The sequence below is a fragment of the Pantherophis guttatus genome, chromosome 5, assembly GCF_059756535.1.
Source record: "Pantherophis guttatus breed Tessera chromosome 5, ASM5975653v1, whole genome shotgun sequence".
NCBI classification, from domain to species: Eukaryota; Metazoa; Chordata; class Lepidosauria; order Squamata; family Colubridae; genus Pantherophis; species Pantherophis guttatus.
The window spans coordinates 4,283,606-4,354,820 of record NC_142067.1 but is presented as its reverse complement, the minus strand read 5'-3'; the positions used below and the strand labels follow the sequence as shown (position 1 = coordinate 4,354,820).

At 46.6% G+C, this 71,215-nt stretch overlaps 1 protein-coding gene across 2 annotated transcripts; it reads left to right on the top strand.

Moving 5' to 3' along the window:
* Window positions 1-11,489: 11,489 nt before the first annotated feature.
* Window positions 11,490-66,065, top strand: EMSY (EMSY transcriptional repressor, BRCA2 interacting). Of its 2 annotated transcripts, none has more exons than XM_060685560.2 (22): window positions 11,490-11,624; window positions 23,207-23,315; window positions 25,985-26,084; window positions 26,254-26,328; window positions 28,799-28,980; window positions 30,140-30,292; window positions 31,841-32,103; window positions 34,952-35,249; window positions 37,421-37,636; window positions 39,026-39,175; window positions 42,001-42,174; window positions 43,593-43,628; window positions 46,035-46,171; window positions 47,808-47,981; window positions 48,567-48,765; window positions 49,636-49,800; window positions 52,001-52,156; window positions 53,139-53,198; window positions 54,311-54,465; window positions 57,514-58,056; window positions 61,130-61,612; window positions 64,000-66,065. In XM_060685560.2, exons 2-22 carry the CDS (start codon window positions 23,246-23,248, stop codon window positions 64,189-64,191), a joined length of 3,981 nt encoding a protein of 1,326 aa, XP_060541543.2. In that variant the 5' UTR covers window positions 11,490-11,624; window positions 23,207-23,245; the 3' UTR covers window positions 64,192-66,065. The 2 variants fall into 2 exon arrangements, with proteins under 2 accessions (XP_060541543.2, XP_060541544.2); XM_060685561.2 differs by having other exon boundaries at window positions 11,494-11,624; window positions 28,799-28,974.
* The last annotated feature ends 5,150 nt before the right edge of the window (window positions 66,066-71,215 follow it).

The following is a 71,215-nucleotide window of genomic DNA, read 5'->3' as shown; positions in this document are numbered from 1 at the left end:
CAGAACTGGTAGTAAAAAAAAAATTGGATTTCACCACTGCCCGTTTTGCGACCTTTCTTGCTACGGTTGTTAAGCGAATCACCACAGTTGTTAAGTTAGTCACACGGTTGTGAAGTGAATCTTTCTTCCCCATTGACTTTGCTTGTCAGAAGGTCGCAAAAGGGGATCACATGACTCCGGGGACATTACAACCGTCATAAATATGAGCCAGTTGCCAAGCGTCTGAATTTTGATCACAGGAATGCCGCAACGGTCACAAGTCACTTCTTTCAGTGCTGTTATAACTTTGAACGGTCACTAAATGAACTGGTGTAAGCCGAGGGCTACCTGTATGCCAGTTCCCGAGGGTGAATTTATCAATGCCAATGGGGTTATTATTATATTATGCGTAATCAACCAGATGTTTAGACTGGATTCGCCATTTTATCCGTCTCTCGAATCCTTCTCAAGCACCTTGGATAGGCAGATGTGAATGTTTGATGTTCTGCCCCAGCTACGGACCCCAAAGAACGCAGCACACACAAACCTTAGTTTACTAAATTAAATCAGTCTTTTTCAAACAAAGGCTGTTAATTAACTTTCTTAACAGCCTACAAGAATCCACAGAATAAATAATCGTAATCTTACTAGGGTTGGCAGAAAGCCCAGAAGCAATTTGCAGAGAACTAAGATCAAGAAGCGAAGGAGAGTGAATGAAGTTATTCCCTGCAAATTGCTTCAGTTGGCGTTCCTCCTTAAATAGGCGAAGGGAGTGGCCAATTAGCCCCAAGCCTTACTCTCTTACTCCTCCTGAGGAGCCACTCCTGCCTTTTGGCAGCTCTGTGCGCCCGTGCATCGAGAAGAGGCTCCTCCTCTTCGTCCTCTTCACCCATGGAAGCTTCTGGAGGTTCTGAAGGCCTTGGCTGAATCCCCACCTCTGGCACCACATCTTCTCCAGCCTCCTCACTGTCCGACTCGAGCGCCAGCTGCACAGGCTGCTGGCGCAGCACCACACCAGCCTCCTCGCTGTCGGAATCAGCTACTAGCTGCACAGGCCGCTGACGGGTCACAACATTTGATGGCGATATACGGTTGTTGTTTTATATTGAGTGTGTCAGATGTAAATGCCTTATTCTCCAATATGTAAATAATGTATATATGGAACATCAGAGGTTAACTTATTCTTTGGACTTTAATGTATTCATAACTTACCACTCCCATTCCTAGCTCCACCCCTTGTATATATAAGGAGCCACCCTCACCATTCTCGTTGCTTCTACCTTGAATATTCAGTGAATATAGAATGCCTATCATAATTAAAAAGAAATATATTTAAAGCTCTAACTCCTATTATCTTTATTGAGTCTGATCCTGAAAATATTGCAACAAGCTGGTAGCAGAGGATGGTTAATTGACTCAATAAGTAATTAAAAATGTCCAAGAAAGATAGGCCCAACACCAGGGCCTACAGCAAAGAAATAGAAACTGATCAAGAGATGATCAACGAATCCACCAATGCGATTTCGAGAGAATCCGAAGAATACACCACTGAAGAAGAAGAACTAATGAGTGAAAATAATGACCAGAAAGAAATCGAAATAGAAAATAACGAACTCAGGTCAGAGATATTAAAGATACTAAAAAGCCAAAAGAATGATAAAAGTCTCATCGCGGACCTCCAGGAGATGCTGAAGAACAGCGGAGCAGCGAGAGAGAAAAACGTCATTAAAGAAAAACCCAAAGATCAAAAAATCGTAAGTGAGATGACTACTGAGAAAATAGTTGTTAAAAAGAAAAGATGTGATCCCGCGCGAAATTTTGAATGGCAGCCATCTTGGTTTCAACGAACTTCAAAAGAGAATGGAGCAGAGCCAATCAAAACGCTCAGTTCAAAATTTCTGGCGCGAAAAACACTATCAGACGAAGAAAGTGAGAAAGAAGTCTCAAACTCTTCAGATGATCCAAAATCAGAAAGTGAAGACGATTTAACAAAATCTCAAGTAAAATCAGCAATGAAAACGCTTTTTGCTGCTTTTGGGCCAAGACTGAAAATTACCAAGACATCTACGAAGAAGCAAGAAATCAAACCGGCGACTCAAGACCTGCACGCTCCCATCCTGACTTCGAAAGCGACGACGCCCGAGCCCAGAGAGCCATGCCGATTTCGCCCTACACCACAGACAAAATCGAATACCAACGCACACAAAAAGAAGAAAAGAACCGTCGCCACCACCAGAACTCCAAAAACCGAGCCAGAGACCGACTCATCTGAGGAGGAGCGGATCGAGAGAGCTGAAAGGGAGAGAACCTTCCACGACGCCACCAAAGAAGAAATGAGCAACGCGCATGTGCGAAACTACGTAGACGACCCAGAAGGACTTGAACTGGCCAGAGAACCGCGCAGACTCATTGCAAGCATCCCAATGCCGTTCTGTAATTTCCTGCACTTGAGAGATCACGGACTGCCCCAGGTTGTAAGTAATGGACAGAATAATGTAGATAACTTACCCAGTGACTTCCCAAAACTTAGAATTGATGGCATTAATTTACAAGAGTGGTATCAACAGCTTCAGGTTATTTTCATGAAAGAAAATTTACTATTCTTTATAACTAGCCCTCCAAGAAGACCTTGGACTTTAAAAATAGATTGTTTACATCATAGAGCATTTTTCATAATAATATCTAGCGTGTCTCCTGCAATGTATCATAGCATCAAACCAAACCTAACTGTATCAGAAATAATTCAATGCATGTTTAATCTATTTCACAGCGATAGCGTAGCTACAACCACAAGAATGTCTAAGGATTTCTTTTCCTCTAGAGTAAAACCAGGGGTTTCTATAAGTGAGCATTTGATAAATCTAAACAAAATAAGAGCTGAGCTACAATTGAGGGGGGAAGTGATTTCAGATCAAACAATGAAAAGTGTTATTATCAATTCACTTGATCCATCATGGGATAGCTTTATGTCACACTTAGATACCATTAATTTGGGATATTTATCCATAGAAAGTCTATCTAACAAATTGATAGCAGAAGACAATTCAAGAAAAAATCGATCCAGTAACCAAACAGACCACAAACCTTTTAGGAAAGTAGTCTTTCAAGATAAACATAATGAGGCCTTTAGATGCTACAATTGTGGATCCAGGGAACATAGTAGAAGAGACTGCCCCAAAGTCTCAAGAGAGAGACATAGACCAGAATATAGGAGCAAATATAATTACAGACAATCTTCCACAGATAGACACAAATATAGAAGCCCACCAAATTACAAAGAAGGTAGAGGGGGTAGAGAAAATTCAAAAGAGAGGAAATCTGGGTCACTGAATGGGCTAAATAAACAAGACAGCACCAGAACACAGCAGGATGAGAATAACAATTGGCTTATTGATTCTGGTGCAACAAATCACACCACCAACAACAAAAGTATATTATCTTCATTTATAGAAGATAAGTTTGTGATAAAGGTAGCTAATCAAGAAGAGGTTCAAGTACTAGGCAAAGGAAATGTGACCTTGCCTGGTCTAGGGAAAATAGAGGGGGTATTATTAATCCCAGAAATACCTCACAACATACTAAGTGCCATAAAATTAAGCAGAGAATCTGATATCAATATAGTTTTCTCAAAGGGGAAAGCAACTATAGAAAAGAACAAAACAAATGTAGGTACTGTAATGATAAAAGGAGGTCTACCCTATCTGATAACTAAAGAAAGATGTTTACATAACATTGATTCAAATATGGAAGATTGTATTGAAGCAGATGATGAAAATGTCAGTAACAGTGACAATGATGAGTGTAGAATAACTCATGATCACAAAAATACATACAAGGAAAAGAAACCAAAAATAGGTAAACCAATTCATGATGAGTGTGCTCACATCTTACACAGGAAGTTAGGACATGCAAGCTTTCCTGTAGTACAAAAAATGACTGAACACGCAGAAGGTGTCAAAATAAAAAAATTGTGAAAATTATTTGGAATGCTCAGTATGTAAGTCCACCAAACTAAAAACCAGTCCCAGACCAAAAAAATCTAGCAGATCAACTAACAATATTTTTGATTTGGTACATATGGACTTAGTTGGTCCATTAAGTCCCTCAATTACCTATAGAAAACGTTACTTCCTAACAATAGTGGATGACTACAGCCGATATGGTTTTGTTTACACATTAAAGCACAAGGATGAAACATTTCAGAAATTTAAGGAATTCTACAAACGTATAGAAACACAACATAATATCAGAATAAAGCAAATTATGACAGATAGGGGATGTGAGTTCATGTCTAAAGAATTCTCCCAATGGTTAAAGGATAGAGGAATGTTACATTTCACGTCCAATCCTTTTTCTGCATTTCAAAATGGAGTTGCAGAGAGGAAAAATTCCACACTACAAACCATGATTAGGTGCACATTAGAAGATGCTGGTTTAGGCAAACAATTTTGGTCAGAGGCATTACATTATTCGAATTACACTCAAAATAGAACCTGGTCCAGTATTGTGAATAAGACACCATATGAGGTGATGTACAATAGAAAACCCAAATTATCACACATGCACATATTTGGAGTCACTGCAGACGTACACATACCTAAACAATTGAGGAGAAAGGGAGAAAACGTATCCAGGAGATTAAGATTCATGGGATACGAAACTGGAACCAAAGGGTACAGATTTATTGATAGTAATAACAAATTTATAGTATCCAGAACAGCTGTGTTCCATGAACAGGCCAATTGGTCAAAATTGCACCTTAATGAAATATTTCCTAATAAATGTAAAGATACGATATCTTGCAAGGAAGGAACAACAGAAAATCAAAATATTAACAAAAGTAAGAACAAAACCAAAACTTGGACTAATAGTCAGCATAAAATAAAGACAGACACATTAACAAAAAAGGAAGCTAGATATTTGCATGATAACCATAGCAAGCCTGAAAGAACTATTAGAAACAATAGAAACCAAATACCAAATAAATACAAAGATTACATAATGCATATGAATGGAGAACAAATAACACCTAATACATATGAAGAAGTATTGAAACTTCCACATGAAGAAAGAGAAAAATGGGAACTAGCTATGGAAAAAGAGATGGAAAGTTTACAAGGATTAAATGTATTCACACCTGCGATCGCACCTAAGGATAAAACAATTATAGGTACCAGGTGGATTTATAAAATTAAGAACTTAGAAGGAGGCAATACCTTATACAAGGCTAGACTAGTTGCACAAGGCTATGCACAAAAATATCCAGAAGACTATACTGATACATATTCACCCACAGTGAGAACAGAGAGTGTCAAAACAGCCCTTGTAGTAGCATCTGCACTCAATCTGGACGTATTCCAATATGACATACAGACCGCATACTTACATGCAAAATTAGATAAGGAAATATATGTAAGAGCACCACACAGTCAATACACTAATAAGAACGAAATTTGGTTATTAAATAAGAGTCTGTACGGATTAAAGCAATCCGGCAAAAGATGGTACGATTGCTTGGTAAAAGTACTTAAGACCATGGATTTCAACGCCACCACTGCTGATAACTGTTTCTTTGTAAAAAAGAGTAATGATCATATTGAATTTGTATTAATTTACGTGGACGATATTTTATACATTGGAAAGCATAAAGAGAGCAGGGAAATCTTTGTAAATAAGTTAAATGAACACTTCTCACTGAAATCTCTGGGTAAAGTGAATAAATACCTTGGTGTGCAAATTAACAAAACTAAAAGGGGATTCAAACTTACACAGAAAGATAAAATCATCGAACTCCTAAACAAATGTAACTTAAATAATGCTAAAACCTGTGACACCCCTATGCAAACTGATTTTCTTAGAAACACTGATGAATCTTCCCCTGAGTTTAAAGACAACACATTTTACAGATCAGTTATAGGTTCACTCCTTTATATATCTAATTGGACTAGGCCAGATATTGCATTACCTCTCAATCTATTGTCAAGATATGTTAGTAAACCAACCTTGTATCATTGGGAAGCTGTCAAAAGAATTCTAAGATATCTGAAGGGTACATTAGATTTTTGTTTAATGTTGGAACCCAATAATGACAGAGAACCAAAAATTACTTGTTATGCTGATGCAGATTGGGCTGGTGATACATCATGCAGAAAGAGTACTTCTGGTTATGTTTTTCTATTGAATGATTGTCCAGTTTACTGGTATACTGGTAAACAAGAACTAGTAGCCACTTCTACTACAGAAGCGGAATATGTTTGTTTGTCCAAGGCTGCAAATAACCTTGTATGGTTCAATGATCTGATCACTGATGTTTGGAGGAAACCCACCTTACCATTTATTATGCATGAAGACAATAAAGCGGCCATTGAAATATCCAGATCCGATGCAATTGGACAAAGGTCCAGGCATATTGATATAAAGTTTAAGCATGTGAGACAACTGTCTCAAGACGGATTCATTAAAGCAATACATTGCGATACTTCTGAACAATTAGCTGACATATTAACAAAACCCTTACCTTCTAAACAACATAAATATTTAACTTCTAAATTATATGTATTATATTGTCCTGAATCAGAATGTAATTGGTGTTGTGTAACGAACCGGCATTTAGAGGGGGATTTGTCAGATGTAAATGCCTTATTCTCCAATATGTAAATAATGTATATATGGAACATCAGAGGTTAACTTATTCTTTGGACTTTAATGTATTCATAACTTACCACTCCCATTCCTAGCTCCACCCCTTGTATATATAAGGAGCCACCCTCACCATTCTCGTTGCTTCTACCTTGAATATTCAGTGAATATAGAATGCCTATCATAATTAAAAAGAAATATATTTAAAGCTCTAACTCCTATTATCTTTATTGAGTCTGATCCTGAAAATATTGCAACAGAGTGTTTTTATGGCGCTTTAAAATAATAAAAGCCAGCCATTTTGCTTCCGGAGATGCCAATGTATAAATAAACCCCGTTCTCCGGGTGGAATTTACTTCTTCATAAATAACACAGAATTGCATTATTGGAGACAATATGAAGCGCCATTAAATACACAATTGTATGCAAGCCTCTTGACTCGTTGTTGTCTCTTTTTTAATTAATTGCCAGGGGGAATAAAATCACCCTCCCCAATCCAGTGGGTGGGGTAAATCTTTTTACCCCCCTCCACCCACCCACCCTCTCTCCCTGGCTAGGATTTGCCCGCAAGGTAAGTTTTAATTAATTTCCAGGATGAATAATTGCTCAAGAAGCTTGGGCATTTTAATTAGGCCATGACACTCAAAAAAAGAAAGAAAGAAAATTAACTCTTCTTAATACGCTCCTGATCGTAATTGGGAGACCTTGAGAATATGATTTAAAAAGGAAGTATAAAGCAAAACTTGGCCTTAAATTTGTATTAAATTTGGCATTGTTAAGTAAAAAAATTCGGTTGGATGGATTCACGTCTAGCCCATAAAACCAGCTTCCAAATAAATAATTACGATGTTTCAACAAATCATAACTTGATTTATATCTGTTCATTTAGTGACCATTTGAAATTTCAATGGCGCTGAAAAAAATGTGTTACAACCGTATTTCGCACTTATGACCGTTGCAGCATCCCAAAATTCAGATGCTTGGCAACCGACTCATATTTATGACGGTCGCAGTGTCCCAAGGGTCACGTGATCCCCCTTCGGTGACCTTCTGACAAGCAGTTTCACTTAACAACCATGTGATAAACCGAACAACGGCAGCGATTCACTTCACAACTGGGGCAAGAAAGCTCGTAAAATGGGGCAAAATTCACTTAACAAATGTCTCGCTTAGGAGCAGAAATGTTGGGCTCCCTCGTGGTCATACGTCGAGGACTACCTGCACAGGTAATCCTCGAGTTACGACCATTTGTTTTAACAATGGTTCAAAGTCTTGGAAAAAGAGACTTACAACTGATCCTCAGAGTTACAACCTTCATTTCACCCTCATGGTCAATTTGGGTACTTGGTAACCAGCTTGTAGTTATGATCATTGCAGTTTATTGTGGTGACCTGATCATGGTTTGCAACCTTCCTAGCCGGCTTCTGACAAACCAAACAAATTGCGGAAGTTGGATTTGCTCAGTGACCTGGTGAGTCGCTTAATGATTGCAGTAAAAAAAATGATTGTAAAATTGCATCCTGCTTCACAATGCAATTTTCTTCCCCTTTTCCTTCCAGTTTCTGCTTCCTCCCTTTTATCCTTCTAGCTTCCCCTTCCCCTTTTATACTTTTCGAGTTTCCACTTCCCCTTAGAGATCAAAATTCTGTTGAGGAAATCCTGTACGCCTTGGTAGGATATCCTGCTTTAAACTACGGGGAAAGGCGATGCCTGCTTTCCCACAGAATACGACATACCTAACTTTGTTTGTTTATTTATTATCCTGTCCTTATTACTTTATAAATAACTCAAGATAGGGAACGTACCATTTTTTTCCTCACAACAACGATCTTGTGAGGTGGTTTGGGCTAAGAGTGAGTGACATGCCCAAATTCATCCAGCTGGCTTTTGTGCCTAAGGCAGGACTAGAACTCCCCGTCTCCTGGCAATTGGCCCAAAATCACCCAGTCGGCTTTCGTGTCTAAGGTAGGACTAGAACTCACCGTCTCCGGGCAATTGGCCCAAAGTCACCCAGTCGGCTTTCGTGTCTAAGGTAGGACTAGAACTCCCCGTCTCCTGGCAATTGGCCCAGTCACCCAGTCAGTTTTCATGCCTAGGGCAGGACTAGAATTCACCGTCTCCTGGCGATTGGCCAAAAGTCACCCAATCAGTTTTCATGTCTAAGGCGGGACTAGAACTCACCGTCTCCTGGTGATTGGCCCAAAGTCACCCAGTCAGCTTTCATGTCTAAGGTGGGACTAGAACTCACCGTCTCCTGGCAATTGGCCCAGTCACCCAGTCAGTTTTCATGCCTAGGGCAGGACTAGAATTCACCGTCTCCTGGCGATTGGCCAAAAGTCACCCAATCAGTTTTCATGTCTAAGGCGGGACTAGAACTCACCGTCTCCTGGTGATTGGCCCAAAGTCACCCAGCCGACATTCATGCCTAAGACTAGAACTCCCAGTCTCCTGGTTTCTAGCCGCTACACCTAATTGGCTTTCGTGTTACACCGTGTTTTTCAAATTTGGCAAGCTTAAAATGGGTTAACGTCAACTCCCAGTATCCTGAATGGGGAATTCTGGGAGTTGAAATCCACCCATCTTAAAGGTCTGTGAAGTTTCTTCACAGTCTTCGGAGAGGGACGGCATCTAAATTTAATTAATTTAATGAATTAAATTAAATTCTCTGTCATCCAGGTCGTGGTTGTCCCAAAGGTGCTTTTTCAAGCGGCAACTGGACTTCCTTGGTTTTTTCTTGAAGACGTTTCGCTTCTCATCCCAGAAGCTTCCTCAGCTCTGACTGGATGGTGAAGGATGGAAGGATGGAAATTTCCTTGCAGTCATCTGGTTGTTAGTACTCTTTCTGAGAGTCATTGAGGCCACTTGGAGGTTTCCCTGTGTCTTCAGGGTCACTTGAGTGGTGCAAATGAGTGTGGAGCCTTCTTGGAATTGCTGAAAGGAATGTGTTGTAAGCCTTTTAGTATAAATCCTTCCATTCCCCACAATTCAGAGCCTTGGTAGCGCAGCAGACTAAAGCACTGTTAAGTAACACCAGCTGCCTGCAATTACTGCGAGTTCAAATCTCACCAGGCTCAAGGTTGACTCAGCCTTCCATCCTTCCGAGGTAGGTGAAATGAGGACCCGGATTGTGGGGGCAATAAGCTGACTTTATATAAAAAAAAGAACACCGCTTGGGGGGGAGGCGAAAGTCCTACTAAGCAGGTATATACAAAAGTATGAAGGCTATTGCTTAACGCATTGTAAGCCGCCCTGAGTCTCCGGAAAAGGGCGGCATATAAATCGAACCAATAAATAAATAAATAAATAAATAAATAAATAAATAAATAAATAAATAACCATGACCTGGATGACGGAGAACCTCCATAGACACTTCTTCTCTACCATTCTGTCAGAACTGAAGAAGCTTCTTGGATGAGAAGCGAAATGTCTTCAAGGAATAACAAAGCAAACCCAGTTATCTATTGAAAAAGCAGCTTTGGGAAAGTTAAATTTCCAAGTTTAACGCACTGTAAGCCGCCCTGAGTCTCCGGAGAAGGGCTGCATATAAATCAAATTAAAAAAAAAAAGTTTGAAACTTTTCTAGTTTAGCATAGAAATCTCGATTTATTTAGGGCTGTTGGCTCTGTGCCGCAATACGCCACACGGCCACTAGATGGCAGGAAAGACTTGGATTTTTTTTCCCCCTGGCAAGCCCACACTCTCATTTGGCTTCTACACGTGTTATCTCTTTTGATTGAACAAAGAAATCCTTTATATTAATCCAATATTCTTGCTTTCTGCTGGGAATTTTTCCAGCAGCGCTTCTTCCTTCCTTTCCTCCTCTTCCTCCTCATTTCGGAAAAATAAGAAAAAAATATTATGATTAATCATCTCATTCTTTGCAACGATTCTGGCCATTGCCATTCACTTGCAGGAAAAATTTTCATTTGCAGGGGAAAAAAATGTGTTTTCTTTTCCTTTAAATGAAAGCAAATCGCGTGCATTGCAAGGAACAAAGAGCTGAGTTTGCACAACACGCGTTTCACTCGTTTTGGTTTGGGCTGATTATATATTTTTTTTAAAAAAACTGGGTTTTGCAAAAATTAAATAAAAGGCAAAAAGTGCTCCTAGGAAACTAGTTTAACTCAAATGAGGTTTATTTATGACATAAAAGCAAACGGATCTCCCAGGGGTTGGCATTCCATCCAATTCCCTCCTTACTTCTTTGTTTTAAAAGCGCCTCTTTTTTTAATCTCTGGAGTCCCAGAATTCCAAACGCGAAGAGAAGCCCCGTGTCCCGCTTGGCTAGCCGTACCTCGCATTTTTCTCCTGATCTGACCCCAAGGGGTAAAGTCTTACACGTTCGCGCCCTTGATTTCCGGTGGCAAAATTTTCTACCTGCACAGCAGATGCCCAATAAGGAGGCCAAATCGGTTTGCTTTAAGCGTGGCTTGAAGACCCAACATATTATTCATAGAACCATTAAAGTCATTGGAGCAGAGGAAGCTCAAAGCTGAATAACCCATTGGGGGTGGTGGTGGTTTGCAGAACCTCTTTTCCTTCATGTATGGCTGCTCGGCGGCTAAAACCACTCAGCGCGGATAGGGATTCGCTGGCTCCCCTTTCAATTAGCCTGAAATCTAAGCTTCCTGGCTTTGGATTTCCTTCGGTGGCCCCATTCCAACCTTCCTTCCTGCCCCTCAAGCCGGGAGCTGCGATAGGGAACCGGAAGTGTGAGGGCGCTTCCATCCCATCGCGTCTCTACACACACGCCATCCCCGCTTTTGGAGACGAGGCTCCTCCTCCCTCCCCTACACCAAGCAGGCCGACGGGTGGTGGTGGAGAGGGGGGGAGGGACTACATCCCCCGGCATGCCTCGGGCGCCGCCGCGCAGGCGCAGTGGCCGCGCTCCCCTGCCATCTTGGCTGCTTCCGCGGGAGCCGCCAAACAAACGCGAAGGTGCCCCGAAGCCCATCGGCCGCCGCGGGGGCGGAGGGGTCGATGGTGGCGCCGGGGAGGGCTGGCAGGTGCGTCCGCGGGGGCCTGGCGGGGGACGGGCGGTGGGCGGAGGATGAAGAGGGTGACGGTGGTGGTTTAAAGGAGGACTGCAAAGCCCATCATCCCCAGCCGGGGAAGGTGGGGGGGGATGCCTCTCCCTCAGCCTCGCCGCCGCCCTCATTCCCAGCAGGCGCAGCTCCACACACGCACTCTGCTCACATCCTGAGGAGGGTTGACCACCGGCCCCATCATCCCCGGCCGCCGCGACTCCCTCGCCAACCCTGCGCCGTCCCGTCCCCCCACCCAACCACCCATCATCCCCTGCCTCTGGCTGGGGGATCCGCCCGAGGGGAGGAAGGAGTGGGGGAGGGGGGAATTCCATGGAAAGTGTGTGTTTATATATGGGGGGGGGAGAAAGGAGGGATGGGTGACTACAACTCCCATCCTCCACAGCCAGCTGGGTACAGGGGTGGGGAGGGGGTGACTACAACTCCCATCCTCCACAGCCAGCTGGGTACGAGGGGGTTGGGAGGGAGGGAGAGAGGGGTGACTACAACTCCCATCCTCCACAGCCAGCTGGGTACGAGGGGGTTGGGAGGGAGGGGTGACTACAACTCTCATTCTCCACGGCCAGCTGGGTAAGGGGTGGTTGGGAGGGAGGGGGCGACAACAACTCCCATCCTCCACAGCCAGCTGGGTAGGGGGTGGTTGGGAGGGAGGGAGGGGTGGCTACAACTCCCATTCTCCACAGCCAGCTGGGTAGGGGGTGGTTGGGAGGGAGGGGGCGACAACAACCCCCATCCTCCACAGCCAGCTGAGTATGGGGGTTGGGGAGCGGGTGACTACAACTCCCATCCTCCAAAGCCAGTTGGGTATGGGGTTTGAGGGGGAGGGAGGGGGTGACTACAACTCCCATCCTCCACAGCCAGCTGGGTACGGGGTTGAGGGGAGGGAGGGGGTGACTAGAACTCCCATCCTCCACAGCCAACTGGGTAGGGGGGGAAATGGGAGGGAGGGAGTGACTACAACTCCCATCCTCCACAGCCAGCTGGGTACGGGGTTGAGGGGAGGGAGGGGGTGACTAGAACTCCCATCCTCCACAGCCAACTGGGTAGGGGGGGAAATGGGAGGGAGGGAGTGACTACAACTCCCATCCTCCACAGCCAGCTGGGTACGGGGTGTGTGTATGGTGCTGCCTGGATGGGAGGGGGGTCAGAGATGAATAACTTGGGGGGGGTTGTCCTCCTTTGGATGAGATTTGGGGGTGTTTTAATGGAAAAAAATAGGGAAGGTGGGTGTCTTTCTCTCCCCCCTTTTGGGGGGGGTCTTCACTTCCCCCCCTTGATTTCTGCAGGGCCTTGATTGGTTTCCTCCCCCCCTTTTGGAGGGGGGGTTGCATCTCTTCCTCTAGTCTCCACTTCCCCCCTTTTTTTCCTTCTAGTCTTCCCTCCCTTTTTTTTTTGCATCTCTTCCTCTAATTTTCCCTTCCCCGCTTTTGTCCATCTAAATTCCCCTTCCCCCCTTTTTTGTGTTTACATCTCTGGTTTCCCCTTCCCCCTTTTATCCCATTGGTTTCCCCTTCCTCCCTTTTCCTTTGAATTTGCTCTCCCTCCCCCTTTTTTTGCACCTCTCCCTCTTGTTTTCCTTCCACCCCCCTTTTTTCCCCTTCTGCTTTCACTTTCTCCCCTTTTTGGAATCTCTTCCTCTAATTTCCTCTTCCCCCATTTTTCCACTTTCTCCTTCCTCCCTTTTTTCCTTCCAATTTCTCCTTCCAATTTCTCCTTCCTTCCCTTTTTCCTTCCAGTTTCCCCTTCCTCCTCTTCTCCTTCCAGTTTCACTTCCCCCTTCTTTCCTTCCAGTTTCCCGTTCCCTCTTTTTCCCTCCAGTTTCTCCTTCCTTTCCTTTTCCTTTCCAATTTCTCCTTCCCTCTTTTTTCCTTTCCAATTTCCCCTTCTTTCTTTTATTCCTTCCAGTTTCCCCTTCCTCCCTTTTATCCCTCCAGCTTCCCCTTCCCCTTTTTTTCCTTTTCTAGTTTCCCCTTCCCCTTATTTTTAGGTGGGTAGAAGCCATTTCTCGCCTTTCCTCCCCCCTGGAGTTTCTTCCCTGCCCCCCTCTTTTTCCCCCATTGTCTTTTCCATCTTTTTGGGGGTCTTAGCTTTTGTTTGGGGGTGGTGGGATAGGCCCATCTCTTCGGTAGCATCCTTGGCCTTACTTACTTCTTACTCATAGCTGAGGATCCAGAGAGACTTTGGGGGTTGTGGAAGGACCAGGGGGTGACATGATAGCATCTTCCAAAATTTGAGGGGTTGCCCCCCCAAAAAGAGCAGGGGGTCAACCTATTCTCCAAAGCACCTGAAGGCCGGACAAGAAGTAACGGATGGAAACTAATTAAGGAGAGAAGCAATCTAGAAGTCGGGAATTTCCTGACATTGAGAACAAATGGATCGGTGGAACTACTTGCCACTAGAAGTTGTGGGTGCTCCAACGCTGGAGGTTTTGAAGAAGAGATTGGGCAACCGTTCGTCTGACATGGTATAGGGTCTCCTGTTTGAGCAGGGGGTTGGACTAGAAGACCTCCGAGGTCCCTTCCAACTCTCTGTTTATCTTTCATTATTTCCCTTGTTAAGAGTGTTTTGAATAATGATGGATTGAGTTAGCCGTATATTATTGGTTTCCTTGCATTTACTTAATGTTTTACCCTCTTTGTAGGCTTTTTTTAAAGGTTTTTTTTATCTATATACCTAATATATTTTATGGGTATTGTTTAGCTTTTAAATTATTGTTGCATTTCCGCTCTTCTTAGTGCTGGTCTGTGATTGTAAGTAAAAGATTCGATTGGATTTGAGAAGGTTTGAAAGCTTGAGTCCTCCTCAAATCAATGTGGTTTTTGGGTTTTAATAGGGATTGATGCAAACAAATTCCACCTTGATCTTGTTCTTTACAATTGCCCGTTGTCTTGTAATGCCCTACGTTGGGTGTATGTGCCCCTAAATCTTGCCACGTCTAGCCTAGGGGCAAATTCAACCTCCCCAGATGTCTTCTAGGGAGCTGGATCAGGAAGCTGTGGTTGATGTGTCCTTGGATGACCCGGCTCTGTGGGTGCAGGCACAGCTTCTTTGTGTGTAATTGCCAGTTGCTAAGCCTTTGCGCTGTGGGTCCCTCCACTGTGACTTTCCCTCCCTGCCTCCTGTCTGTCTGTCTGTCCATCTGTCTGTGTGTATTTTAGGAGAACCTCAACTGCTCATCTGGACCATCCGAAGCTTTTTAAGGTCCACTGTCTGTTGACTGATCCTAAGTTTGGCCCCGGTCTGCCTACTTATTCATTGGAAGAGTTGTGTGTCTGATGGGTATTGAATTTCCTGCCTAAGCAGGGGGTTGGACTAGAAGACCTCCAAGGTCCCTTCCAACTCTTCTATTCTGTTCTGTTCTGTTCTGTTCTGTTCTGTTCTGTTCTGTTCTACTCTACTCTACTCTACTCTACTCTACTCTACTCATTCTGTATTCCCTTCCCTTCCCTTCCCTATCTACTATTCTATTCTATTCTATTCTATTCTATTCTATTCTATTCTATTCTATTCTATTCTATTCTATTCTATTCTATTCTATTCTATTCTATTCATTCTGTATTCTCTTCCTTTCCCTTCCCTTCCCTTCCCTTCCCTTCCCTTCCCTTCCCTTCCCTTCCCTTCCCTATCTCTATTCTATTCTATTCTATTCTATTCTATTCTATTCTATTCTATTCTATTCTATTCTATTCTATTCTATTCTATTCTATTCTATTCTATTCTATTCATTCTGTATTCTCTTCCCTTCCCTTCCCTTCCCTTCCCTTCCCTTCCCTTCCCTTCCCTTCCCTTCCCTATCTCTATTCTATTCTATTCTATTCTATTCTATTCTATTCTATTCTATTCTATTCTATTCTATTCTATTCTTATTCCTACTCCTACTCCTACTCCTACTCCTACTCCTACTCCTACTCCTACTCCTACTCCTACTCTTATTGTATTCCTATTCTATTAATATAAGGTCTACTTTTGACCTCCTAGGACCTAAGAGTTCTGAATGAGGATTTAGGAGATTCCCAAAGGATTCTGGGAATGAAATTGCCAGATAAACCAGGATTTGTCTATTGTCTATTGTAGTTACCCATTGGAGCAGGACTGTGTGTGATGGATATTCAATCCAACCACAGGCGACCTTACAGATGTTGATGAGAATTTAGGGGATTCCCAAAGGATTTTGCGAACGAAACTGCCAAGGAAACCCGAATTCATCCGTGTTGGTTGACTGATCATAATTTTAGCCAAGTGGTGTCTAAGTTACCCATTGGAGCAGGAGTGTTGTGTGATGGGTATTGAATGTAACCTCGGGTGATCTAATAGATCTTGATGAGAATTTAGGGGATTTCCAAAGGATTCTGGGAACGAAATTGCCAGATAAATCAACATTTGTCTATTGACCGATTATAATTTTGGCCAAGTTGTATCTAGTAATCCATTGGGGTTGTGTGTTGTGTGTTGAATATTGAATGTAACTTCGGGTGACATTCTAAGAGGGGTACAAGTAATCCTCGACTTACAACCACGAGCGAGCCCAACATTTCTGTTGCTAAGTGAGGCATTTGTTGAGCTTTTGCCCCCTCGTTTTACGACCTTTCTTGCCACGGTTGTTCAGTGAATCACTGCCGTTTGTAAGTCAGTCACACGGTCATTGAGTGAATCCCTCTGCGTCTCCGATCTCAGGACGCTGCCACGGTCCTAAAGTATGAACCCGTTGCCAAGCATCTCAATTTTGATTGCATGACCACAGGGAGGCTACCAAGGTCGTAAGGGCGAAAAGAGATCCTAAATCGCCTTTTTTCCGGTACTGTTGTAATAGTGGATGGTCGCTAAATGAACTGTTGTAAGTCGAGGACTACGTGCGGTTGATTTTTAGGGGGTTCCCAAAAGAATTTTGGAACGAAATCGCCAAATCAACCAGAATTTGTGCAAAGGGCCCGCGGAGGACACAGAATAAAGAGATTCCCAGGTTTTGTGAACCAACATTTGCTTGCCTTTTGTGAGACATATACACACACACACAGAGGGGCTCCCCTTCCACACCTTCAGCTAGGTGTGTGCAAAACGTAGCACTTGGATATAGTTTCTGGGACATGCAGGAAGGTGCTCGAATACACGGATCCAGCTATTCCCAGGGCGGTCCAGTAATTTAAATGGATTTTCCAGAACAGGAAGTTTGTGGTTTATTGTTGAATGACAGTCACACCACCCCCCGGAAGTGCTGGATTGACATTCCTTCTCTGGAGCATGTGCTTGCGTTTGCTGAAGCTCAACCTCTAAGGAAGGCATTTATTTATTTATTCATTTATTTATTCTTTTTGCAAATAACTTGCTACTGAAATGATTACCATATTTTTCGTTCCATAAGACACAATTTTTTGTTTCCCAAAAAGTGGGTGGAAAAGTCTGTGTGTCTTATGGAGCGAATATTGCCGAAACCCCGCCCACCCACTGGCCCCCACCCTTCCGCCATTTTCTGCCTCTGCGTGTCCCCTTTTGGCCTCTGCGCATCCCATATTCGGCCTTGTGCATCCCGTTTTTGGCCTCCGCGCATCTCGTTTTCGGCCTCCGCAAGCCCCGTTTTCAGCCTCCACACACGCAGTTTTTGGCCTCCGTGCGTCTCGTTTTCACCCTCCGCGTGCCCCATTTTTGGCCTCTGTGCGTCCCGTTTTTGGCCTCCGCGCATCTCGTTTTCGGCCTCCGCAAGCCCCGTTTTTGGCCTCCATGCATCTCATTTTCAATCTCCGCGTCCCCCATTTTTGGCCTCAGCGCGTCCCGTTTTTGGCCTCACATGCCCTGTTTTTGGCCTTCGCATGCTCCGTTTTCGGCCTCCACGCACGCAGTTTTTGGCCTCCGTGCGTCTCGTTTTCAACCTCCGCGTGCCCCATTTTTGGCCTCTGTGTCCCGTTTTTGGCCTCCGCATGTTCCGTTTTCGGCCTCCACGCATGCAGTTTTTGGCCTCCGTGCGTCTCGTTTTCAACCTCCGCGTTTCCCATTTTTGGCCTCAGCGCGTCCTGTTTTTGGCCTCACATGCCCTGTTTTTGGCCTTCGCATGCTCCGTTTTCGGCCTCCACGCATGCAGTTTTTGGCCTCTGTGCGTCTCGTTTTCAACCTCCGCGTTCCCCATTTTTGGCCTCAGCGCGTCCTGTTTTTGGCCTCACATGCCCTGTTTTTGGCCTTCGCATGCTCCGTTTTCGGCCTCCACGCACGCAGTTTTTGGCCTCCGTGCGTCTCGTTTTCAACCTCCGCGTGCCCCATTTTTGGCCTCTGTGTGTCCCATTTTTGGTCTCCGCGCATCTCGTTTTTGGCCTCCGCAAGCCCCGTTTTCGGCCTCCATGCACACAGTTTTTGGCCTCCCTGTGTCTCGTTTTCAACCTCCGCGTGCCCCATTTTTGGCCTCTGGGCGTCCCGTTTTTGGCCTCACGTGCCCTGTTTTTGGCCTTTGCATGCTCCGTTTTTGGCCTCAGCACGTCCCACTTCCAGCCTCTACACGTGCAGTTTTTGGCCCTCCGTGCGTCTTGTTTTCAGCCTCTGCGTGCCCCATTTTCAGTCTCTGCGAAGGAGGCTGAAAACGGGACGTGCGGAGGCGAGAAAATGGGACGCGCGGAGGCCAAAAAAATGGGAGCACGTCTTATGATCAGGTGCGTCTTATGGAGCGAAAAATACGGCTCCGTGATACACGGAAGACCATACTGCGAGATTCAGATTGATTTACATTTCTAGCCAGCGGCAAAATTCTAGCAAAACCCGCTTAACAAATGTCTCGCTTAACAACAGAAATGTTGGGCTCAATTGTCAGAAGTCAAGGACAGACACCCACCTCGTTGCTATAGTTATGAATCGGAGGAGAAAACAGCTGTAAAGCTGACATTTCCTTCTTTGCTTGGAAAGGTTTTTGGCCTCTTCGCCACCTTCCACGTGTGGAGAATAACCGGACGAGGTGTATCTTGCCGTTCTGGGGATGGCAGCCCATTGCCTAAAACAACACCACAACTTTTTGTGTGTGCGTGGGTGAAGAAGTGCTCTTGGAACCGTTCCAGGTTTCCAAGCTCTTTCATTTCCGGCAATTACCGTGTTCGCCGCGTGCCAGTTTCTCTCCTTATATATCCATGCCCTCTGGGCTTTGTGTGTGCAAATTTTGCGATTGCCCTGCCTCTTGTAGGACACAACCCGGCTTGAGTCACACTTTTGGGCTCTCCGGAGGTGTGGCTGGGTGCCTTTTGGCGTTGGGAGGGGCGGAATTGAAAAAAGTAATAATTTTTCTTTCTCATAAACATAATGTACTCTTAAATGTACAGTCTCTTATCCGTTGTTAATCATACATATTCTGTTTTAACTTTCATATTAGTTCATTCTTCATCCTAAAAAATTTGAGTATGCTAGGGGTTGCCCTTCTACCATTCCGTCTCCCTTATTTTACAACAATCCTTTTTCTCGTTCTCCTCTCTTTCCCTTCCCTCCCTTCTTCTGTCCCCTTCTACTTTCTTCTTTCCTTCTCTCCTTCCCCTTCCTTTCCCCCACTCCTCCCTTCTTTCCTCCCTTTCTAACCTTCTTTCCTAGTCTTCTTTCTCCTCCCTTTCTTCCTCTCCTTTTCTCTTTCTTCTGTTCCTCTCTTCTCCCCTGAGAGGGGCGGAATTGACAAGTTTGCAGTCGTTGAGGTAAATTTGCACCAGCAGCCTTTTTTTTTTAACGTCAGAGAATTTTCATCGCCAGGTTATAAAAAGGAAGCGTCTTAATATTAAAAATGTGCAGGTAGTTTTAAGGATGTAGGTCGGTCCCCAAGCTGCTTTTTTCCAAAGGGCAAGCGGGCTTTGCCTTTCCTGGAAGACGTTTCGCTTCTCCTCCAAGAAGCTTCCCCAGTTCTTCACTTCAGAACCAGAAGAAGCTCCTCGGATTGAGAAGCGAGACGTCTTCAAAGGAAAAAAAAAAAATCCGCCGAAGAAAGTCCACTTGCCTTTTTGGAAAAAAACACTTTTGGGACAGCGGTGGGTTTCTTTTTTTTCTTCCCCAAAATGTTTTTTTATTTTTATTTCTCATAAGCATATTTGAGTGTACAATCTTTTATCCATCATTTTCCATTCATTTTATCTTTTAATTTTCATTTTTAGTTGTTTGGGGCTGCTCTTTTACCAATTTACTCTCCTTTATTTTGCCACAACCTTTCCTCTTCTCCTCCCCTTCTCTTCCTTCCTCCATCCTACTTCCTTCGTTCTTCCTTTCCTTCTCTTTCCTACTTCTCCTTCCTATCCCCCACTCCTCTCTTCTTCCTCCCTTTCTAACCCTCTCTCCTACTCCTCTTTCCCCTTCCTTTTCTTCCTCTCCTTTTCCCTCTCTTCTATCTCTCCCTCTCCTTTCCTCTCTTTTTCCTTCCTCTCTCTCTCTCTACTCCTTTCCCTCTCTCTTGTTGTTTCCCTTTTCAATTCAATCTAGAATGGTATTCGAGAAACCTCGACTATCTATTTGTATCCATCTTCATTTCAGTTTCTTATTTGTTTAGTAATTACATCTGTTCCATCATTTGTGTACACTTTTATAGTAATCTCACTTTTTCCCTTTCTCCCCCCGTTTTCCCTTTACCTAGGCATCGTCTGGGTTTCTATTCTAATTATTTTTTCTCTTTTTCATCTTTTCCCTTTCTATTTCATCTCCAGACCTTTATTCATATTTCTTTTCTAACCAATCATAAAATTTTCCCCATGTCTTCATGTCTTGAAGTACATCGACTCCGCTTTATCTTTTATTCTCAGTGTTAGTCTGTTCATTTCTGCACATTCTAAAATTTTCTTTATAATTTCTCTTTCCAACGGGATTTTATCTGACAGCAGTGGGTTTTACATATTTTTCCCACAGGTTCGCCCCGCCCAGGCGCATTCGCGCATGTGCCCGGCCCTCCGCTTATAAGACGAAGCGCTTATTTCAGGGTTCAAAAAAATATAAGACAGGGTCTTATTTTCGGGGAAACACGGTAGTCCTCGATTTACGACTGGAGTGGAGCCCGACATTAAGTGAGACATCGGTTAAGTGAGTTTTGCCCCCATTTTACGGCTTTTCTCACCACAGTTGTTAAGAGAATCGATGCGGTTGATAAGTGAGTCGCCCGGTTGTTAAGTGAATCGGGCTTCCCCACTGATTTTGCTTGTCAAGAAGGTCGCAAAAGGGGATCAGGTGCCCCCACCCACCACCCCGGGGACGCTGCAACGGTCATAAGTATGAAGTTTGATCTCTCAAGATACGTTTATAAGTGATCCTCCATTTTACAAGCTTAATGGAGGCCAGAATGTTGGCTGTGGAATTCTGGGAGTTGAAGTCCGCAGATGTTCAAATCGCCAAGGTGGAAAATCACTTGCTTTAATAGCCACGCCCAACTGGCTCTCTGGGTATGCCCAGGCCCTTCTAAATCGCATGAAGTATTAGTATTACTTTATAAAGCCTTAGTAAGACCACACTTGGAATCCTGCATCCAGTTTTGGCCACCATAATATTAAAAAAAAAAATGTTGAGATTCTGGAAAGAGTGCAGAGAAGAGCAGGGTGGATTTGATTTAAATCGAGTTGATTTAAATCACATTTTAAATAATGATTTAAATCACATTTTAAATCATGATTTAAATCACTAGTAAAAAGGCTTGATTTAAATCAACTCGGTTTAAATCATAATTTTTAAAGAGCAACTGTCATCTCTGCTACTCCTTTGACCCACTGTTGACTCACCGATAGTCCCAGTGTTGCAGAATATACAGCCTCCTGCTACATAACTAAGCTCCATTTCATGCTGAATAAACTAAATTATTTATGTATCTTAAATAGAAAACTATCTTACGATCGATTTTTACCCCAAAAGTTTTTTATTAAAATAAATTCGATAAAAATAAAAAAAATCTGATTTAAATAAAAAAAATCTGATTTTTTTGATTTTTTTTTAAAAAATCTGATTTTTATCCACCCTGGAGAAGAGCAACAAAGAGGATTAAGGGACTGGAGGCTAAAACATATGAAGAACGGTTGCAGGAACTGGGTATGTCTAGTTTAAGGAAAAGAAGGACCAGAGGAGACAGGGTAGCAGTCTTCCACTATCTCAGGGGCTGCCACAAAGAAGAGGGAGTCAAGCTATTCTCCAAAGCACCTGAAGGCAGGACAAGAAGCAATGGGTGGAAACTAATCAAGGAGAGAAGCAACTTAGAACTAAGGAGAAATTTCCTCACAGTGGGAACAATTAATCCAGTGAAACGACTTGCCACTAGAAGTTGCTCCATCACTGGAGGTTTTTAAGAAGAGATTGGCCAATCGTTTGTCTGAAATGGTATCGGGCAGTGATGGCTAACCTTTTTGCCATCGCGTGCCAGGAGGGGGGGCTCAAGGGGGGTTGCATGTGCCCATACCCATAATTCTATGCGCCCTGCACATGCGCGCACAAACCTCCTCCCCTCCGCTCGCCCCGCTTTTGGTACCCAATGGCCCGGTAGGCCTGTTTTTCTCTCTCACCTGGCTCCAGAGTCTTTCTAGCAGTCTGGGGAGGGTGAAAACAGCCTTCCCTATTCTCCCGGAGATCCTCCAGAGGCCAGAAAGAACTCATTTGCCAACTTCCGGTTGGACAGGAAGGCCCGATTTTTGCTGTCCCCAGCCTCCAGAGCCTCCCTAGGAGTCTGGGGAGGGCAAAAACAGCCTTCCCCACCCCCCTGGTGGTCCTCTGGAGGCTGAAAACGGCCCGTTTGCCAACTTCTGAAGGCTGGGGACAGCAAAAAACAGGCCTTGCCCCCGCCCAGACCCTCCGGAGGCAGGAAACAGGCTGTTTCCCTACTTCTGGTGGGCCCAGAAGGCCTGAAGATTGGCTGGCGCGCGCATGCGCACTGGAGCTGAACTTGTGTGCCCACTGATAGGGTGGCACGCATGCCATAGGTTCGCCATCACGGGTATAGGGTTTCTTGCCTGAGTAGGCGGTTGGACTAGAAGATCTCCAAGGTCCCTTCCCACTCTTTTCCTGGTCGTTGTTTTTTGGAAGGTCTCGTTCTGCCTCCAGAGGGGGTAACAGGGACCCAGAATTGTTGGTGGGCACAGCATGGCAGATCAAAAGATTGCGCAGGAAGCAGGGTGGATAAAAATCAATGCTTTTTTTTAAAAAAAAATCAAAAAAATCAATTTTTTTTTATTTAAATCGGATTTTTTTTATTTAAATTGGATTTTTTGATTTAAATCAGATTTTTTTGATTTTTATTGAATTTATTTTAATAAAAAACTTTTGGGGTAAAAATCTATCGTAAGATAGTTTTCTATTTAAGATACATAAATAATTGAGTTTATTCAGCATGAAATGGAGCTGAGTTATGTAGCATGAGGCTGTATATTCTGCAACACTGGGACTATCGGTGAGTCAACAGCGGGTCAAAGGAGTAGCAGAGATGACAGTTGCTCTTTAAAAATTATGATTTAAATCGAGTTGATTTAAATCAAGCCTTTTTACCAGTGATTTAAATCATGATTTAAATCGACTCGATTTAAATAAAATCCACCCTGGCAGGAAGTCATTCTCCCCTAACGCGCTCTGTGTCTTCGCAGGGAGGCTGAGCTCTGCAGGAGCCGACTGACGGAGGAACGATGCCGGTGGTGTGGCCAACACTTCTGGACCTCAGCAGGGATGAATGCAAAAGGGTCCTCCGGAAATTGGGTAAGTGCAGCCTGGAAGGGAAGGACAAGATCCTAGACCTCAAGGTGGAAAGTACTTTGTGTTTCCCCGAAAATAAGACCCTGTCTTATATTTTTTTAGAACCCCGAAATAAGCGCTTGGCCTTATTTTCGGGGAAGTCTTTATTATTTTGGGGCGCAAGACGGGGCTCCTCTTGCCGTCTTAGCTGATTTCCAGCTCTGCGTTTAAATATTTTCGGGGGAGGGCTTATTTTTTGGGGGGGGTAGGCTTATTTTAGCGCCTGCGCTCAAAAGCCCGATTAGGTTTATTATCAAGGGAGGTCTTATTTTCGGGGAAACAGGGTAGGTACAAAGTAGGTCGGAAGTAACCAGAGATGGGCATCACATAATTAAACAACCAGTTCGCCCATCACCGAAAATGTGCGCACCTGCCTTCCGTACATGCGTGCTGCCTTCCACGCATGTAATTTGCTCACGCATGCAGTTTGCACGCATACACACGGCTTAAAAAACATGACTAAATAGGACGGCATAGAGCCGGGAAATGTGGGTGAGCCTACCCGCAGGTCGCAACTACCGGTTCGCCCGAATTGGTCCGAACATCCCACCACTGGAAGTAACCCATGCTAAAGCACCAAGAGGAAGGGGGGGGGGAGTATAGGAGATCTTATTGGTCAGGGCTTCGAGGGACACACACACACCCGGGGTGAAATGTAAAATTTGTTACTACCGGTTCTGTGGGCGTGGCTTGGTGGTGGGGGTAATGTGACTGGGTGGGCGTGGCCAACTTTTTTTTTTTTTTTAAACTTTTCAAAGCATTTTTTCTAATGCTTTGAAAAGCCTCTGCCGATCAGGCAACTCAGCTGGGATCGTCAGAGACTTTTCAAAGCATTTTTTTTACCACCTCTTCGGCCAGGAGGTTGCAGAAAAAAATGCTTTGAAAAGCCTCTGACGATCCCAGCTGAGCCGCGCGATCATCAGAGGCTTTTTTTTTTTAACTTTTAAAAGCATTTTTTCGTCGGAAGAGGTTGTAGAAAAAATGCATTTAAAAGTAAAAAAAAAAAGCCTCTGGTGATCACGCGGCTCAGCTGGGCATAGGGGGGGGCGCAGGGATTTTTGCTACCAGTTCTCCAAACCACCTGCCGCCATCGCTACCGGATCGAGTGATCCGGTCCGAACCGGTAGCATTTCATCCCTGCACCACCTCCCCCCCCCAAATCTATCCTAAAATTTCAATGTGTCAAATGATCCGTCTCTGATTCCAGCGATTTTTTTGCAATTCCAAATGGGGATTTCTTCGTTTATCATATTAAGAATCGCCCATCTCTCTTATAGAAGGACTCTTGGGTGGTGTACAGTAAAGAGGGGTGTATCAGGAGGGGAAGGCGGAATCTGCTGTCAATCTAGCAGCCCCCTCCAGAGTAGAACTACCCCATTGGTTGCCTGATCAATGTTCTGACCCAGTTCCCCAAATACGACAAACCCTCTGAAGCGAACTCAAAAGATTCCTTTAATTAGGAGCGCCAGCAGCCCCGGCAAAAAGTTTCTCAGCGCAGGTTGACAAGTCCGTCCGTCTGAGAGATGAATAGTTGTCTGTCACATCTATTCATCTCCGCCCTTTGCCTTTTATCCCCAGAGCTAGGGTGGAGTTTCCCTGGCAGTGGTGGCTCTTCTGTCCCAAGGACCGGCCCATAGATTTCCACTGCTCTCCTCTCCTCTACCTTCTGCAAATCAGGCACTGGACCCAGCTGTTCCTCCTCCTCCTCATCAGCCGCCTCCAGACCTGGGGGCTGTTGACTCTCCATCTGACGGCTGACGGATGGCCCAGGCTCCGCCTCTCTCTCTCTCTCTCTCTCTGACAGCTCCATTCCCTCTTCCCCCTCAGAGCTCCCTGATTGCCCTGATGCTGACTCTGATTCCCACGCCTCCTCCTCTTCCTCCTCTGATTCGGTTGCTGGACAGGGCCCGCGGCCAACAGGCCACAACAATCAATTTGCAGAAACAGGTTGTTAGGCTGTAATGGAGGGATAGGAGGTTGGGGGCAGATTTTACCCTGGAGACGTTCCAGTGGGCGTGCGTTGCAGCATTGAAGGCTCTTTTGGGTCCCGCCAGTCAAAGTTCTCTGACTGATGGGATCTGCGGTAGACACGCCCCCCCTCCCTTTCTCTAATGGCGAGGAACAATTGAAGTCTGAATCCTGCACTTTTGCAGAAAGCCTTGGTAGTACAGTGGTCTAAGGCACCCTGTTATTAAGCTGGTTATTAAGACCAGCTGCCTGCAATTACTGCAGGTTCGAATCTCACCAAGGCTCAAGGTTGACTCAGCCTTCCATCCTTTCTAAGGTAGGTAAATTGAGGACCCAGTTTGTGGGGGCAATAAGCTGACTTTGTATAAATATACAAAAGTATGAAGGCTATTGCTTAACGCATTGTAAGCCGCCCTGAGTCTCCGGAGAAGGGCGGCATATAAGTCAAATTAAAAAAAAAAAAAAGCCAGAATACCTTGACTTAGTTGGTCTCTCTCATTTTCCCCTTGGCCAGAAATATTTCCAAGATCTTTCCTGGTGGTATTCTTAAAGGGAGAGGTGGCAAGACGTCCAATTGCAACCCTTAATCGTTTTCCTGCAACTTCCTGTGAATCTCATCCTCTCTTTACTTCCTCTTTGCCCTGTTTCTCCCCCCCCCCTTTTAGAACTGGAAGCCTACGCCGGAGTGATCAGTGCCTTGAGGGCCCAGGGAGATCTGACCAAGGAGAAGCGGGACCTTCTGGGGGAACTTTCCAGAGTGCTGAGGTAAATCCTGGTTAGCCTGGATCGGGTGGTTTTTTTTCTCCTGGTGAGATTCGAACTGCCAAATTGCAGGCAGGCGGCAGTCACCTTAATTAGCCTGCAGTACTGCACTCTAACCACTGCGCCACCTCGGCTCTTAAAAGTTAAATTTAATCCATGTCTTTTTCAACAGCATTTCAACGGAAAGACACCGGGCGGAAGTTCGGAGGGCAGTCAACGATGAACGCCTGACAACCATCGCACATAAGTAAGATGGCGGCCTTAACGAATATTTTCTAAACAGATCTCACACAGGCAACATTTCCGAGTGCCTCTTTTGCCTTTAGGGCCCCGGGTCCAGTACATGGTTGACACTAGTACTTTCTTTCTTTCTTTCATTCAATTTTTTACCCTGCCTCAATCCAACAGACCTCTTAAGCCCTTACAAATATGGTCAAACGAAAGATAAGCAGAAAGGCTAAATGTTCTGTCCCTGTTCCACTCACGCACCCCCACAGACGGCCCGGAGTTAATAAGCCACACGACAAAATTCTTTGAAAATAAAGCTGGCAGCAACCCAGTAGCTAGCTGCCAATTCAGACTTTACTCACACAAAACAAAGATTAGACTGCCAGCATTCCGATAAAATAGGCAGAGTTTTCAACAATACAAGGATTAATCCAAATGCAGTCCAATAAAGCAGGCAAAGTCCAGTAACGCAGAGATCATGGAGTATTTCTAGTTTTTGCTCGTCACAAACTGAACCTGAGTTCAGTCACAAACTGAATCACTGGACCAAACTGGTGTGGTCCAGTGACTCAGCTAATCTCTGGCACGCCTTCCCCTCTGCTGCGCACGGTTCTCCCTGCGCCTCTGCCGAGGGTCCAGCCAGCACTTATCTCCTTCGTCACTGTCCACCTGTGGCTGCGGGGATGTGCTTGGCTCTGAGCCTATCTCTTGGCCTTCGGTGTCCTCCGGAGGCATTGCGAGAGAGGAGGGTCCGGGAGAGGGAGGCCTTGCCAACTCCTCTCCCTCACTCTCAGAGTCTGCATCTGTCGATAGCCCAGGCTCAGGCAACGGAGCCACAACAATAAAATCCTAAAACCACACAAAACATTGTGAGACAGAGAGGCTTTGCGATCATTTCCCAGGGCAGCTTATTCTCAGCGTTTTTCAGAACGTGGCCAGGATAAGAGCAGATCTAACCTGAAACGAGATGGTGACAATGCCACCATTGGGAAGCAATACTTGAGTGTTGCTGCCCCCCAAAAAAGTGGGGAGCAGTAGGCTGTTCCTCTTTTGTTGTAACTGTTGGGCAGCCCTTCCAAGTAGTGGCAGCTTCAGGATAGCAATAACACATATACCATTTCATGAAGGATGCGGTGGCTCAGTGGCCAAGACGCTGAACTTGTCGATCAAAAGGTTGGCAGTTCAGTGGTTCGAATCCCTAGTGCCACGTAACGGGGTGAGCTTCCGTTCCTTGTCCCAGCTTTTGCCAGCCTAGCAGTTCGAAAGCAGGTAAAAAATGCAAGTAGAAAAAATAGGGACCACCTTTGGTGGGAAGGTAACAGTGTTCTGTGCGCCTTTGGCATTGAGTCATGCCGGGCACATGACCACGGAGACGTCTTTGGGCGGCGCTGGCTCTTCAGCTTTGAAACGGAGATGAGCACTGCCCCCTAGAGTCGGGAACGACTAGCACATACGTGCGAGGGGAACCTTTACTTTTACTTTTACCCTTTTATAGTGCTTTCCAGCCCTCTCTAAGCAGTTTTAAGAGTCAGCCTCTTTTCCCCAACAATCCGGATCCTCGTTTTACCGACCTCGGAAGGATGGAAGGCTGAGTCAACTTTGAGCCGGTCAGGATCGACCTCCTGGCAGTGGGCAGAGTCAGCCTGCAATACTGCATTTTTAACTACCGTGACCCCTGAAATGTGTGTATTTTAGCTGCCCTCTGTTTTTATAACACGGGTATTTACAGAGTAACAGAGTTGGAATGGACCTTGGAGGTCTTCTTGTCCAGGGGTCTCCAACCTTGGCAACTTTTAAGACTTGTGGACTTCAACTCCCAGAGTTCCTCAGCCAGCAAAGCTACCTTGTGGACTTCAACTCCCAGAGTTCCTCAGCCAGCAAAGCTACCTTGTGGACTTCAACTCCCAGAGTTCCTCAGCCAGCAAAGCTACCTTGTGGACTTCAACTCCCAGAGTTCTTCAGCCAGCAAAACTACCTTGTGGACTTCAACTCCCAGAGTTCCTCAGCCAGCAAAGCTACCTTGTGGACTCCAACTCCCAGAGTTCCTCAGCCAGCAAAGCTACCTTGTGGACTCCAACTCCCAGAGTTCCTCAGCCAGCAAAGCTACCTTGTGGACTTCAACTCCCAGAGTTCCTCAGCCAGCAAAGCTACCTTGTGGACTTCAACTCCCAGAGTTCCTCAGCCAGCAAAGCTGGCTGAGGAACTCTGGGAGTTGAAGTCCACAAGGTAGCTTTGCTGGCTGAGGAACTCTGGGAGTTGAAGTCCACAAGTCTTAAAAGTTGCCAAGGTTGGAGACCCCTGCTATAGTCCAACCCCCTGCTCAGGCAGGAAACCCTGTATCCTTCCAGACAATGGTTGTCCAATCTCCTCTTCAAAGCCTCCAGTGATGGAGCACCCATAACTCCTGGAGGCTAGTTGTGATTAGGGAAAGTAAGTAATCCAGGCGGAAAACAAACAGGCTGTTTCTAAAGTTGCGGATTTCCCTTCAGCATGTCCGGGCCTAACAGCTCTTCCGAGTGGTCCATCGAAGGCCGCCGACTGGTTCCTCTGATGCCCCGGTTGGTTCCACAAACAGCCTTCACCGTCACGGCCAACGCGGTGGCCAACGCAGCTCTCCAGCACAACGCGTCTCTCCCTTCCCCCGCGGAAACGGGAAGCAAAGAAGGTGAGGGTAAGCGACCTTTATCTCCTTACAACTTGGGCCTTGGGAAGAAGGGAGATACGTCTTTGGGGAGGGTCGGCAACCCTGCGGTTCTGGAGCCGCATGTGGCTCTTTCGTCCCTCTGCTGCGTCTCCGTCGCTCAAATATGCACAACCGCCAATGTGCGATACCTGCCGGCACGCGATTTATTGAGCTTTTCGACCCCCACTAGGCCAACCGTGGATAAATCCAAGAAAAGAAAAGTTTCAGAAGAAAACAGAACGTTTAATTCAACTACATATGCTAGTTTTGTGGCCGCTCAAGAAATAGTCAGGCACGGGAAGGGTTTTGTGGCTCCTGGTGTTTTCTTTTCTGTGGGAAACGGGTCCAAATGGCTCTTTGAGTGTTTAAGGTTGCCGACCCCTGACTTACGGCTACCACAAAAAATAAGTCATCAAATGAGTTGTAGACAATTAGTGAACCTGCTTAGTGACTTTCCGCTGGAATTTTGGGATCAATTAGGGTTATAAATCAGGGACTACCTGAACCCCAAAAGGAACTGATTTCGTGATTCCTTACACCACTCTCTTGGAGGAAGTCCTGGACTTACAACCACTTGTTTAGTAACCGAAGTTACAATGGCACTGAAAAATGTGACTTATGATCATTTTTCATTCTTGTTCACTTGGGAAGGGTTTTGTGGCTCCCGGTGTTTTCTTTTCTGTGGGAAACGGGTCCAAATGGCTCTTTGAGTGTTTAAGGTTGCCGACTCCTGGTCTATGGGTGTTCTCTGCCATCCATGTCACGGTCATCCCAATCGTGGTGTCTCTTTCAGGAGACAATTGGACTTTCTTTTGTTTTTCCCTGAAGACGTTTCGCTTCTCGTCCAAGAAGCTTCTTCAGTTCTGACTCTCCTCCATCACTTCGTTAGAACTGAAGAAACCTCTTAGACAAGAAGCGGAAACGTCTTCAAGGAAAAACAAAGGAAGTCCAGTTGCCTCTTGAAAAAGCAGGACCGGAAGAGAGATAGTTTTCACATTCGGAACGAGCAAGCCTTGAATTGGGGTTTAGCACACTTTGAAGGCAGGGGGATGCTCTTGTGTGAGTCGGTGGGGCCGAAAAATGATTCAAGAAAGCAGAATTTATTTAGAAAACCCAACTAAAACTTGTATTTTGATTTCCTCTTCAGTCGTGGTTTGTTACTCCTACACAACTACCACCTCTACGCCGACATCCACTCCCGTACCGAGCGGTAGCGTTGCAACGGTTAAGTCCCCCAGACCTGCCAGCCCAGCTTCCAACGTCGTTGTTCTCCCAAGTGGAAGTGCTGTTTACGTTAAAAGTAAGTGCCAAAATGGAAGATCTGGGCTTGAAAGAGTTTCGAGATGATGATTACATGTTGGTTATGACCGCGAAGCAGATTGCTTGAATCCTGGTGCAGTTTCGAGTGGTAAATTCAAGTAGCTGGTAATCTTGGAAAAAATCGTTTCAAGGTGGCAGGTTAGAACGTTTTGATTGCACAGGTAGATAGATAGTCCTTGTTTAGCGACCACAATTAGAAGTGGCCAACTTGGTCGCTAAGTGTACAATGACAGGGCCCGGAGTACCCTTATAATTTTACTTCAGCTTTCTGTTTCCTTCCCTCCCCCACCCTTTGGAATGCATACTCCAGTGCTGGGATAATGAGCAAGAAGGGAATTGATGTTTACATCCCTTGGAGAGGAAGGGATTATAAGAGAGTAAGCAGGAACACAGTGGTGAATACAGGTAGTCCTTGATTTACAACAGTTCATTTAGTGACCCTGTGAAGTTACAACGGCCCTGGAAAAAGTGACGTGACCACTTTCCACACTTAATGACCATTGCAGCGTCCCCATGTGATCAAAATTCAGATGCTTGGCAACTGACTCACATTTATGACGGTTGCAATGTCCCGGGATCATGTAATCACCTTTTGTGACCTTTGGATAAGCAAAGCCAGATTTGTTTTAACAGCTGTGTTACTTACTTAACAACTACAGTGTTTCACTTAACAACTCTGGCAAGAAAGGTTGTAAAACGGGGCACAGCCCACTTTACAAATGTCTCGGCAGTAGAAACGCTGGGCTCGATTGTGGTCCTAAGCGAGCACTATCTGTACCCATTGAAAGGGATGTAACCACACTATCTGTTTGTGTAGTGTGCTGGCTGGGAGCCTAGAGCTGTTTAGGAAGTCAACATAATCCAAAAATGTGATACTGATTAAAGTCTTGTCAGTTACAGACAGCAGCTTAGAGTTGGCTAATTAAAATGTAAGGCTCAGCTTGTTAACTTGTGATTGGCACCTATTGTGGAAGTCCTGGGAAGCCAATAAAATCCAATGATATAACTGATTAAAGTCTTGTCAGTTACAGGCAGCAGCTTAGAGCTGGCTAATTAAAATGGTTTTCTCTGGTTTTCTTTCTATATTCACTTTAAGAATTTTCTGTATTAAGATATGAATCGTACCCCAATATTTCTTTGCTTTATCACACGTCCACCCTAGATGATAAAAAGCCCCTTCTTTACGTTTACATTTCCAACGTTCATTTGAAATACCTTGATACATTCTTGACAACTTATCTGGAGTTAAATACCAACGATACATCATCTTACAGAAATTGTCTTTTAAATTACGGATTTGTGTTAATTTTAAGCCTTGATTCCACATATTCTCCCACGCTGTTCAAGCGTTACATCGTATCCAAAGTTCCTTGCCCACCGAATCATACAATGGTTTTTACTTGTTCCTTTTCCGGATTTAAATTCAATAGCACTTTATAGATTTCAGACGTTCATCGCTAAACGCGCAGTAAAATTTCAGATTCATTCGACGGAACGAGAACCCCAAAATCTGTGCTCTTCGTTGCAGGCGTGAGTTGTTCGGATGAGGACGAGAAACCCCGCAAGAGGCGGCGTACCAACTCTTCCAGCTCCTCCCCGGTGCTCCTGAAAGAGGTCCCCAAAGCCATCCCGCCGGTCACCAAGACCATCACGGTGCCCGTGGGGGGCAGCCCCAAGATGAGCAGCATCATGCAGAGCATCGCCAACTCCCTGCCGCCCCACATGTCCCCCGTGAAGATCACCTTCACCAAGCCCTCCTCCACTCAAACCACCAACACCAACACCCAGAAGGTCCGAGGTGGCATCGGGCTGGTTTGGGGGAAAGCTGCTCCTATTCTACCAAAAGGGTTTGGGCAGGGGTCGGCAATCCGCAGCTCTGGAGCCGCATGTGGCTCTTTCATCCCTCTGCTGCGGCTCCCTGTCGCCAGTCCGTACCACGATTTTGAGAGTAACTTCCGGTTTTTTGGGGGGGAGGAGCACGGATCACCAGGAGGAGATTCTATGGCAAGAGGCGGGTTTTCCAGTCGGCTCCACAATTGATAGGGCTTTCGGTTAGGACAGGTAGAGGAAAAAGGACGCCGCGCTAGGAGATGGGGGAAATGGACTTCCGGTCGGCTCGAGAATTGAACGGGGTGTGACTGGTTAGGACCTTTGTGGCTCTGAGTGTTTAAGGTTGCCGATCCCTGGGTTTGGGTTAAAGCAGGGGTCCCCAACCCCCGGGCTGTGCACCGGCAACGGGCCGCGGCATGCCAAAAACCAGGCCGTGGACACAAGCAAAGCCCCATCCGCGGGATGCAGGCAGCATGCAAAACCACGCCACATCCGGTCCACGGAAAAAAACTTCTCTCCACGGAACCTGTCCCTGGTGTCCAAAAGGTTGGGGGGGCCACTGATCTAGAACCCTCCAGTACACGCTGTATATCGACGGCACACTGATCAAAAATGAAAGATCACCCAGCTTCACAAGCAGCGAGCCATAAACTCATGCATACCCGTCTGTACACTATGGCAATTTTACGACCTCTGGCCTTCATGCTGGCTCAGGAATTCTGGGAGTTGAAGTCCACAGGTCCTCAAGTTGCCATGGTGGCCCACTTCTGCTATACAGGTAGTCCTCGACTTACGACCGCAATGGAGCCCACAATTTTCCATTGCTAAGCAAGACAGTTGTTTTGCTCCATTTTAAAGCTTTTCTTGCCACGATTCTTGAAAAACGTCTCTCCACGGAACCAGTCCCCGGGCCCCCAAAAGGTTGGGGGAATGCTGGGTTAAAGTCTTCTGCGGGATGAGCCACCCTGGCTACAGGTAGTCCTCGACTTACGGCCACAATTGAGCCTGCCGTTCACAATTGGTGCCGCCGCCACATTCTCTACAGGCGCTTCTCGACTTAGCTCTGTTCGTTTAGTGACCGTTCGTAGTTACAGCGGCGCTGAAAAATGGGACCCGGGATCGTTTTTCACACTTCGCACAACTGTCGCAACATCCGTACGGTCGCGGGATCGAAATTCAGACGGTGGGCAGCTGTCTCACGTTTACGACGGTTGCGGTGCCCTGGGATCAATTTTTGCGACGGTTTGACAAAGCAAAGTCAACAGATAAAACCAAACCCACATAGCAACCGCGTTGCTAACTTAACAACTGCAGCAATTCACTTAACAAAGGGCACCAGAAAGGTCGTGGAATGGGGCAAAACTCGCTTAACAAACGTCTCAGTTAGCAACATAAATTTTGGGCTCAGTTGTTGTCGTACGTCGAGGACTACCTATATATTCCTGGATGGAAAACGTTCAAATTTGAATCGTATGACCATAGATCTGCAGTGGTTGTTAAGTGCATGGCCGGTGGTAAATCTCTTTTTTCACTAATTTCCAGCAGTCACTAAACGAATGGTTGTAAATCAAGGGCTACCTGTATTAGGTGAGCCGCGGTGGTGCAGTGGTTAGAATGCAGTACTGCAGGCTACGTCTGCTGATCACCGGCAACAGCAGTTTGGCAGTTCGAATATCACCAGGCTCAAAGGTTGACTCAGCCTTCCGTCCTTCCGAGGTCGGTAAAATGAGGACCCGACTTGTTGTGGGGGCAAGAGGCTGACTCTGTAAACCGCTTAGAGAGGGCTGTAAAAGCACTGTGAAGCGGTATATAAGTCTACGAACTATTGCCCTTCCTTTTCTCCTTCCCCCTTTCCTCTTGCCTTCCTCCTCTTTCCTCTTCCACTTCCTCTCTTCCTTCCTCCTTCTCCACTTCCTTTCTTTTCCCTTCATCCTATTTTCCCCCTTCCTCCTTCTCCCCTCCATTCCTTCCTTCCCTTTCCCCTTCCCCTTTATTTATTTATTTATTTATTTTATTGGTTCGATTTATATGCCGCCCTTCTCCAGAGACTCAGGGCGGCTTACAACGCGTTAAGCAATAGCCTTCATACTTTTGTATATACCTGCTTAGAGGGGCTTTCGGGGGCCGCCTAAGTGGTGTTCTTTTTTATACAAAGTCAGTTTATTGCCCCCACAATCCGGGTCCTCATTTTACCTACCTCAGAAGGATGGAAGGCTGAGTCAACCTTGAGGCTGGTGAGATTTGAACTCGCAGTAATTGCAGGCAGCTGGCAGCTAAGTGCTACTTTAACTGCGCTTTAGTCTGCTGCTTTACCAAGGCTCCCTTCCTCTTCCTTCCCCACTTCCTCCTCCTGTTGGTGTGGTGGCACAGTGGTTAGAATGCAGTACTGCAGGCCGACTCAGCCCACTGCCAGCAGTTCGATCCTGACCGATTCAAGGTTGACTCAGCCTTCCGTCCTTCCGAGGTCGGTAAAATGAGGACCCAGATTGTTGGGGGCAAGAGGCTGACTCTGTAAACCGCTTAGAGAGGGCTGTAAAAGCACTGTGAAGCTTTGTAAGTTTCATATAAGTCTCAGTGTTATAAGTCTTAAATGCTATTGCTATTCAGGTCTGCCCTGTTTGAGCACCGTCCTGGAAACCCAACAGAATAGAAGAATAGAACAGAATTTTTTATTGGCCAAGTGTGATTGGACACACAAGGAATTTGTCTTGGTGCATATATTCTCGGTGTACATAAAAGAAAAGATACGTTCAACAGGAAAACGATCATATCCTACTATTGTCCAAAGTGTCTCCTTGTTCTCTTCCAGGTAATCATCGTGACAACCTCACCCAGTTCCACGTTCGTCCCCAACATCCTCTCCAAATCCCACAACTACGCGGCCGTCACCAAACTCGTCCCGACGTCGGTGATAGCGTCCACCACCCAGAAGCAACCCGTGGTCATCACGGCTTCCCAGTCCTCCCTGGTTAACAACAGCCCCAGCCCCACCACAACTAGCCTCACCGCCGGGAGCTGTTCCACGCCTTCTTCCACGCCCAGCACCGTGGCGGTGACCACCGTGGTATCCTCCACGCCGTCCGTGGTCATGTCAACGGTGGCGCAGGGTAAGAGAGAGGCTGGCCGATTTGAGGAAGAAGGGAAAGTCCTATAGCAGTGATGGCGTCCCAGAGGTGGCACGCAGAGGCTTTTCTGCTGGCACGCGCGCCGTCGTCCCAGATTAGATCTCGGTGGCGTTTCTTCCGTGAGCTTCGGTTTCCCTGCAAACGACGAAACAGAAGGTCATGAAAGAAAAAGATCTTACCTCTTGCCGCGTTGCCGGAGTTGGGATGCCCCGCCTCCCGCTCACCAGCTGGTCTTCGGGTCCATGCTGCGCATACACGCATGTTCGTGCAGATCCGTGAATGCACACATCTGTGAATGTGCACATTTGCGTGCGCACATTGATGCACGCGCATGTTTGCGCACATGCATGTTTGCACATGCACATTCGCTCATGCGCAAGTTAGCTCATGCGCATGTTAGCGCGCTACACCTTCCAGTTTGAGCATGCGCGCATGTAGTTTGGGCACTCAGTGTCTAAAAGTTTTGCCATCACTGTCCTATAGCAGTGATGGGGAACCTAAGCCACATGTGACGGAAGCGGCACGCAGAGCCATCTCTCCAGGCACACCAGCCATCGCCTGTTGCTCTTCCGGTTTCTGGCGGCCAGCTGATCTTCGTGCGCGTGGGAGCACCGGAACCTGGAAGCTCAGGGCACGCCAGTGAACTGCTCTCCCTGTTTCTGGTCTTCCCCATGCGTTCACACGCTCCCATTTCAGGACTTGGTGCTGAAAAGGTTCGCCAACACTGTCCTATAGCTTAATGACAGAGAATAATTTTTTTAGTTTTGTTTTTGTTTTTAGTTTATTGTCATTGCACCTTGTACAACGAAATTAAATGCCATCTTCGGTGTACATTATAACTATAAAAATAAAAACACAAACATACTTCCTTTACATTCCATATAATTGAAATTGAAATTGAAAACCCAATATTGCATTAATATTGCACTATACAGTAGATATAGTTACTTCTCTGGGATAGAAGCTCTTTTTCAGCCTGTTTGTCCTTGTTTTTATTATCCTGTACCGTCTGCCAGATGGTAATAGTTCAAAAAAAGGACCTACTTGGCAAAGCCCCACGGAGAATCAAACAGAGATGCCGACTGGGAACAGAGTTAACAACGTTGCTTTCCTGCAAAGAGCCCACGTGCCTTTGTTCCTCTTTTAAGCCTTCTGGGAGGGGCCAATCATCTCCAGGCCTTACTCCCGAGTCGTCCCTTTTGCTTTAGCTGCTCTTGCCTTTTGGCAGCTCTGCGCATGCGTGAAATAGGAACAGGTTCCTCCTGTTCCTCTGCCTTTCTGCTGTCCGCCTCTGGAGGCTCCGGAGTCCGCGGATAACTCCCAGATGGCCCTGGCCCCATCTCTGCCTCCAACTCAGAGCCCTCATCCGGGCCTTCCCCAGACTCTAGGATTGGCCCATGTTCCTCCCCAACCTCCTCACTATCTGACTCCGCTGCCGAGTCAGACAGTGAGGAGGCTGGGGAGGAACATGGGCCAGTCCTGGAGTCTGGGGAAGGCTTGGACAAGGGCTCTGCGTCGGAGGCAGAGATGGGGCCAGGGCCATCTAGGAGTTATCCGCAGACTCCAGAGTCGGACATCAGAGAGGCAGAGGAACAGGAGGAGCCTGTTCGTAGTGCACGCATGCGCAGAGCTGCCAGAAGGCAAGAACAGCTAAAACAAAAGGGACGACTCGGGAGTAAGGCCTGGAGATGATTGGCCCCTCCCATAAGGCTTAAAAGAGGAGCAAAGGCACATGGGCTCTTTGCAGGAAAGCAACGTTGTTAACTCTGTTCCCAGTCGGCATCTCTGTTTGATTCTGGACTCCGTGGGGCTTTGCCAAGTCGGTGTTTGGCAGCGTGTCAAGGGAGATAAAGGTTGGTGATTATCCCAAAGGACTTTTTTGCAACGAATTGGGACTCAGCTGTGAATGAACAGAATTCACAGCTTTTGCAATAAAAGTGGTTTTTGGGACTACTCGTCTGTTTTAAGGACTCGGGAAGCCTGGGTCACAACAAGTATTCCAGGGATGGCTTTTCCTAAGGCTTTATAAAGCGGCGCTAATCCCTTCGCGTGATTTTGATCCTGTGCCCCTCTTTAAACAACCAAGGCCCGTCGTTCGCTTTCTCGGTTGCTGAAATCGAGAAAGGCACCAATCCTGCCTTCCTGTCTTCCAGGTGTGTGCACCTCAGCGATCAAGGTGGCCGCAGCCCGGCTACCGTCTCCGAAAAGCCTGGTGGGAACGCCCGGCCAGATCCTCACCCAGTTTCCCAAGCAGCAGCTGACCTCGGTTTCACCGGCCGCCCCGGCACCGTCCCAGCCAGCCGTAGCACCCCAGCAGTCTCCTCTGCCCCCCAACATTAAGCCCACCATCCAGATCAAGCAAGAATCAGGTATTGTAAAACAGGGAATGTATCGTCCCTGCGATGGGGGACGGGGGGGGGTAGAGGGAGTCCTCGACTTACAGCGACACTTGAGCTCCAAATTTCCATTGCTAAGCCAAGGCGGTTGTTAAGTGAGGGCTTTGTCCCGTCGTACGACCTTTCCTGCCAGAGTTGTTAAGGGAATCACCGCAGTTGGGAAGTTAGGAACCCGGTTGTTAAATGAATCCGGCTTCTCTCGTTTGGCTTTGCTTGTCGGAAGGTTGCAAAAGGGGATCACGTGACCCTCCCCAGGGACACTGCGACCGTCATAAGTACAGGCCAGCTGCCAAGCGCCAGAATTTTGATCGGGTGACTCTGGGGATGCTGCAACGGTCGTAAGTGTGGGAAAACGGTCAGTTGCAACTTTGAATGTTCACTAAACAAAGGGTTGTAAGTCGAGGACTATCTGTACTTTAACAGTCTATGGATGTTAACGTTTTGTCAACCTGCTCTAGGATCCTAACTGTGTTCTTAAACTTTCTCTAATTTTCTGTCCTTCCTCCCTCTCTTCCTCCCTGCTTTCCTTCCTCCTTTCATCCCTCCACCTTTCCTCCCTCACCCTCCCACCCCTCCCCTTCCTTCCTCCCTCCCTCCCTCCCTTCCTTCCTCCCTCCCTCTCTTCCTTCCTCCCTTCCTCCCTCCCTTCCTCCCTTCCTCCCTCCCTTCCTTCCTCCCTTCCTTTCTTCCTTTCTTCCTTTCTTCCTTCCTCCCTTCCTCCGTTCCTTCCTTCCTCCCTCCCTCCCTCCCTTCCTCCCTCCCTCCCTTCCTCCCTCCCTCCCTTCCTTTCTTCTTTCCTCCCTCCCTCCCTCTCTTCCTTCCTTCCTCCCTCCCTCCCTTCCTTCCTCCCTTCCTTTCTTCCTTCCTCCCTCCCTCCCTTCCTTCCTCCCTCCCTTCCTTTCTTCCTTCCTTCCTCCCTCCCTCCCTTCCTCCCTCCCTCCCTCCCTTCCTTTCTTCCTTCCTCCCTCCCTCCCTTCCTTCCTCCCTTCCTTTCTTCCTCCCTTCCTTCCTCCCTCCCTTCCTTCCTTCCTTCCTTCCTTCCTCCCTCACTCACTCACTCACTCACTCCCTTCCTCCCTCCCTCCCTCCCTCCCTCCCTTCCTTCCTTCCATTCTTCCTCTCTCCCTTCCTTCCTCCCTCCCTCCCTCCTTCTTTTCTTCCTTTCTTTCTTCCTTTCTTCCTTCCTCCCTCCCTCCCTTCCTTCCTCCCTCCCTCCCTCCCTCCCTTCCTTCCTTTCTTCCTTCCTTCCTTCCTTCCTTCCTCCCTTCCTATCTTCCTTCCTCCCTCCCTCCCTTTCTTCCTCCCTCCCTCCCTCCCTCCCTCCCTTCGCCTTGCCACTCTTGTTCACCATCTCCTCCCCAGGTGTCAAAATCATCACCCAGCAGGTGCAGCCCAGCAAAATCCTCCCCAAACCCGTCACGGCGACCCTCCCCAGCAGCAGCAATTCTCCCATCATGGTGGTGAGCAGCAACGGGACCATCATGACCACCAAGCTGGTCACGGCTCCTGCCGGTGAGTCCATCTGTCCATCCCGGCCACTTTCCATGGCAGGCGGAAGGGATGGGGGGAAACAAGCGAGCGCTCCTATCGAAGGCGGTCCCTTCCGCTGGGAGGGCATCGGGGCTGGTAGTGCCCAGCTGCCAACTCATGAACTGATCTTCACGGGGCAGAGCAAGCGATATATTTTTCTATGTCTTTATTTATTTTCGGTTATTTTCGGACCGGTTACAGGTAGTCCTTGATTTACGGGGCTGCAATTGGGACCACGGTTTCCATAGCTGAGCACGGCGGTTGTTAAAGCGAGCCGTGCCCAATTTTGCAACCTTTTTTTTTTTTTGCCATGGTTGTTAAGCGAATCATTGCCGTCGTTAAGCGAATCCAGATCATCCCATTGACTTTGCTGGTCCGAAGCCGGCTGGGAAGGTTGCGAATGGGAGATCACATGACCTTGGAATGCAGCAACTATTGTAAACTCATGGCAGTTGCCAAGTGCCCAGATTTGATCAGAATATGTCCATGGGGATGCTGCAATGGTTATGAGTGCATGGCCAACTTCAGTGCCATTGTATATTTTGAACGGTCACTAAATGAGTGACTGTAAGTTCAGGACTGCCTGTAGCCTGGGATGTTTGCAACCTCTTTTCAGAGACTGAAAATAGGAGCCTTTTTGGAAATGAATATACAAAGCTCTAACTTAACGTCTCCTGGTGATTGGCCCAAAGTCACCCAGCTGGCTTTCATGCCTAAGGCGGGACTAGAACTCACCGTCTCCTGGTGATTGGCCCAAAGTCACCCAGCCAGATTTCATGCCTAAGCGGAACTAGAACTCACCGTCTCCTGGTGATTGGCCCAAAGTTACCCAGTCGGCTTTCATGCCTAAAGTGGGACTAGAACTCACCATCTCCTGGTGATTGGCCCAAAGTCACCCACCTGGCTTTCGTGGCTAAGGCGGGACTAGAACTCACCGTCTCCTGGTGATTGGCCCAAAGTCACCCAGCTGGCTTTCATGCCTAAGGCGGGACTAGAACTCACCGTCTCCTGGTGATTGGCCCAAAGTCACCCAGCCAGATTTCATGCCTAAGGCGGGACTAGAACTTACCGTCTCCTGGTGATTGGCCCAAAGTCCCCCAGCCAGATGTCATGCCTAAGGCGGGACTAGAAGTCACCGTCCCTTGGTGATTGACCCAAAGTCCCCCAGCCAGATGTCATGCCTAAGGTGGGACTAGAACTCACCGTCTCCTGGTGATTGGTCCAGAGTCACCCAGCCGGCCTTCATGCCTAAGGCGGAACTAGAACTCACCGTCTCCTGGTGATTGGCCCAAAGTCCCCCAGCCAGATTTCATGCCTAAGGCGGGACCTGAACTCACCGTCTCCTGGTGATTGGCCCAAAGTCCCCCAGCCAGATTTCATGCCTAAGGCGGGACTAGAACTCACCGTCTCCTGGTGATTGGCCCAAAGTCACCCAGCCAGATTTCATGCCTAAGCGGAACTAGAACTCACCGTCTCCTGGTGATTGGCCCAAAGTTACCCAGTCGGCTTTCATGCCTAAAGTGGGACTAGAACTCACCATCTCCTGGTGATTGGCCCAAAGTCACCCACCTGGCTTTCGTGGCTAAGGCGGGACTAGAACTCACCGTCTCCTGGTGATTGGCCCAAAGTCACCCAGCTGGCTTTCATGCCTAAGGCGGGACTAGAACTCACCGTCTCCTGGTGATTGGCCCAAAGTCACCCAGCCAGATTTCATGCCTAAGGCGGGACTAGAACTTACCGTCTCCTGGTGATTGGCCCAAAGTCCCCCAGCCAGATGTCATGCCTAAGGCGGGACTAGAAGTCACCGTCCCTTGGTGATTGACCCAAAGTCCCCCAGCCAGATGTCATGCCTAAGGTGGGACTAGAACTCACCGTCTCCTGGTGATTGGTCCAGAGTCACCCAGCCGGCCTTCATGCCTAAGGCGGAACTAGAACTCACCGTCTCCTGGTGATTGGCCCAAAGTCCCCCAGCCAGATTTCATGCCTAAGGCGGGACCTGAACTCACCGTCTCCTGGTGATTGGCCCAAAGTCCCCCAGCCAGATTTCATGCCTAAGGCGGGACTAGAACTCACCGTCTCCTGGTGATTGGCCCAAAGTCCCCCAGCCAGATTTCATGCCTAAGGCGGGACCTGAACTCACCGTCTCCTGGTGATTGGCCCAAAGTCCCCCAGCCAGATTTCATGCCTAAGGCGGGACTAGAACTCACCGTCTCCTGGTGATTGGCCCAAAGTCCCCCAGCCAGATTTCATGCCTAAGGCGGGACTAGAACTCACCGTCTCCTGGTGATTGGCCCAAAGTCCCCCAGCCAGATTTCATGCCTAAGGTGGGACTAGAATTTACCATCTCCTGGTGATTGGCCCAAAGTCCCCCAGCCAGATTTCATGCCTAAAGTGGGACTAGAACTCACCATCTCCTGGTGATTGGCCCAAAGTCCCCCAGCCGGATTTCATACCTAAGGCGGGACTAGAACTCACCCCTCTCCCAGTAACTAGAGTGGTGCCTTAACCACTGGATCAAACTGGAAAATTATGAAAGTTGTCTTCTGCAGCCCACGCCTGACGAAAAACCTGCCACCTCTCCATAGTTGCGACTAGCTGAGGAATTCTGGGAGTTGAAGTCCCCAAGTCTTAAAGTTGCCAAGTCGTGAGTTCCCCTGGGCTGCCTGAATTGCTTAGGTTGGAAAAGAAAACACATCATTTGCAAGTTTTAGCCACTCCCTTCTCCTCCTGGTCTTCCCACGTGACATGCAAATCAGACCATAAACGGATATCTTACTCTGTTGTTTTTTTTCCCCCCCTTAAACCAGGGACTCAAGCGACTTACACCCGTCCGACCGTGAGCCCTTCCATAGGGGCACGGATGACGGGTACGCCGGGTGCAGCCACCTACGTGAAAACCACGAGCGGTAGCATCATCACGGTGGTCCCCAAATCACTCGCCACACTGGGAGGCAAGATTATCAGCAGCAACCTTGTTTCTGGTAGGTAGTCCCATGTCACTGTTTAACTGGAAACCAATCAGGAAAAAAACCCTGAAATTGAATAGAATAGAGTAGGAGTAGGAGTAGGAATAAAAAATTTTATTGGCCAAGTGTGATTGGACACACTGTCAGGTTTCGAGGTGGTCTCAAATAAATTGCATTTCAAACAAAGTCTTTGAAGAAAAACTCCCATTTATTAAGCACAACATTCTAACTCCGACTCATTCGCAGCCAACACTGACTTCCAGACCCAAAACCCTCCCTTTCCGTTCCCCACTCCTCTGCACTCATTGGCCATCTTCCAAGTCACTCTACCCCAATCTACTGCTCCAGCTCAAAGGAATTTCCCCCCTCCCATCCCATCTCCTAGGGGATATTATCTCCAGGGAAAATAAGTAGGTGAAAAGTCAAACGTCCCTTTCCAGACGCCTCCGCTTCTCCTCCTTATGTCAGCACTAGAGTAAATGCAGCTTGAAGTGCTGACACACACAAGGAATTTGTCTTTAGAGCATGCACTCTCAGTGTACCAGTACCTCTGCTAAATCCTAAAGAATTGTCACATGACCATCAAACCACGCCCACAAAATAAGCCACGCCCACAGAACCGGTAGTAAAAAAATTTAGAACCCAGCCTTAATGTGCACCACGCACACCAAAAGGAGGCATGGGGTAAGTACAACATCGCGGGCTGTGTGTGATGAGCTGTGGCGCGATTTTTTTTTACTTTTAAAAGCATTTTTTTTACAACTTATTCAGCCGAATTGGGGAGGCAAATCAATAGAAAAAGCATAGCAATCAAAGTATTGAAGCGGGCAAGGGATGACGGATAGATGATTTTTCTTTTTTTTTAAGTTCTGCTTTGCTTTTCCTTCTTTCTTTCTTTTAAAGTGTAGCATTAAAATATCGAAGCGGGCTACAGACGATGGATGGACAATCCTTCTATTTGTTGTTCTGATTTGCTCTCCCTTTTCTCTCTCTCTTCTCCCCTTTTTTTTTCCTTTTAGGTGGATGACATGATTAGAAGTTAGGATAGACAGAAATAGTTTCTTAACAAAACGTGATATGATTAAAAACGATAGAAACAAGAGGAGGGGGAATATGAGCGTATGCCCTTCATAATAATAAAAGTAATAACAAGATACAACATGGAAGAATTGAATGATGATGGATTGTAATCTAATATAAATGTGTATTATTGCTAGAAATACATGAGTTTGTTGAATGTAATAATTATGATTTAATTTCATTGGTTCTATTTGTGTTAGAATGTGTGATACCAAGTTGCCACACTGTTCACGCATTGATTTGATATATTTTTTTATTAAAAAAAAAAAAAAAAGAAACTTCCCACCGTAAGTTTCCCGCATAAATGACCCTGTCTGTAAATTAACCTATTTTATTTTCACTTTTCTTTTAAGGTAACTCCTTGATGAAGACTTATTTTCAGCAAAAAGGTACTCAACTGTGCTCTAAAACGGGGGTCTCCAATATTAGCAACTTTACGACTTGTGAACTTCAACTCCCAGAATTCCTCAGCCAGCGAAACTTCGCTGGCTGAGGAATTCTGGGAGTTGAAGTCCACAAGTCGTAAAGTTGCTAATATTGGAGACCCCCTGCTCTAATTAAACCATTTGTCTGATTTCTTTCCGAGAGTCTTGGGGCATTTCACCTCCTTGGTACAGGTGATCCTTGATCTTACAGCACCTCGTTTAGTGACCGTCCAAAGTGGCCACGGCGGCGAGAAGCAACTTGTAACCGTTTCTACGACCGTTGTAGAACGGTCCCCACAGTCGCGTGATCAAAATTCAAACGCTTGGCTTACTGATCCCTACTTATGACGGTCGTAGAGCCCCGGGGAGGGGGGGGATGTCACGTGATCCCCTTTGGAGGCCTCCTGACAAGCAAAAGTGTCAACGGAGACGCCCGATTCATTTAACAACCGCGTTACTAATTGAGACAAGCGCAGTGATTCGCTTAACAGCGCATGTGGCAAGGAAGGTCGTAAAACAGGGCAAAATTCCCCGTTAACAAAGGTTTCACTTAGCCACACAAAGTTTGGGCTCACTGGTGGTTGTAAGGCGAGAACTACCTGTACTATTACGTATTACATTTATTGGCTGCCCTTCTTACCCCAATGTAATTATGGTTTACAGTATTAAAAAGATGGAATTTTACAACCCCTAGACATAGTAGGAACGAAATAGTAAAAAGATAAATACACAAGACCAATAGCACTTAGACTTATCGGTATATACAGCTTCACAGTGCTTTTGCAGCTCTCTGTAAGCTGTTTACAAAGTCAGCCTGTTGCCCCCAACAATCTGGATCCTCGTTTTACTGACCTCGGAAGGACAGAAGGCTGAGTCAACTTTGAGCCTGTCAGGATCGAACTCCTGGCAGTGGGCAGTTAGCCTGCAATACTGCATTCTAACTACTGTGCCACCGTGGCTCCCTTCCTTTCTTCCCTCTTTCTTTCTTTCTTTCTTTCTTTCTTTCTTTCTTTCTTTCTCTCTCTCTCTCCCTCTCTCTCTCTCTCTCTCTCTTCCTCCCTCCCTCCCTCCCTCCCTCCCTCTCTCTCTAAGTGATTTACAATGTCAGCCTGTTGCCCCCAACAATCTGGATCCTCGTTTTACTGACCTCGGACAGACAGAAGGCTGAGTCAACCTTGAGCCAGTCAGGATCGAACTCCTGGCAGTGGGCAGTTAGCCTGCAATATTGCATTCTAACTACTGTGCCACTGAGGGAGAAGTGGAAGAGGAAGGAGAAAGAGAAAGGAAGGGAAGGAAGGAGGAAGGGGGAAAAAAGAGGATGAAGGCAAAAGAGGGAAAAGAAAAGGGAAGGAGGAAGGGGAAGAGAGAGGAAGACGAAGTGGAAGAGGAAGGAGAAGGGGAAAGGGAAGGAAGAAAGGAAGGAAGAAATAGCAATAATACTTAGACTTATATACCACTTCATAGTCCTTTCCAGCCCTCTCTAAGTGGTTTACAGAGCCAGCATATTTGCCCCCAAAAATCTGGGTCCTCGTTTTACCGACCTCTGAAGGACGGAAGGCTGAGTCCACCTTGAGCCGGTCAGGATCGAACCCCTGGCAGTGGACAGAGTTAGCCTGCAATACTGTACTCTTAACCACTGCGCCACCAGGGCTTCTACACAGCCACGTTTTCTAGGGCGAAAGCAAGGGGGTCCTTAGGCAGTTTGGATCTCCCCCTTGCACTGGATGGGGAAGGGGTTCTGGGGGAGGGGTGTCTCATTGATGGGTTTCCCCATCCCCACATTAAGGAAAGAAAACGGTGTAGTCCAGGTATTCATCTGTGATTGCCCCTCTACAGGCGGTTCTCGACTTACGGCCATTCTTTTAAGGGACCCTTCGAAGTTACAACTGCACTAAACGAAGTGACTTGCCACCAGTTTTCACACTCAACGACTGTCGCAGCACCCCCACAGTCACGTAATCCAAATTCAGATACTTGATAATTGATTCGTATTTACGACGGTCGCAGTGCCCCCCCCCCGGTCGCCTGATTCCCTTGGGCAACCTTCCGACGAGCCAAAAATCAAATGGGGGGGGGAAATCCGGATTCGCTTAACAACCGTGTCGCTAACTCAACTGCCCCGCCGATTCGCTTAACGGTGGCAAGACAGGTTGTTAAAAAAAAAACGGGGCAAAATTCACTCCGCAACCGTCTTTGTCAGGATTCCGAGCAATGCTCCCGACTAGTTCGACTAGTTCGCTTAGCAACGGAAATTTAGGGCTCCCGTTACGGTCGTAAGTCGAGGGCTCCCTGTCATGTGCCCGGGACGAAACCGTGAGGCGTGGCTCCTCCTTCAAATCCGTGGCCTTTGCTGTTTTCCTTCCTCTCAAGGAACCACCACCAAGATCACCACGATCCCGGTGACGTCGAAGCCCAACGTTATCGTCGTGCAGAAAACGGCGGGAAAAGGCACCACCATTCAAGGACTTCCGGGCAAAAATGTGGTCACGACGTTGCTGAATGCGGGGGTAAGTCCACATCCATCCGAAAACAGCAACACCAACATCTGGTGGCCCCTCAAAGGACCTTGTGTGTTCAGGGGGGATCTTCATTGGCCTTGTTTACAGCAGTGGCCAAAATTTATTTATTTATTTATTTATTTTATTTTTATTGAATTTATATCTCGCCCATCTCCCCGAAGGGACTCAGGGCGGTGAACAGCCGAAAATTAAAATAACATACAATATAAAAGTTAAGATAACTAAAAATAAATTAATCGGCCTCCCAATTTAAAACCCCAAGCTATACAATTAAAAAACTAACCCATAAAACCTATTCAGGCCAGGCCGGCTTGCTGAAATAAAAACGTCTTCAGGGCCTTACGGAAAGTGCGGAGGTCCGGGATCAGTCGTATTCCGGGAGGCAGCTCGTTCCAGAGGGCGGGAGCCCCCACAGAGAAGGCTCTCCCGTTGGGGGCCGCCAGCCGACATTGCTTGACCAACGGCACCCCGAGGAGGCCCTCTCTGTGAGAGCGTATTGGCCGGTGGGAGGTTATCGGTAGCAGAAGGTGGTCTTGTAAATACCCTGGCCCTAAGCCATGGAGCGCTTTAATTGTGGAAACCTTTTGGGAAAAGTGTATTTTTGAGGTTTGATAGCTAATAACACCACTTTTTTCAAGATAATTCTATTCCACTGCTGGAATTGCCTGGGAATAGCCCAGATCTTAACCCAATTGAAAATCTATGGAGCCCACTAAAGAAACTGGTTAAGCAGAAGCCACCCAGCAATCAAACCCAGTTAATAGAAGCCATCATTCCATCTTGGTTTCACATTAGAACAGCTGCAGAACCCAAAGACTTGGTTCACTCCATGGGAAGACGTTGTAAGGCCATCATTCATGCTAAAGGTTACCCAACTAAGGATTAACTGACATGGGGATCATTTTTGCATATGTCGTTTTTTTCTATGGTGATAATTTCTGTATCTCGTTTTTTCTATGGTGATAATTTTTGTATCTCATTTCTATGGTGATAATTTTTGTATCTCATTTCTATGGTGATAATTTTTGTATCTCTCATTTTTTCTATGGTGATAATCAAAACGGAGGTTTCAGAGGCTGAAAAAAGAATCAGAAAAGAAGCTTCAAAAAAGAAGCCTCCAAACAGAGCTTCAGAGGCTTTTTTTTCTGAAGCTCTGTTTCGGAGGCTTTGAGAAGCAGGGAAAAGTTTTTTCTGAAACAGAGTTTCAGAAGTTTCAGAGGCAGAAAAAAAATCAAGGCACAGAGCTCACAGCCGAGGAACCTGTTGCTAAAATTCATCTCTGAGAACAGCTGATTGGGGCTATTCCGGGAGGCCGATTCACCCGCCAATCAGCTTTTTTCTTATTTTCCTCCCCAGAAACTAAGGTGCCTCTTATACTCCGAAAAATACGGTAAATTATTAATGTATCTTAAATAGAAAACTATCTTCAGACCAATTTTTATTCCAAAAGCATTTTATTAAAATAAATTTGATAAAAGTAAAAATAAATCCAATTTACATTTTTTTAAAAAATCTGTTTTTTAAAAATTTTTTAAAACAAATAACGTCGATTTTTATCCACCCTGATTCCCTGGAGTTTTGCAGAACAAACCATAGGACATTTAATTGTTGCTGTCATTTCCAGGGAGAGAAAACAATCCAAGCTGTTCCAGCTGGTGCCAAACCAGCCATCATCACTGCCACCCGGCCCATTACGAAAATGATCGTCACGCAGCCGAAAGGAATTGGCTCCGGTGTCCAGCCGGCGACCAAAATTATCCCCACCAAAATTGTATACGGACAGCAAGGGAAAACTCAGGTAAACCTGTTATTTATTATTAGTCCGTGGATGAGAAAAGAGGTCAACATCAAGGGTGGGCCATTAATTTTCCCAAGGGGGTCGCATGAAAAATATGAAGAACGGTGCTGTGGCCCGTCAGCAGACAGCAGAGCTGGCAGGAGATTCGGACAGTGAGGAGGTTGGGGAGGAACCTGGGTCAGTCCTGGAGTCTCGGGAAGGCTCTGATGAGGGCTCTGCGTCAGAGGCAGAGAGGGGGCCAGGGCCGTCTGACAGTTATCAGCTGCCTTCAGAGTCAGACATCAGCGAGGCAGACAAACAGCTGGAACCTGTTCCCAGTGTGCGCATGTGCAGAGCTGCCAGACGAAGGGAACCGCTAAAGAACAAGGGTCGACTTGGGAGTAAGGCCATAGGTGGACGATGAATGGCCCCTCCCAGAGAGATTGGTGGCAAACCCCTGTTGTAAGCAGGGAACTGCTAATGGAGCACAGCTTCTGGTGGCCATTTCTTCCCCCATCCTACTTTCCCGCCCCCCTCACTGGCTGTGGGAAAGATGTCCTTGTGGGTCCTGATCCCAGAAGGCAGAACATTTTGCTTCCCTTGTAGGTCCTCATCAAACCCAAGCCGGTGACCTTCCAGGCCACGGTGGTCAGCGAGCAGGCGAGGCAGCTGGTGACGGAGACCCTCCAACAGGCCTCTCGCGTGGTGGAAACCAGCAACGCTTTCCTTCCAGAGGTGAAGGAAGAACCCCTGGTGTACACCGACAGCAGTTCCTCTTCGGTAGAGTCCATCCAAAGTTCCCAAGGTGAACGGCGTAGAGATTTGACTCGGGGAATCTACTGGGGTTGGTATTTGCTGGAGAAGTCCTTTTAGGTCTCCTCGGAGCATTTGTGAAAGTCCTACCCCGAGGATCTCCAAGCTTGGCCATTTTTAAGACTTGTGGACTTCAACTCCCAGAATTCTCACGGTCGGCTGAGGAATTCTGGGAGTCGAAGTCCACAAGTCTTAAAATGGCTGCGCTGACTCTAAAATATACTCTAGCTCGGGGTGCCAAACTTGATTTCATTGAGTTTGACCTCGGAACCAGGGTGAGCGTGGTCAGCTCAACATCACTCGTGGGGGGGACGGCGAGCTGTCTGCTAGCGAAAACAGGCTCCCGAGCTCCCCGAACAATAGAACAGAATAGAAAGAGAAAGAGGAGAACGGAAGAATAGACTGGAATAGAAGAGGAGAGGAGAGGAGAGGAGGAGAAGAGAAGAGAAAAGAGAAGGGGAGAGGGAGAGGGAGAGGGAGAGGAGAGGAGGAGAAGAGAAGAGAGGAGAAGAGAAGAGAAGAGAGAAGAGAAGAGGGAGAAGAGAAGAGAGGAGAAGAGGAGAGGGAGAGGAGAAGAGGAGAGGAGAGAGGAGAGGAGAGGAGAGGAGAGGAGAGAAGAGATGGAATGGAATGGAATGGAATGGAATGGAGTGAGAAGACGAGCAGGGCAGAACAGAACAGAATCTCTGCTGGACTAGCATCCTTGATAACAAATTTGGCTTCCTCCCATGTCCATATGTTAACATGAAGCATGGCCAGCCATAAGTATAACTGGAGGACATGGCTGTGGAGACACCATAAAGGACCTTCTCGTGAAGAGAGAAGTCGACTTAGGTTGATCCATCTCTTCCTTTTGTCTCAGATTCCCAGCCCGTGGTCCACGTCATTGCTTCCCGGAGCCAAGATTGGTCAGAACACGAAATCTCTGTGGATTCCAGCCCCACCATCATCTATCAAGATGTCTCTGGCGAAGCTCAGTCGGCGACGTCGACCATTAAAGCCTTGTTGGAGCTCCAGCAGACGACAGGTGAATATCTGCAAAAAACACTCAAGTTTCCCCCCAGTTGTCTTGCGGAAACTCTTTGGAATTTGTGTTATTTCTAAGAGCCGGAAGTTTTCAGGCGGACCTGGTTGGATTCGCAATGCCACTTCCCATTATTTTCTTGTTAGGATTTCTGGCGAGCCAGTGAGCTTCAATGTTAAACTCTAGAAGGTTGGGCAGATGCCTTCAAGTTAACCAGTTGCATGAGAACAATGGCAGGACAAGGAGATATCTCCAACCTTCCACTTTTGGGTAACCTACTGGGTTTCCCCCAAAATAAGACTGGGTCTATATTAATTTTTGCTCCAAAAGACGCATTATAGTTTATTTTCCGGTTAGGTCTTATTTTGGAGGAAATATAGGAGCGTGGATAGCTCAGCAGACTAATGCATTGTAATTTAACTCCAGCTGTCTGCAATTAGTAAGTTTGAATCTCCCCAGGCTCAAGGTCGACTCAGCCTTCCATCCTTTCTAAGGTAGGTAAATTGAGGACCCAGTTTGTGGGGGCAATAAGCTGGCTTTGTAAAAAATATACAAAAGTATGAAGGCTATTGCTTAACGCATTGTAAGCTGCCCTGAGTCTCCGGAGAAGGGCGGCATATAAATCCAATTAATGCATATTCTTTCTAGCCAGGTTTTACCTACGTAAGCTAAGATGTTCTACAGCCCTGGTTCTGTGAAATCTCATTCACAGAACCAGGGCTGTAGAACATCTTAGCTTACGTAGGTAAAACCTGGCTAGAAAGAATATGCACATAAAAGCCTACGAAAAAGAAAAAGACATATATATATGGGTGTGGCAGGGGAAGGATACTGCAAAATCCCCATTCCCTCCCCACTCCTGGGGGAAGGATATTGTAAAATCTCCACTCCCACCCCACTCTGATACCAGCCAGAGGTGGTATTTGCCGGTTCTCCGAACTACTCAAAATTTCCGCTACCGGTTCTCCAGAACCTGTCAGAACCTGCTGGATTTCACCCCTGGGGTAGGGCTTATATTATGAGCATCCTGAAAAATCACGCTAAGGCTTATTTTCCAGTCGGGTCTTATTTTCGGGGAAACAGGGTAGAAGCATCAAGTTGGCCACTAGAAACCCAAGACTGGACTAAGAGGATCTACAACAGGGCTAGTCTTATATTCCCGGTGCCCCAAACTTATCAGGGAATCATCCGATGGGTTTTCTGAACTGATCGTTGGCCGCCCAGTTGGGTTATTTTTATTTATTTATTTTATTTTTCCATTTATATACCGCCCTTCTCCCTGAGGACTCAGGGCGGTGCACAGCCAGAATTAAAAACATGAAATACAAATATTAAAAACAATTAAAATCTATATAAATTTGGCCCAAAATTTAAAAAACCACAAACCAATTAAACATTTAAAAATTTTAAAAAATTTCTTCTTAAGCCAGCCCGGCTTGCTGGAAAAAGTGGGTTTTAAGGGCACGGCGGAAGGCACCGAGGTCTTGGATTCTCCTTATCTCTGGGGGGAGCTGATTCCAGAGGGTAGGTGCCCCCACAGAGAAGGCCCTCCCCCTGGGGGTCACCAGCCTGCATTGATTGGCTGATGGCACCCCGAGGAGGCCCTCTCTGTGGGAGCGCGCGGGACGATGGGAGGTCATCGGTAGCAGCAGGCGGTCTCGAAGATAGCTAGGCCCGATGCCATGGAGCGCTTTAAAGGTGATAACCAACACCTTGAAGCGCACCCGGAAGACCACCGGGAGCCAGTGCAGCTCGCGCAGGAGCGGTGTTACATGGGAGCGCCATGCTGCTCCCATCACTACCCGCGCTGCTGCGTTCTGGACCAGCTGGAGCCTCCGGGTGCCCCTCAAGGGGAGCCCCATGTAGAGAGCATTGCAGTAGTCAAGGCGAGAGGTGACGAGGGCGTGAGTGACTGTGCACAGGGTTGGAGGACTTCTTCCAGCCTGGTGATTTGAAGAATCCTTGAAACAAAATAAGACAGGCGTGTCCTTAGGGTGTGGTGTTCCCCCCCCCAAAAAAAACCTCCAAGACGGCGGATCACAACAGTACAATCTGCACGCGGCCCGTGTTTTAGATGGCGTCGTGGCCGCCATCTTGACTTTGTGGAACATACCTTGGGGACAACTCCTGTAGACAATCAAACAATACCCCCACCTCCACCCCCAGGCCTGTTACTTCACCGCCTTCGTTTTTGCCCCAACAGTCAAAGAGAAGTTGGAAACGAAGCCTCGGCAGGCCACCATCGACCTCAGCCAAATGGCCGTCCCGATCCAGATGACCCAGGAGAAGCAGCATTCTCCCGAAAGTCCATCAATTGCCGTGGTTGAGTCAGAGCTTGTGGCAGAATACATCACCACTGGTGAGTCCCTGCAGGAGACGGGCGCGCGAGAAGACCCCCTCCCCCCACCCCCCCGGCCAGGTGGTTTTCAAGTGGTCTGTCTGCATGCAAAGAGGAAAGAAGGAGATCTACTCACCTGGATCTATTTACCATTTGGCACCCGGTATCAGAATTTCAGAGGTTTGAGACGGGGTTGAGAAGGCGTTCCAAACAGAATAAAGGTTTCTGAAGGTCCCCTTTGCCATTTTAAGGACAGATAGATATTTTTTTTTTCCTATTTGATCTGCTGTCAGATCCAAAGGTTTTTGACTAGCAGACCGACTACCAAACCGTCAGAAGGCGGTCTGATAGCACCTTCCTTAAAGAAAATAAACTGTATGGAAAATAATGTGGAGGTGTACCATAAATATGGTGGTACATTTCACTCTAAGTCCGGTTTTTCATATATCTCTTAGCAAACTTTGAGAGTATTACAGAATTGGTGATTTTTTTTTATGATTGATAGATAGATAGATAGATAGATAGATAGATAGATAGATAGATAGGGGGAGGAAGAGCGAGAGAAAGAGGGAGAGAGAGAAAGAGAGAAAAAGGGGGAGAGAGAGAAAGGGAGCTGAGAGAGAAAGACAGGGGGAGGAAGAGAGAGAGAAAAAGGGAGAGAGAGAGAAAGGGAGCCGAGAGAGAAAGAGAGGGGGGAGGAAGAGGGAGAGAGAGGGAGAGGGAGAAAGAGAGAAAAAGGGAGAGAGAGAGAAAGGGAGCCGAGAGAGAAAGAGAGGGGGGAGGAAGAGGGAGAGGGAGGGAGAGGGAGAAAGAGAGAAAAAGGGAGAGAGAGAGAAAGGGAGCCGAGAGAGAAAGAGAGGGGGGGGAAGAGAGAGAGAGAGAGTGTCCCTGAGTCAGGTTGCAGTGCTCTCCAGCCCAGAAGGACACCTGGTTTGGAAATAGCTGCTGGTGAGCTGCACCACTTGCTTCCTCTCTTAATTCTAATCCTTTTGTCAATCTGCAGACTCTGGAAGGCTTCACTGTGTTCCTTCGCATTCAGAGGAGTATCTTCAGAACCACATTGGTTAGATATTTTATTGTTATGGTACAGGCAAGAAGGACTAAGAGAGGATGGGGGGGTTGGGTTGGATTGAGTTAGGCTGGACTGGGTTGGGTTGAGTGAAGTTGGGTTGGGTTGAGATAAGTTGTTGGGTTGGATTGAATTGGGTTGGGTTGGGTTAGTTGAGTTAAATTGGCTTGGCTTGGCTTAAATCAGGTTGAGTTGGGCTGGTTGAGTTACCTTGGCTTGGCTTGGCTTGAATTGGTTGGGATTGAGTTGGATAGGATTGGGTTGGATTTAATTAGGTTGGGTTGAGTTGGATTGGGTTGGGTTAGATTGAATTAGGTTGGGTTGAGTTGGGTTGGGTTGAGTTGAGTTGGCTTGGCTTGAATTGGTTTGGTTTGGTTGAGTTGGGCTGGGTTGTTTTGGATTGAATTGGGTTGAGTTACATTGGCTTGGCAGGGGTTGGGTTGGTTGAGTTGGGTTGAGTTGGATTGGGTTGGGTTGGGTTGGCAAGGCAAAAATGCTGATACTGGCAACTCTGGGAGGCAGACTCACTCATGCATTGTCTGAAGGACCTCAGTGACAGTATTGTCTGTTGCTCCTAACAGTTGCTACTGTCATTTGGGAGAACTTTATGATAGAGGAGACCAGAAAGTTGCAATCACTTTTCGCCTCTCTTTGCCAAGATGGGTAACATGGCTTGAAATTGGCCCAGAACTATAAGAGAGCCAGGTTAATGTCCCTTAATCACGACATCAAAGCTGCTCTCATAAAGAATTTTATACCGTCTTACTTCTGTAATAAGGCTAACCCTGTTGGCAGATGCAATCAGAGGCACTTCAGATGGTTTTCTGTCCCATCCCCTTCCTTTCTTTTATTATTCCCTCTCTTGAACATCTGTTGCATGCCTCTTCATGCAGGTATCTACTTAGCAATGTTTCTCAACCTTGATCGCTTGAACATGGATGGACTTCATCTCCCAGAATGCTGTCTCTCACCATGCTGTCTGGGGAATTCTGGGAGTTGAAGTCCTCCCATCTTCAAGCGATCAAGGTTGAGAAACTCTGCTTGATGGTGTTCCTTAAATGAGTGACCTCTGAGTGCCTTCCATTCTCTTCTCCTTCTTCTTCCAGTGAGCCACCGGTCCCAGTCCCACCAGCCATCCTCCGAGCCCCACCGGACATTGCTTCAACACGTGGCCCAATCCCAGACAGCGACGCAAACCTCGGTCGTGGTGAAATCCATCCCCACCTCTTCTGCCGGCGCCATCACGCACATCATGCAGCAGGTGGGCATGAAGGTTGACAGACTTGCCGGCAGAATAGAATAGAATAGAATAGAATAGAATAGAATAGAATAGAATAGAATAGAATAGAATAGGAACAGGAACAGGAACAGGAACAGGAACAGGAACAGGAACAGGAACTAATTCTTTATTGGCCAAGTGTGATTGGACACACAAGGAATTTGTCTTTGGTGCATACGCTCTCAGTGTACATAAAAGAAAAGAGACATTCGTCAAGAATCATAAGGTACAACACTTAATGATAGTCATAGGGAAACAGTCAATATAAATCTTAAGGATACCAGCAACAAGGTTACAGTCATACAGTCATAAGTGAGAGGAGATGGGTGATAGGAAGGATGAGAAGATTAATAGTAGTGCAGACTTGGTAATTAGTTTGACAGTGTTGAGGGAATTATTTGTTTAGCAGAGTGATGGCGTTCGGGAAAAAACTCCTTGTGTCTAGTTGTTCTGGTGTGCAGTGCTCTATAGCGTAGTTTTGAGGGCAGGAGTCAAAACAGTTTATGTCTAGGATGTGAGGGGTCTGTAGATATTTTCACAGCCCTCTTTTTGACTCGTGCAGTATACAGGTCCTCCATGGAAGGTAGGTTTTTTCTGCAATTCTAATTATCCTCCGAAGTCTGTGTCTGTCTTGTTGGGTTGCAGAACCAAACCAGACAGTTATGGAGGTGCAGATGACAGACTCAATAATTCCTCTGTCGAACTGGATCAGCAGCTCTGAGACACTTGTGTACAAGTGTCTGGGGCATTACCGTGTGGGGTTGATTTTTTCCTTGCAGGCATTTCATTACCAAACTAAGTGATATCATCAGTGCTAGAAGGAGATGGGGGTTTGCTCTCTTCATTACCAAACTAAGTAACATCACCAGAGCTAGAAGGGACTGGGGTTTAATCCTCTATAAGCAAGCTACCTGCATATAAACCAAAGACTTAGACTTAACTTTAATGTCACTGTGAATGTACACTAATTGACGTACATTAAAATGAAATGTTGTTGCATACAACTCTCAAAGAGTCACAAATAAATAAACAAACAAACAAACAAGCAAGCAAGCATATACCCACATATATTATATGACACAGCGAAACAACGTAGTCTAGTCTGGATGTATCCATGTACATGGCAAGAAAAACTAATCTTGCGAATTTACCAGACGGACGGCATAGGGAACAAAGCCTTTACAGAATCTGCTAGAAATACTTCAAAACCTCCTCCCAGAGGGGAGCGACAGAAACAGACCATGAAGTGGGTGTGTGTGCGGGTCTCTAACAAGGCTTTGAGCTCTAAGCACATAGCGCTTATATGCAGCATCCTGAATAACGGGAAGCGAGCTTCCTATAATCTCCGCTGTCCTCACCACTCTCTGTAGGGACTTTCTATCTGAGGCGCTGCGGCCACCAAACCAAACAGGGAATGCAGTTTGTTAAAACTCTCTCAATCGTGCCTCTGTAAAAAAGTGGCCAGGATAGAAGGAAAAAAATGTGCTCTCCTCATCTGACGCAGGAAACGCAGACGCTGGTTTGCACGCTTCACTGAGGATGACGTGTGGAGAGATCAGTTCAGATTGTTAGTTAATTGCACCCCCAGATACTTAATACTGTTGACCAGCTCTATGTTGTGGCCCACCAGCGGCCTGCGTGGATCGTGGCTGATCCCGATGAAGAGGAGGCTGGTGTGGGGTCGCGCCAGCAGCCTGCATAGCCAGCGCTCGCGTCGGACAGCGAGGAGGCTGAAGAGGATGTGATGCCAGAGGCAGAGACTCAGCCAGGGCCTTCAGAACCTCCAGAGGCTCCTTCCAGTGGAGAGAGCGAAGTGGAGGAGCCTCTCCTCAATGCTCGAGCATGCAGGGTGCCAAAAGGCAGGAGTGGCTACTCAGGAGGAGGAGGTCTACTCAAGAGTAGGGCTTGAGGATAATTGGCCACTCCCTTAGCCTATTTAAGTCGCAAGCAGTTAGTAATTTCTTGCTGGAAACAACGTGTAATTATTACAGAGCATTTTGGAGAGTGAGTGTCTTATCGTATCTTGTTTTCTGGGCTGGTTGCCAACCTTTGCCCGTCTTGTTTATTCTTGCTACTTAATAAATTTGATAAGGATCGTTGGTGTGTGTGAATATCCTCGGAAATCCGGAGCTGGTGCAGAACACACTACAGCTGCATCCTTGATACTGAGTGGAGTAAGACCATGCTGGCTCTTTCTAAAAGCAAAGAGCAAACCCCACCTCCTTTCAGCACTGATGAGGTTACCTAGTTTGGTAATGAAACGTCTCCAAGAAAGCAACCAAGGTCAGAGAGCATCAAGGACCCGTTAGATCATGTTGGGCCAAGGGATTCTCCACCAAACTTTTTGATTACATCTATCCGTTAGCCTCATCAGTGAGGTTGTAGGGCCATGATGGAAATCCTATACGCAGAGCCATATTGGTGGGCACGCAAGCGTTGCCCTAACTCAGCTCCGGCACGCATGTGCGTGCTGCTCAGCTGATTTTCGGGCCTTCCGGGCCCACCGGAAGGCTATTTCCGGCCTCTGGAGGGCCTCAAGGGGGATGGGGAAGGGCATTTTCGTCCTCCCCAGGCTCCTAGAAAGGCTCTGGAGGCTGGGGAGAGCGAAGAATGGGCCTTGCAGTTCCACTGGAAGTCAGCAAACGGGCCATTTCTGGCTTCCGGAGGGCCTCCGGGGAGATGGGGAAGGCTGTTTTCGCCCTCCCCAGGCTCCAAGTAAGCCTCTGGAGCCTGGGGAGGGCAAAAACCAGGCCTCCTGGGCCCATCACATGCCAAAAGCGGGAGGAGCGCAGGAGTGTCACGCGTGCATGTATGGGGGGAGCGGGGTGCACTGAATTATGGGTGTGGGCACGCATGGGTGCGACCCCCCCCTCCGTACTCCCCCCCCCTTTTGGCACACGATGGCAAAAAGGTTAGCCATCACTGTTGTAGGGCATGCTGGTTAATGGATGGTAATTGAGTAGATTCGGAGGACCCCAGGATGGTTCGAACCCTTCTTTTGATCCGTATCTTCTCTCTCCTGCCTTCCAGGCCCTGAGCAGTCACACGGCTTTCACCAAACACAGCGAGCAGCTGGGCACCGAAGAAGGGGAAGTAGAAGACACCCTGGACCCCCAGACGGGGCTCTTCTACCGGTCGGCTCTGACCCAGGTGCAGAAGCAGCAGAAGCTGAGCCAAGCCCAACTGGAACAAACCCAGCTTCAGGTCAAGACCTTGCAATGCTTCCAAGCCAAGCAGAAGCAGACCATCCACCTCCAGACAGAGCAGCTGGCCGCCAAGCTGCCCCAGCTGCCCCAACTCTCCATCCGACACCAGAAACTCGCTCCCCTCCAGCACGATCCGGGCGCCGGCAAGCTGGACTCGCAGCAGGCGGGCGTCCCCTCCGTCACCCGCGAGAGGCAGCTGCCCACTTTGGTCGCCCAACCCCAACAGACTGTGCTTCAGGTGCTGGCGGTCAAAACCACGCAGCAGCTGCCCAAACTTCAGCAGGCCCCCACGGCGCAGAAGATCTACGTCCAGCCCCAGAGCCAGCTGCAGCTCCCTGCCGCGCCCGAGAAGCAGCCCACAAGCCAGGTGAGACCCGCCAGAGGACGGGGAGGGGCAGGGGGGGAAATGTGGGTCCACCCCAGGGCTGTGACCTGCCACTCAAATCCCACCTCGGTTTATTTGGAAGTGAGCTGCCCTCACCTCACCCCCCACGTCAGGGTTTGTTTATTTATTATTTATTTATTAATTTTATTTATTTATTTATTTATTTATTTATTATATTTCTATACCGCCTTTCTCCCGTAGGACTCAAGGCGGTGTACAGTCGAGAAAAATATAGACACACAAACATCATAAAATTGCTAATTAAAATTATTACTTAGTTTGGTCAATTAAATAAAACCCAGAATTAGATCACATTTTAAAAAATCATTCACAGGTTCATATGTTTAGCCCCGCCTGTTGGAACATCAGGGTCTTGATGTTTAATTTATTAATTAATAAATAACTAATTAAATAACTAATTTAATTTATTTAAAAAAAAAATAGGCTGGTCTGGCCTAACTCTCCCTTTTAAATTGGGTTTTAAATGTTTTACATAAATTGGATGTTTTTAAATTTGTTTTTGAGCCCAAATTATTTAATCTATTTTTAATAGCTTTTAACTTTTGTATGTTATTTGTATTTTTATCTTGGCTGTTCACCGCCCTGAGTCCTCCGGGAGTAGGGCGGTATATAAATATGAATAATAATAATAATAATAATAATAATAATAATAATAATAATAATAATAATAATAATAATAATAATAATAATTTATATACCGCCCTTCTCTCAAAGGGACTCAGGGTGGTACACAGCCAACATAAAACAGACAAATATAAAATTTAAAAACAATTTTAAAATATTAAAATAGTTTGGCCCATATCCAATTAAAATAAAGCTACCCAATTTAGACATTTCAAATTAAGAATTTGCAATTAAAAATTAAAATTAGGCCAGCCCGGCTTGTTGAAATAAAAGTGTCTTGAGGGCCCGGCGGAAGGTACGTAAGTTGGGAATCCTCCGCATCTCGGGGGGGCAATTCGTTCCAGAGGGCAGGAGCCCCCACAGAGAAGGCTCTCCCCCTGGGGGTCGCCAGCTGACATTTTTTTAAAATTTGATTTATATGCTTCCCTTCTCCGGAGACTCAGGGTGGCTTACAGTGCGTTAAGCAATAGCCTTCATCCTTTTGTATATTTATACAAAGTCAGCTTATTGCCTCCACAAACCGGGTCCTCATTTCACCTACCTTAGAAAGGATGGAAGGCTGAGTCAACCTTGAGCCTGGTGAGATTTGAACTTACAGTAATTGGTGTTAATCACAATGCTATCAGTCTGCTGAGCCACCAGGCATTGGTGACATTGCTTGGCCGACGGCACCCGGAGGAGCATCTCTCTGTGGGAGCGAATTGGCCAGTGGGAGACTATTGGTAGCAGCAGGCGGTCTTGTAAATACCCGGGTCCTAAGCCATGGAGCGCTCTGAAGGTGGTAACCAATACCTTGAATCGCACCTGGAGGACCACCGGGAACCAGTGCAGCTCGCGCAGGAGAGGTGTTACACGGGAGCGCCATGACGCTCCCATAACCACCCGCGCGGCCGCATTCTGGACCAGTTGGAGCCTCCGGGTGCTCCTCAAGGGGAGCCCCATGTAGAGAGCGTTGCAATAGTCCGGGCGGGACTGGACTGGGTTGGTGTCGAGAGCTTTATTCAGTCTGTTCCCCCAACAGTTCCATTTCGGGTTTTCAGCTAAACTATGACGTCATAGTTTATGACGGTCGCGGTGTCCCAGGAGGTCACGCCATCCTCTTTTGCGACCTTCTGACCAGCAAAGTCAACGGGGGAAGCCAGACGCTCTTAACAACCGTTTTGCTCATTCAACAGCCGCCGCAGCGATTCGTTCAACACCCGTGGCAAGAAAGGTCGCGACATGGGGCAAAATTCACTTTAACAGCTGTCTCATTTAGCAACATAAATGTTGGGCTCAATTGTGGTTGGGATTCGAGGACTATCTGTAGTTTACTTATCTACAAGTCATCTATCTCAGGGGTGAAATGTAAAATGTGTTACTACCGGTTCTGTGGGCGTGGCTTGGTGGTGGTGGGAGTAATGTGACGGTGGGCGTGGCCAACTTTTTTTTTTTTTAAACTTTTCAAAGCATTTTTTCTAATGCTTTGAAAAGCCTCTGTGCCGATCAGGCAACTCAGCTGGGATCGTCAGAGAGGCTTTTCAAAGCATTTTTTTTACCACCTCTTTGGCTAAGAGGTTGCAGAAAAAAATGCTTTGAAAAGCCTCTGACGATCCCAGCTGAGCCGCGGGATCATCAGAGGCTCTTTTTTTTTACTTTTAAAAGCATTTTTTCGTCGGAAGAGGCTGTAGAAAAAATGCTTTTAAAAGTAAAAAAAAAAAAAAAAAGCCTCTGATGATCGTGCGGCTCAGCTGGGCATGGTGGGAGGGGGACGCAGGGATTTTTGCTACCGGTTCTCCGAACCACCCGCCGCCATCGCTACCGGATCGGGCGATTCGGTCCGAACCGGGAGCATTTCACCCCTGATCTATCTACAAGTAATGGAGCCTGGGTCCAACCTAAAAAGATAGAAGAGAAAATGTGTGTATAATGTGTGTATAGTTGTACCACACACAAAATGTGCGTACACACGCCAGACACTTCATGGGTTCGCACTGACGACCTCCTCACTCACTTAATGACGGTGGCATTCTTATCATCATCGTCTTTTAATGACCCCATAATCCCTTGCACGGTGGAGGCTGGGCAACCGAATGGAGCTGAGTGTTTACTGGCCAGATGCCTTTCCTGTCGCCAATGCGGAGTTATATTCAGCAGATATAATCTCATCGTGCCCAGAGAGAGAAATATCTGCCTCTACCTAGGATCAAACTCACAGCCTCCTGATTGTGACTGTGGCCATTCTCATAACCGCAGCAAAAAGCATGAAACACTTAACAGCCGTGGCATTTTGCACTTGGCAATCGTCACGAAAAACGTTTTGCGACCGTCACAACCCAGCAGGCTCCACGACGGTCGTATCTCGAGGACTACCTCTGATGTGTGAATTTATCCCGTCTGTAACAGTGTGCCATCTACCTTTGATTTTCAGGTGCACCAGCCCATCATCACCCAAGGATCCTCTGTTACAAAGATCACCTTCGAAGGACATCAGCCCCCCACGGTCTCCAAGGTGACCCCTCCCCTCCCGACCCTGTTTCCCGGCCAGCTGGCCGCCAAGACGGCGGTGGCGGACATTTTGAAGATGTCCATGATGGAGGCTCAGATTGAGCCCAGCGCCGGAGGCGATGCTGCACGCAAGACCTGCCCCCCTGCCCATCCTCCGGGTGAGGTAGAGTTGACTCCCACCTCCGTGCTGAAGGCAGGCCCGGGAGGGGCACCCACAATGGGAACAGCTTCCGTCTTGCAGCAGGTGAAAATCTTGGACTCGAATTCAAGCCCTCCTGGCACAGGGCTGCCTCTCCAGGAGAGGAAGCTGAACCCCCCGGCTCCCCCCACCGCCAGCCAATTCATCCGTATCCAGAACGTCTCTGCCCCCAAAGCCGAGGAACTGGCGGCTGAAATCCTGATCCAGGTAAGGCAGGAACCCTTTGGCTCCCGAGTGTTCAGCCGATCTATTGGTTTTTGTTTTGTTTTGTTATTTTATTTTGATTTTAATTTCTTTTACTATTTTATTTTATTTTATTTTATTTTATTTCATTTCATTTCATTTCATTTCATTATTTATATTTTATTACTTTATTTTATTTTATAGTTTACTGTGTTTCCCCCAAAATGTTCTGTCCCCGTCTCACACACGCATACAAACAGTCAGCCAGGAGTTAAAATAAACTTGCAGACAATCATTTCCTTCGATAACAGAATTGGCAGCAACCCAGTAGCTGCTTGCCAAAACTTTACTCACAGAGGGAGGTGTTCCTCCTCCGTCAGATAAACCAAAATAAATTCACAAAGCCAAAGAATTGTCAAGTCCAGTCCATAATAAATCCAAGGAAGGCAGATAACGAAGTTCCAGAAACGCAGTATGACTTGCTAGTTGTTCAGTTTTGTCCGTCACAAAGCATCAATGGCCACCACACCCCCTTTTATCCCCTGTGGGGTGTGGTCCAGTGACTCAGCTTAATCTCTGGCACACCTCCTTTTCTGCTACGTGCGCCTGTCTCTCCGACGCTGGCGTGGATCCAGCCAAGACTTATCTCCTGTCTAACTGCAGCTGCTCGGAGATGCGTGGCTCCTGGCCTATCTCTTCTCCTTTGGGAGACACCTGAGGCATTGCCAGAGAGGAGGGTCCTGGAGAGGGAGGCCTTGCCAACTCCTCTCCTTCACTTTCGGAGTCTTCTCCCTCCAATAAGACGGGCTCGGGGGTCGGAGTCACAACACAAAATAAGACCGGGTCTTATATTAATTTTTGCTCCAAAAGACGCATTAGGGCTTATTTTCTGGTTAGGTCTTATTTTGGGGAAAATACGGTACTAAATGCATCCATCTGGCTGTAAGTCTTAACTGGGGCTTATTTTGAGGGTAGGGCTTATATTAGGAGCATCCTGAAAAATCATGCTAAGATTTATTTTTCCGTCAGGTCTTATTTTTGGGGAAACAGGGTATTTTATTACTTTATTTATTTTATAGTTTATTTTATTACTTTATTTATTTTATTCGATTTTTTTATTTTTATTTTTAATTTGAATTTATTTGATGTATATCCCGCCTGTATTATTTTTAGAAATACCTCAAGGTAATGAACGTAGCCAACATTCTTCCCTCCTCCAGTTTTTTCCCAACTCTGTGTGGTGGGTTGGGCTGAGAGAAACGGACTTATCCAAAGTCACCTAGCTGGCTTTCGTGGCTAAGGAGGGCTATAACTTGCCGTCTCCTCGTGATTGGGCCAAGGTCACCCAGCAGGTGGGATTAGAACCCTCAGTCTCCTGGTGATTGGCCCAGAGTCACACAGCTGACCTTCATGGCTATGATAGGAGTAGAACCGATGGTCCCTTGCTTTCTAGCCCAATGCCTTAACCACTAGACCAGTGATGGTTAACCTTTTTGGTGCCGAGTGCCCAAAGCGCATGCATGAATGCACGCACGCATGCACGAACCCCCAAAATGCAATGTGAGCGACCCCGTGCATGCGCCCCACCCCCTATGTCCCGTTTTGGCTTACAGGTTGGTGCAGGAGGCTTCATTGTACAGTTTTGCCGCCAGTTCCCTTATTCTAGAGCAGTGATGGCTAACCTTTTTGCCATCGCGTGCCAGGAAAGGGGGGGCGGGGGAGGGTCGCGCGCGCACGTGCCCACGTGCATGTGTGCGCAACCCCCTCCCCCACCGCTCGTGGTACATGATGGCCTGGTAGGCCCGTTTTTCTTTCTTACCTGGTTCCAGATCCTCTCTGTGTATCTGGGAACGGCGAAAACATCCTTTCCCACTCCCTTGGTGGCCCTACGGAGGCTGAAAGGGCCCATTTCCCAACTCCCGGTGGGACAGGAAGTGACATTTTTTGCTGTCCCCAGCCTCCAGAACCTCTCTAGGAGTCTGTAGGAGCCTCTCTAGGAGTCTCTGGAGGCTGGGGACAGGAAAAAATGTCACTTCCTGTCTCACCGGGAGTGGGGAAATGGGCCCTTTCAGCCTCCGTAGGGCCTCCAAGGGAGTGGGAAAGGCTGTTTTCGCCGTTCCCAGATACACAGAGAGGATCTGGAGCCAGGTAATAAAGAAAAACAGGCCTTCCCCACCCCGCCCCCAGGCCCTCCAGAGGCAGGAAACAGCCTGTTTCCCTACTTCTGGTGGGCCCAGAAGGCCCGAAAATCAGCTGGCCGGCGCGCGCATGCGCCCCAGAGCTGAGCTGGCGTGCCCACTAATATGGCTCCGCGTGCCACCTGTGGCACGCGTGCCATAGGTTCGCCATCACGGTTCTAAAGTGTTCTTTTGCCCCAAGGCTTCCTAACGTATTTTCGTCCCTCTTTCCAGACAATCCCGCAGTATTCGGTGGCCTGCCATTCCACTTCCAACGTGGTGGTCGAGCCTAGCGGTCTTCTGGAGATGAACAACTTCACCAGTCAACGTCTTGACGAGGAAGACACCGTCATGGAACAGGACATGGACAGCAGCAACGAAGACGGGACGGAGCCCAGCCCGATGCAGTGTTCGGAACAGACCTAGCGCGTTTCGGAGGCTGCGATGCACTTTAAGGCTACCGCCAAAGGCCTTGTCTGGCTGTTGGTATCCCGGAAAGCTCTTATGTTGTAAGAAGCACTTTTGTCTATCCGAGGTCTTCAAACACGCTGACATCCAGCCTTGTTCCCGGCGACAGTATTGGCGAGACCAGGATTTTACAAAACGGTTTGGGGCGAGCGAGGCCTCACGTCCGGTCTGGGGCAACCCGACGACAGTAGAATGTATTTTCATTGAAGGCAAGAAAGCAAAAAGGACACGCAGTGATTTTTTATTATTATATTATTATTATTATTATTTTTTCCCATTATGGTATATTGAAGTTTCGTTTGCTACGACATTCTGGATTTTCTATTGAAATATTGTGGTGTTTTTTAAAAAAAAAAACAAGAACAGCCACCAAACTAACCTTTTATTCTCTCCCGAAGGCACAAACCGGAGTTTGCCGGTGAACGCATTTTCCTCACAAAGAGGTTATTTTGTTTTAAAGGTCTAGCTTGTTTCTCTTAAAACCGATCGCAGGGAGCGTTGAGACATGCAGGGGGGGAGAAGCAGAGAAAGATGCTGCTTCTCATTTTTTTTGTTTCGAAGTAAATCTCAAAATATTATCCTTTAAAAGAAAACGGAAGTCGATTTCAAAATATCATCCTTCAAAATAAAACGGAAATCAATTTCAAAATATTAGCCTTTTAAAAAAAACACACGGTCCCCAAAATCTCAAATTTTGGATGCCACACTCGATGCTTCTCTTCCCTTCATTTTCACAGGTTTTTTTTTTTTTTTAACTCTTTTTATGAACCACAGAGGAAACTTTTCACAAAGCCCCGTATTAAACCTGCTTTTTATTTATCTAGAATATTTCAATTTCCCATTCCTGGTCTGTGTAACAGGGCCAGGACCTGTTCCATACCTTTTCATATTTAAGCTGTGAAACGAGAATTGGTCTAACGTTGGAGGACATCGGACGTTGGAGATTAGAATTCGGGTGAGAGCGTAAAGATTCGGACTCTATCCTTTAAAGGCATTTTTTTAAAAAAAGAAAAGAAAAAAGAAAAACAACCACACAATTTTTCATACGATTCTTGCGGGAGACTTTAAAAAAATGTACATTTTGGCCTTTTTAATAATTTTGTTTGGACTGTATTTAAAGGGATCCTTTTTCTTCGAACGAATAGTTTTAGTTTGCACAGGAAATAACATTGGGCGTTTTACCGTGACTCAGAAGTCCAGATTAAAAAGAAAACAAGGAAAAAAACAAAACAAAAACAACTCTTAAATAATGAAGACACCGCTTTTATACAGGTGTGTGTGTGAATGTGTGTTTATGTGAGAGGGAGAGCGAGAGAATGTGTGTGCATATCCACACAAAAACTGTACATAGGAAGTTTTTATCGCTTTTGTATAGATTTCATTATAAATAAGCATTTTACGATTTTTGGAAGTTATCTTGTATATACCGGCCCTTCCGCTAAACTGCTGTTTGTTTTTTTTCGGTTCGGTTCTCATTCAGATCTTTTTTTTTTTTTTTTTTTTCCCCGTTCCGTTTGGGGGGTTTTTTTGTTCGTTTTGTTTGTTTGATTTTTTTTTTTTTTCGGTGCTGAAGTACTACTTTAAGTAGGCGCTCCTCGACAGCTCTAATACGATTTTGTGTCGATATTTTTATATTGTGATTTTAGTGTTTTGTATAATTAAACCACCAGTAGACAGAATTCGCCACTGGGCTGAAGTTTGAAACTCAAAAAAAAAAAAAAAAATTGTGTTTGAAGTGTCATGTCTTGGTTCTTGCTGCAGAGGGCGCCCTCGGATGGGCTTCACCACCCGTCGCTCGGATATGAATTCTGATATAAAACTTTGCACAATATTCTTTTTTTCCCTTTCTTTTAAAGTGATTTCTTTTAAAGTGGCTAAGACGCTGAGCTTGTCGATCGAAAGGTCGGCAGTTCAGCGGTTCGAATCCCTGGCGCTGCGTAACGGGGTGAGCTCCCATTCCTTGTCCCAGCTTCTGCCAACCTAGCGGTTCGAAAGCAGGTAAAAAATGCAAGTAGAAAAATAGGGACCACCTTTGGTGGGAAGGTCACAGCGTTCCGTGCGCCTTTGGTGTTGAGTCATGCCGGCCACATGACCACGGAGACGCCTTCGGACAGCGCTGGCTCTTCGGCTTTGAAACAGAGATGTGCACTGCCCCCTAGAGTCGGGAACGACTAGCTCATATGTGCAAGGGGAACCTTTACCTTTACCAATTCAAGGCCATGAAAGCCATTCATGGCAAAGGACCAGGTTTATTTATTTATTGAAGAAAATTGATATAGTGCTCGACTTTTAACGGCCACAATTGGAGCCCAGAGTTTTGGTTACTAAACGGGACAGTCGTTAAGTGAATTTTCCCCCGTTTTGCGACTTTTCTTGCCCTGGTTGTTTAAAGAGAATCGCCGCCATGGTTCGGTTAGCAAGACGGTCGCTAAAGCGAAATCTGGCTTGTCGGAAGGTCACAAAAGGCGATTGCGTGACCCCGGGACGCTGCAACAACAATCTCTATAACTTTGAATGACCACAAAACGAACTGTTGTAACTCAAGGACTGCCCGTCATCCAGTCTTACAAAAGCTGACGTCGTTTTGAAGCGTAGAACAGGGGATCTCCAATCTTGGCAACTTTAAGACTTGTGGACTTCAACTCCCAGAATTCCTCAGCCAGCGAAGTTTCGCTGGCTGAGGAACTCTGGGAGTTGAAGTCCACAAGTCTTAAAGTTGCCAAGGTTGGAGATCCCTGATGTAGAATCCAGATAGGGCGAGGAGATAGTCTGGTCACGGACAGCAGCTGTTGACTGTAAAACAACAATTTATAAAATGCAAAAAAATAAAATAAAAACGGGGGCCCAACAGCTGGCTGGGTTCTGCAAAACATGTCTTCTGTCTAGAAGCTGATTTGGTTTTAAGCCGAAGCACAAACTCTGGCACAAGCACAAAATAGTAGTTCAGTAACTTCATGCTTAAGTCAAGAAAGCTGGGAAGAAAACGCTCGCACATCTGTAGTTTTCCGATTGTGTCCAAAAGGATTCCCCCCCACCCTCCCCGCCCCCTGAAATGTAGGACTTTTTCTTCAGCCAGATGGTGTTCTGTCCCCGTCTCACACACGCACACAAACAGACAGCCGGGGGTTAAATAACCTGGCAGACAACCAATTCTTTCGGTATAAGAGGATTGGCAGCCACCCAGTAGCTGCTTGCCAAGAACTTTACTCATAAACAAAATACACACAGTTCAAGAATTGTCAAGTCCAGTCCGTAATTAAATCCAAGGCAGATAATGTTGTTTCCAAAGATGCAATGTGACTCGATAGTAGTTAGTTTTGTCTGTCACAGAGTCTGAATGGCCACCTCACCCCCTTTTATATCCTGTGGGGTGTGGTCCGGTGACTCAGCCTAATCTCGGGCACGCCTTTTCTTCTGTTGCGTGCCCTTATCTCTGAGACGCTGGCGTGGATCCAGCCAAGACTCATCTCCCTCATCACTGTCCACCTGTGGCTGCGTGGATGTGCTTGGCCCGGCCCTATCTCTTGGCCTTCGGCGGACACCGAAGGCATTGCCAGAGAGGAGGGTCCTGGAAAGGGAGGCCTTGCCAACTCCTCTCCTTCACTCTCGGAGTCCTCTCCTGCCGATGACACAGGCTCAGGTAACGGAGCCACAACAGATGGTCACAGTGGATCAGCTGTCCAGAAAGAACATAGACCATATAATCCTAGGGTGGAAAGGGACCTTGGAGGTCTTCCAGTCTAACCCCCTGCTCAAGCACGATAAAAAGGAAAAGATGTCCTTTCCAGTTGGGTCCGACTTTAGGGCATGATGCTCATCTCCGTTTCTTGGCCAAGAGCCAGCGTTGTCTAAAGACAATTTCCATGGTCAGGTGGCCAGCATGATTATATGCCAAAGATGCACGGAACACTGTGACCTTCCCACCGAAGTGGTACCTATTGATCTACTTGCATTTGCATGCTTTCGAACTGCTAGGTGGGCAGGAGCTGGAGCAAGGAACGGGAACTCACCTGTTGCGTTGTGCTCGGGTCTCGAACCTTGACTGTCAGCTTTACAGCTAGCAAAATCAGGGTCTTTAACCACTGACCCATCTCACCTCCTTTACTTTTGAACTGTGAGGTGGGCAGGAGCTGGAGCAAGGGATGGGAGCTCACCCCATCAATGAGCGCTTGGGACTCGAACCTCAACGGTCAGCTTTCCAGCTGACAAGCTCAGCATTTTAACCGCTGAGCCATTGCAAGCCCCCCTCTCTAATCCTGCTCAAGCAGGAAACTCTATAGCATTTCAGACAAATAACTGTCCAATCTCTTCTTAAAGACCTCCAGTGTTGGAGCACCCACAGCTTCTGGAGACTTGTTATTCTATTCTATTTCATTCCATTCCATTCTATATTCCTATGTATTCTATTGTATTGTATTGTATTGTATTGTATTCTACTCTACTCTACTCTACTCTACTCTACTCTATTCATTCTGTATTCTATTCTATTCATTCTGTATTCTATTCTATTTTCATTTCTAATTCAATTCAATTCTATTCTATTCCTTATTCTATTCTATTCATTCTGTATTCAATTCTGTTTTGATTTCTAATTCTATTCCTTATTCTATTTGTTCTGTATTCTATTCTATTTGTTCTGTATTCTATTCTATTCATTCTGTATTCTATTCTATTTTGATTTCTAATTCTATTCTATTCCTTATTCTATTCTATTCATTTTGTATTCTATTCTATTCATTCTGTATTCTATTCTATTTTGATTTCTAATTCTATTCTATTCCTTATTCTATTCACTCTGTATTCTATTCTATTCATTCTGTATTCTATTCTATTTTGATTTCTAATTCTATTCCTAATTCTATTCATTCTGTATTCTATTCATTCTGTATTCTATTCTATTTTGATTTCTAATTCTATTCCTAATTCTACTCATTCTGTATTCTATTCTATTCATTCTGTATTCTATTCTATTTTGATTTCTAATTCTATTCTATTCCTTATTCTATTCTATTCATTCTGTATTCTATTCTATTTTGATTTCTAATTCTATTCCTAATTCTATTCATTCTGTATTCTATTCATTCTGTATTCCATTCTATTTTGATTTCTAATTCTATTCTATTCCTTATTCTATTCACTCTGTATTCTATTCTATTCATTCTGTATTCTATTCTATTTTGATTTCTAATTCTATTCCTAATTCTATTCATTCTGTATTCTATTCATTCTGTATTCTATTCTATTTTGATTTCTAATTCTATTCCTAATTCTACTCATTCTGTATTCTATTCTATTCATTCTGTATTCTATTCTATTTTGATTTCTAATTCTATTCTATTCCTTATTCTATTCTATTCATTCTGTATTCTATTCTATTTTGATTTCTAATTCTATTCCTAATTCTATTCATTCTGTTCTATTCATTCTGTATTCCATTCTATTTTGATTTCTAATTCTATTCTATTCCTTATTCTATTCACTCTGTATTCTATTCTATTCTCTTTCTCGCTCTTAAATCAGAGACCCAGCTTACGCTGCAATATGGATCCCGCAAAGCTGCTCCTTCTGCTGCTGTGTTTTTGATTATCCTGATTGATAGTTGTGTTTTTTTCCCCCAAGCCATTCATTCAAAATGAGAAACGTCAGAAGAAGAACAAAGCCGAACTCCAGCTGCCCCCCATTTATGTTTTTTAAGGCATAATTTAAAAGGGGACTGAAGTCTTACACGATGAAGAATTGGGAACGACCAGCCAGGCACCAGATCATCAAAGGAGAAGCAGATGAAAAGAATCTTGATTACATAGGTGGAAACACTTACATAGAATTAGAATATATATATAGACTAAATAAGGGACCTTGGAGGTCTTCTAGTCCAACCCCCTGCTCAGGCAGGAAACTCTATACCCGTGATGGCGAACCTCTGGAACCTCTCTGCGGGCCCGCCAGCCGTCGCCCCAGCCCAGCTCCACCACGCATGCGTGCGCACCTCCCGCTGGCTAGCTCCGGGTCTCTGCCGCGCATGCTCACGGGGTGGGGCACATACGGGGGACACACGGGTATGCGTGGGGGGTGGGGCGCATGCACAGGGAGGTGCAGGTTGCTGCAGGAGGCTTTCCAGGCCCAAAACGGCACGGGGGGACCTCACGCGGTGCCCCCGTGCCCCATTTTGGCTTCCAGGTTGGAGCAGGAAGCTTTGCAGGCCCAAAATGCGTTGCATTTGGGGTTTGGCCACACATGCTTGCATTCACGCAATGCACTTTGGACACTCGACACCAAAAAAGTTAACCATCACTGCCCTTATACCAGGGGTGGGCAAATATGGCCCCTTGATGACCTGTGGACTTCATCTCCCAGAATTCCTGAGCCAGCTTGGCTGTCTCAGGAATTCTGGGAGTCGAAGTCCACAGGTTGTAAAAGGGCCGCAGTTGCCCACCCCTGCCCTACACCATTTCAGATAAACCGTTGTCCAACGTCGTTTTTTAAAACTTCCAGTGATGGAGCACCCACAACTTCTGGTGGCAAGTTGTTCCACAGATTAATTGTTCTCGCTGTCAGGAAATTTCTCCTCAGTTTTAGGTTGCTTCTCTCCTTGATGAGTTTCCATCCGTTGCTTCTTGGCCTGCTCTCTGTTGCTTTGGAGAACAGAAGAGAATAACAGAGTCGGAAGGGAGTTTGGCGGTCTTTTAGTCCAGGGGTGGGCAATTGTGGCTCTTTTACAACCTGTGGACTTCAACTCCCAGAATTCCTGAGACAGCTTTTACAACCTGTGGACTTCAACTCCCAGAATTCCCGAGACAGCTTTTACAACCTGTGGACTTCAACTCCCAGAATTCCTGAGATAGCTTTTACAACCTGTGGACTTCAACTCCCAGAATTCCTGAGACAGCTTTTACAACCTGTAGACTTCAACTCCCAGAATTCCTGAGACAGCTTGGCTGTCTCAGGGATTCTGGGAGTTGAAGTCCACAGGTTGTAAAAGAGC

Coding starts and splice junctions, on each gene's coding strand:
- EMSY (XM_060685560.2), top strand. CDS start 23,246: ATGCCGGTGGTGTGGCCAACACTTCTGGACCTCAGCAGGGATGAATGC. Junction 35,250..37,420: donor CATGTCAACGGTGGCGCAGG/GTAAGAGAGAGG, acceptor CCTGTCTTCCAG/GTGTGTGCACCTCAGCGATC. Junction 52,157..53,138: donor GGCAGAATACATCACCACTG/GTGAGTCCCTGC, acceptor GTCAATCTGCAG/ACTCTGGAAGGCTTCACTGT.